General features: G+C 53.4%; 4 protein-coding genes across 15 annotated transcripts in view; 2 read left to right on the plus strand and 2 right to left on the minus strand.

Annotated features, from left to right (window-relative positions):
- The window catches only part of RTN4RL2 (reticulon 4 receptor like 2), a 14,971-nt gene extending 3,507 nt beyond the window's left edge, over window positions 1-11,464 (plus strand). Inside the window, exons 2-3 of the mRNA XM_055082088.1 lie at window positions 2,657-3,138; window positions 10,606-11,464. Of these exons, the coding sequence (XP_054938063.1) occupies window positions 2,657-3,138; window positions 10,606-11,355 (1,232 nt within the window). The 3' untranslated portion in view covers window positions 11,356-11,464. The remainder of the gene's footprint in view (window positions 1-2,656; window positions 3,139-10,605) is intronic.
- Window positions 11,465-18,261: 6,797 nt separating this feature from the next.
- SLC43A1 (solute carrier family 43 member 1) lies at window positions 18,262-43,230 on the minus strand. Of its 5 annotated transcripts, XM_055082081.1 has the most exons (15): window positions 43,159-43,230; window positions 41,712-41,878; window positions 33,177-33,354; window positions 32,996-33,051; window positions 32,790-32,866; window positions 30,588-30,680; window positions 28,832-28,965; window positions 27,509-27,687; window positions 26,077-26,223; window positions 25,946-25,981; window positions 25,591-25,708; window positions 22,773-22,914; window positions 22,460-22,533; window positions 20,539-20,662; window positions 19,967-20,421 (listed from the first exon to the last, which is right to left on the minus strand). In XM_055082081.1, the coding sequence occupies exons 2-15, from the start codon at window positions 41,863-41,865 to the stop codon at window positions 20,272-20,274; spliced, it is 1,662 nt and encodes a 553-aa protein (XP_054938056.1). In that variant the 5' UTR covers window positions 41,866-41,878; window positions 43,159-43,230; the 3' UTR covers window positions 19,967-20,271. The 5 variants fall into 5 exon arrangements, with proteins under 5 accessions (XP_023989057.1, XP_054938056.1, XP_023989056.1 ...); XM_024133289.3 differs by lacking the exons at window positions 19,967-20,421; window positions 43,159-43,230 and adding an exon at window positions 18,262-19,447 and having other exon boundaries at window positions 41,712-42,248; XM_024133288.3 differs by lacking the exon at window positions 43,159-43,230 and having other exon boundaries at window positions 41,712-42,249.
- Window positions 43,231-53,311: 10,081 nt separating this feature from the next.
- Window positions 53,312-55,986, minus strand: TIMM10 (translocase of inner mitochondrial membrane 10). Of its 4 annotated transcripts, none has more exons than XM_007115865.4 (3): window positions 55,906-55,986; window positions 55,303-55,418; window positions 53,312-53,761 (listed from the first exon to the last, which is right to left on the minus strand). In XM_007115865.4, the coding sequence occupies exons 2-3, from the start codon at window positions 55,371-55,373 to the stop codon at window positions 53,560-53,562; spliced, it is 273 nt and encodes a 90-aa protein (XP_007115927.1). In that variant the 5' UTR covers window positions 55,374-55,418; window positions 55,906-55,986; the 3' UTR covers window positions 53,312-53,559. The 4 variants fall into 4 exon arrangements, with proteins under 4 accessions (XP_007115927.1, XP_028338998.1, XP_028339000.1 ...); XM_028483197.1 differs by having other exon boundaries at window positions 55,841-55,957; XM_028483199.2 differs by lacking the exon at window positions 55,906-55,986 and adding an exon at window positions 55,819-55,876.
- A 4,240-nt stretch (window positions 55,987-60,226) lies between these two features.
- The window catches only part of SMTNL1 (smoothelin like 1), a 12,710-nt gene continuing 4,369 nt past the window's right edge, over window positions 60,227-68,567 (plus strand). For 4 of the 5 annotated variants that reach the window (XM_055082083.1, XM_055082087.1, XM_055082086.1 and 1 more), the window contains exons 1-7: window positions 60,227-60,347; window positions 64,520-65,769; window positions 66,017-66,149; window positions 66,261-66,312; window positions 67,325-67,483; window positions 67,665-67,779; window positions 67,900-68,051. In XM_055082083.1, the coding sequence (XP_054938058.1) occupies window positions 64,522-65,769; window positions 66,017-66,149; window positions 66,261-66,312; window positions 67,325-67,483; window positions 67,665-67,779; window positions 67,900-68,051 (1,859 nt within the window). In that variant the 5' untranslated portion in view covers window positions 60,227-60,347; window positions 64,520-64,521. Of the gene's footprint in view, window positions 60,348-63,419; window positions 63,526-64,519; window positions 65,770-66,016; window positions 66,150-66,260; window positions 66,313-67,324; window positions 67,484-67,664; window positions 67,780-67,899; window positions 68,052-68,567 lie in introns of all 5 variants that reach the window. The other variant, XM_055082084.1, reaches the window with a different exon arrangement.

The raw sequence follows: 68,567 nt of genomic DNA on the forward strand, positions 1-68,567 counted from the left end.
CAGCAGCTGTCACGGAGGGGGGCCCCCTGCTCAGGGTCCCCCCTCCAAGAGCCCGCAGGGAGCACCATCTTGGACTTGGGGAGGTGGGCCATGATGGGGGGAGATATGGGGGCAAGAGGGAGGGGATGTGGGGAAATAAGAGAGAAGCCCCCTAATGAGGGCAAGCAGGGGGCCAGGGAATTGCGGGCTAGAGGAATGAGTGGGGCCCCTGCCAGCCCCTGCTGAGCTTGGCCTCCAGGCTGGAAGAGACCCTGGTGCCAGGGGACTGGCTCCTGACTCCGGAGCACTCTGGGATCACGTGTCCTTCCCTCTGTCTCTCCTGGGTTAACAGTTGGCCCTAGAGGCTGAGAAAAGAGCTCCATAATCCTTGGAGGGCTGGCGGCCTTCTGAATGAACACCCTGTGAGCTTGTGGATAAGGGGTGGGATTAAGGGATCAGAGAGGGATTTGGCTTTCTCTGGTGTCAAGTCCTTGGGGAAGCGAGCTCAGAGGGTGACTCCACCAGGAAGGGAAGTGCTCTGGCCGGTCATCAGGAGACTCCTTTCTAGTCCTTGCCCTGCCAATCACGTTGCTGTGTGACCTTGGGCAAGTCACTTTCCCTCTCTGAGCCCCAGCCATCACCTCAGTAGAACCAGAGCTTGAACCAGATGAACCTGGAGGATTTTCCACCTCCAAGATCTCCTGTTCTAAGCCTCAAACCTCAGCCCTCCTGAAACCCACCCAGGGAGCTCCCTACCGGGCTCCCGCACCCCACCCCTGCCTGGTGGGGTTGAGGGGTGAGAGACATGCTCTTCCACCCAAGGTGGAAAAACTCGGGAGGAGAAAGTAATCGTGAAACGTCGCACGGGGGAGGGGTGAGAAGGGCCGAGAAACGCGGAGGTGGTGTGAACGAAGGGAACAGCAGCCGCTGTGTCACCGAGTATTACATCACACCCAGCCTACACACGCACGGGGCCCGGCACTCACACACACGCGGAGGACCACCGGCACACGCTTGCGCGCAGCGGCACGGGGAGGGGCCGGGACGCTCGCCGTGGGCCGGGTGGCGTGGCGCCGGGGTCCCCCACCCTGCGCCTTTGCGCTCCCCCACGGGAGGAGGCACAGCCCAGCTTCCGTGATGTCCGCGCCACACGCGGGGCCTGTCGGTGCCATGTGCCCACCCCGGGCTCAGCCGCACTTCATGTAGAGGGCACCCGGCTCCCACGCGCATTCACACACAGCAACCTCTGACACCAGGCGTCAGTGAAAGTCACGGACCCCTCAGGCTCTACCCTGAGGACCCAGGATCTCAGGTCCTTGGGTCCAAGGGCAAAGGTCTTCCTCTGCCTTCGCAGGCGGTAGCACACTTTGGTGCAGAAGGTGCTCATTCCATGTGTGCCCAGAGGATGACTGCCTGGCTTTTGGAGTGCAAAACCTGCCGGATGAAAATCCCGAGACTCATCCGGAAGTCATGATCAAGGGTAGAGGTCAAGCGAGTTCCAGCCCAGAACTTGCATCAGCTGCCGTGAGGGTCAGAAGGCCAGGGGACAGGGATGGATGAGGGGGTCCCAGAGCCCCTGCTATAGCTCAGGGATACGGAGGCCGAGACACGACTCTTGAGCCCCCCGGGCCCTTGGGCCTCCCTGGGCCTGCGTCTCCACCTATATCATAAGAAGGCTGGATCATAGACAACCTTCAAAAGTTACTTTGAAAAAAAAATTATTGTTATTTTTTGGCCGCACCAAGTGGGATCATAGTTCCCCAGGGATCGAACCAGTGCCCCCTGCAGCGGAAGCGCAGAGTCTTAACCACCGGACCGCCAAGGAAGTCCTGAAAGAGAATTTTTAAGTGACTCTGAATGAGAAGAGCCTGGGGTGTAAAATGCAGATTCCTGGGCTATTCCCCCAGGGATGCTGATTCTGCACAGGCAGGGCCCAGGAAGCAGCATTCTTTCCAGGACCCTCTGAGGATTCTGCTGCAGGTGGCTGGAGACCCCCTGTCCCTTGGTTCCTAAGATCCCTTCCAGTGCGGAGAGATGAGGGAGGAGGGCTGTGGTCACCAGTGGGCCAGCAAGACCAGACCCCAGAGGCAGCCAGAGGGCCATTTTACATGGGCCTTAGATTCACAGAGCGTCTCAGTTTAGTTCCACCTGTTCTCAAATGGCGTCAGTTTTGCTCCCCAGGTGATATCTGGCGACGTCTGGAGACATTTCGGTTATCGTAGGTTATCATAACGGCAGGGGGAGGGGTGTACACATCTAATGGGCAGAGGACGGGGTGCTGCTAAACACTCTATATAGGACATCGTTGTATAGGGCCTGCCTCCAGCAAAGCACCGTCCAGCCCAAGTCTCAAGACCAAAGTCGTGGTCAAACCTACCATAGTGAAAACAGGCATGAAAGTAGACGATCACTCACCAAACAACTTTCAACCTATCGCAGTGCTTTCCTACAATGTCCTCTTGGCATTTCCTTATTCTTTAATATACCAGGAGCCTCCAAAAGCGGAAGTGGCCAGGGCCTCTCGCGACTCTGAGGTTGCACCCAGAGCCCCCCACCCAAGCTAGAAACGCAAGGCTCTCAGCAAGGGTCGCGTTAGGGGTGGGTGGGCCGGGCCCCCGGCTGGCACTCCCACGCTCGCAGCCCGCCCAGAGAGATCTCCCCCGCGCCCTCCCCGCAGGTCCCGCCCCGGCCTGCCTCCTGCTGATGCTCCTGGCCCTGCCCCCAGCTGCCCCCAGCTGCCCCATGCTCTGTACCTGCTACTCGTCCCCGCCCACCGTGAGCTGCCAGGCCAACAACTTCTCGTCGGTGCCGCTGTCCCTGCCGCCCAGCACGCAGCGCCTCTTCCTGCAGAACAACCTCATCCGCACGCTGCGGCCCGGCACCTTCGGGCCTAACCTGCTCACTCTGTGGCTCTTCTCCAACAACCTCTCCGCCATCTATCCGGGCACCTTCCGCCACCTGCAGGCGCTCGAGGAGCTGGACCTCGGCGACAACCGGCACCTGCGCTCTCTGGAGCCCGACACCTTCCAGGGCCTGGAGCGGCTGCAGTCGCTGCATCTGTACCGCTGTCAGCTCAGCAGCCTGCCGGGCAACATCTTCCGCGGCCTGGTCAGCCTGCAGTACCTCTACCTCCAGGAAAACAGCCTGCTCCACCTACAGGTGAGCCGGCCCTAGCCCGGCGCGCACGCACGCGCACACACGCGCACAGACACACACAGTCCTCTGCTTCCGTCTCTCCCTGGGGCCTCTCGGCCCCTCTGTCCCCGCTCACCCTTCCCGCCTCTGTCTCAGCACCTCTCTCTATTTCTCTGTCCCTTTCCTAGGTTTCCGTCCCTCCCACTTTCTCCAGGGGCTTTTCTTTATTTTGTCTCCTCCGTCTATCTTTCTCTGTCACTAACACCCCACCCCCATCTGACTGCCTCTGCCTGTCTGTCTGTCTCTCCCTTTCTGTCCCTATCCGTCTCGCTCACTAACTTGCCTCCCCCGTCTGTCTCCCTTCACACGCCCACTCCACACACACACCCCCATGTCTGTCTGGGTGTATGTGTGTGTCTCTTTCTGTGATCTCTCCTTTCCCCCTTGTTTGCCTTCAGGGGACTCTGCCTTTCCCCAGGCACCCCAGCCCAAAGGGCTTCGTGGCGGCTTTTCTCACCCACCCCCATGCCCTCCCGCAACACGGGGAGGTGGGCAAGAAGGCAGAGCCACTGCAACTGGTATCCCATAGAAGGTTCCACCTCTCTCCACCTCACTGGGTCGTAGGACAAGGGGAAACCCTACCCTTTCTAGATTCCATCCCCCAAGCCTATCCCCCAAAGCTGTTGTCTCAGTGCAACGGGTGAAGGAAGAAAAGGGTAAAGAGCTGTTAAGCAGCTGGAAAATGGATGCTCTGAAAACGGAAGGAATAACAGTAATTGCTATTTATTGTTATTATTGATCTAAATATTGCTTATTATTGTCGTTATGCTGACTGTTTGACAGTCAAATCCTCCCATTCTATTTCCCCAGGAAGCAATAACACACCCTCCAAGCCACTCTGGGAGAAAATTCTCCCTCGGCTACACAACCTCCGGATATCCAAACTCTCCCCTCTCCCCACACCAACCCGGAAGGCACTTCCTCCTCCCCATCCCAGGTTGAGGCCTGACTGGTGGATCTGATGCTGATAATTATAACAACAACAATAGCAATAATAATTTAGCATTTATTGAGCACCCAGAATGTGCTTGGTGCTGAGAAAAGGGCAGTGAACCAAACAGACGAAACTCCTGCCTTCGCAGAGAGCACTCTAGTGGCGGGGAGAGACAAGAAGTAAAATGTACAGTATGTTGGGAAAATACGTTGTGTGTTATTATTATTGCGTAAGTAATGATAATAATAGCCCACTAGCACTTAGCAGGCACACTATGCATCAGGCGCTGTGCTAAGGACTTTACGGGTATCAACTCTGCCATTTACAAGTGTGTGGCATTTTTTAACCTCCCTGAGCCTCAGTTTTTCCATCTGTAAAATGGGGGTAGCCATAGCACCCATCTTCTAGGGATTTTATAAGTGTTAAGTGCATGAATAATTTGTAAAGCACTTGGAACAGCACTTGGCATACGGTGGGCACGCTATAAATGCTTGTTAAGATACTATTTTAAAAAGAGAAACAAGCCTCATTTAACACCGGTCTCAGTGAAATGGCCCATCTTGGACCCCATCCTGAAGATATGGGTCAACTTCAAGGATTATACTGAGACCATGGGTGGGTCCCAGAACACTCCCTCCTTTTTCTTCTTCCTAACCTCGCACCTCATGGTTGCCAAAGTGTGCTCAGTCACCTCATCTCATTTCTACAGCCCTGTCGGGAGACTGTTTATACTCCCTTGCAGATGAGGAAGCTGAGACCAAGGGTCCCAAAGTCTCTTAAGTCATTGCCCCTGTGCCTGGGGGCTTAACGTGTTCTCAGTATCACGTCAAAGCTCACAACGGGCTGGCAGTAGGGATGGTTAGGGGCAGTAGGGACAAAAAATGAAGCTTCTGAGGCCACACGACCAGGAAGAGCTGGTGGCACTTGAGCCTTCGTAGTCTGATGACACTTCAGGCCATTTTTATCCTTCAGAACTCTCCCCTGGGGGCTGACCAGGTGCAGGGGGACTGGTACTCAGAAGGACAGCAGAGCAGGCTCATTTTTGAAAGCACATGCTTTGTTTTGTTTTGGTTTGGGCTGCACTGCGCAGCATGTGGGATCTTAGTTCCCTGACCGGGGATCAAACCCACGCCCCCTGCAATGGAGCGTGGAGTCTTCACCTCGACACCGCCAGGGAAGTCCCTGAAAAGCACATGCTTTGGAGTCTGCCAGACCCAAGTTCAAATCCTGGCTCCTATACGACTTTGGACAAATTACTCATTACAGATTACTCTCTCCATTGCCATTTCCTCATCTGTAAAATGGCAATCATGATAGTAATTAACAATAATACTTACCTAAGAAGTTTTGTAAGGATTAAAATTTACCACAGGGCCACATCAATATATGGGCGCTGTCATTATTATTGTTAATTATTACCAGTAGTGCAACAACCGCTACTACTGAGATCCTGACCTCCTTATCAACATACATTAGTTGTTCAGATTAGGAATCTGGGGTCAGCAGGCCTGAGTCTGAATCCCTGCTCTGCTATTTTCTGACTTATTTAACTTTAGACAAGTTGCTGCCCCTTCTGAACCTCAGTTTTCTTACCTTTAAGATGGGAATAATAAAAATAATACCTTCCATAAAGAATGGCTGCAAAGAGTAAATGAGTTCATATATATAAATCACATAGTTAAGTGCTGAATAAATTTTGTCATCATGACCTGATCCTCCATCACAAATGGCAGCCAGGGCCTGGGGTCAGGAAAGACCTGGGCAAGGGAGACCTTGAGTGGACACTGGGGTCTTCTGAAATGGGAAGTGGTTGGTTCTGCACACCCCTGGCATGAACGGTAGGGGGCATCATGGGAAGGAAACATCTTCACACCTGGCCCTATACAGAAGAGAAAGAAAGAGACAGCCTCTGCCTGTGAACTGCCTGGGGAAACTAGGCTGGGAGATGCCACAGGCAGATGGCGGAGGCATGCGGGCTGGGCTGAGATCCGCAGAGTGGAGGTGTGACCCAAGATGGCACCGGGCCTGCCCCGAGAGGGGAGATCTGGAGGAGGCAAGGGGACCACAGCTTTTCAGGATAAGGAAGGTGCAAGTGGGAATGGGGTAGACTGGAGGTTCTCACAGACTGTCTGCTGTAGGCCAGGCACCGTGCCAGGTGCGTTCATCACAGATACTTACTGAGCATCTACTATATGCCAGGCAGTGTTCTGGGTGCCAGGGATTCAGAAGTGAACAAAAACAGTGTCCCTGCTCTCCTGGAGCATATTTCCTACTGGAGTGGAACCAGATGATAGAGGCACCTGTCTCTCTTCTAATTGTTAGAGCAGCCTGCATGGCGGAAAAGAGCAGTCTTTACATTCAGGCAGATCTGATTTGCTCTGTGGCTTTGGGCAAGTTACCTAACCACTCTGAGCCTCAGCGGACCCATCTGTGAAATGGAAAAAATGACCTGTAACTCAGGGGTTCGTTGTGAGGATTAAAGGAGATGCTACTTGAAAGGGGTTTAGTGTGTCCAGTCCAGAGTAAGCATCATTTCCCCCATTCAGTGGCTGAGGACACTGAGGCTCGGAGAAGTTAAGGCACCCATCCAAGGTCACCCAACTCGTAAAGGGCACAGCCTAGAATTAGCCCAGGTCTGTCTGACTCCAAAGTGCAACTGTTCAGAGCTCTGCCTCTAGCGTTCACGTCTGCCTTCCACTACATATTGGCTCTTGAACTCTAGGCCAGTCACTTGCCTTCTCTGAGCCTCCCTCTCCTAACCTCTGAAAGGGGGAGAATAATACTATCTGCTTCACGGGACTTCCCTCGCGGTCCAGTGGTTAAGACTCCGCGCTCCCAATGCAGGGGGCATGGGTTCGATCCCTGGTCAGGGACTAAGATCCCACAGGCCACATGGCGCAGCCAAAAAAAAAAAAGAATTATCTGCTTCATGGGGCTGTGATGATTCGGTTACTACCTGGGATCTGTGTAGCACAGAGCCTGGCACACGGTAGGCGCTCGGTTAGTCAGCTGCTGACGCAAACGATGGCGATGATACCCAGCGTAGATCCGTGAGCAGGGGTGCCTGGCACGGAGCAGACACTCAGTACAGCTTTCTTGAATGAATGAGGTACATTCCAGCACTCACTTGCTCATTAATATCAGATGAGGATGGATCTTAATGATCAACGATCTCAAGTCCCTTGTTTCACAGATGAAAAACAACTGAGGCTCAGAGAGGTGCCCGGAGCTGCCCAAGGTCACACAGCCCAGCAGCTGATTTGACCAGTGCCAGAGACTGGAGCTGGAAGGCTGGAGGGAGGCAAGGTTAAGAACAGGATGCTGTCCAGGGAAGCGGGCAGGGATGCTGCGTTGAGGTTCCAAATGGCTTCAGAGAGCTGTGAACCGGCCGGGGGAGGTGAGGGAAATGTGGTTTTCAAAATGGAAGAGGATGACTTTAACAGACACTCTCTGCCCAGAGGGAGGGCGGGATAGGGAGTGTGGTGGGGGAGGGGGAGGGCTGTGAAGGTCAAGAGCTTATTAATGCACAGAGAACCATTTCAGAGGAAGGACCGGATCTGAGAGCTGCAGCCTAGGAAGTGACAACAGGATTTGGCAACAGCTTGGATGGGGGTTGGGGGAACGGACCCCCAGGCTGAGGCTCAGAGCAGGAGGGGCAGGACTTTTGCCAGGGGAAGGAGAAGGAGATTGGAATCAAGGAATCCTGTAGCCCCCAAACTGGGGCTGTAGGTCAAAGGTGCCTGAATTCCCTAGCATCTCTGAACTTTCGGTCTTCCCTTCCTGACTTCTGGAAGTCCCCACAGTGTCAATTACCTCTGCTCCCTCTACACCCCAGCCCACCCCAGATTCATCCTTTGACCAGGTATCTCTGGGTGTGTCCTACTCTTGCTGACACTCCATTAAAAAGAGACACCCGGGCTTCCCTGGTGGCGCAGTGGTTGAGAGTCCGCCTGCCGATGCAGGGGACGGGGTTCGTGCCCCGGTCCGGGAAGATCCCACGTGCCGCGGAGCGGCTGGGCCCGTGAGCCATGGCCGCTGGGCCTGCGCGTCCAGGGCCTGTGCTCCGCAACGGGAGAGGCCGCAACGGTGAGAGGCCCGCGTACCGCAAAAAAAAAAAAAAAAAGAGAGAAACCCTAATTAGGTGTTTGAGTGGAAGTGATTCAGCCCACTTCCTGGGGGGGCCAAGAAGAAAAGGACAAGGACACCAGGCCACGCTGTGCCAGGCTGAGGCCACGGACGTGCAGAGAGCCCTCCGCTGGAGACCTGAGCTGGGCATGGGGCCGTGGCAGCAGGAGGTGGAGAAAGCTGGTGTCACAGGCAGCCGAGAAGGTTGAGGGGGACGGATCTCAATGTGGCCAAGAGGAGGGTTCTTGGCAGGCTCAGTTCCTGTAGCAGAGAGGGCGGAAGCCAGATGGGAGGGGGCGAGAAAATGCAGCACAGGAAGGCGGAGGCTGTGAGTGTGGGCTGGGAGTCAACGCCCTCCCCCCACCTGAGAGCCTGAGACCAGGCTCCTGGGTGAGGTGGGGGGATCATCTCCCCAAGCAGGGAAGGGTGGGAGAGGCACCGCCAGGAAACAGGAATCCAGGGTGAGCTGGCTTGAGCACAGAGGATGCCCCAGTCCCCCAGAACCAGACCCCCTGGGTCTGCTGACCACAATGATGTCCTCCACAAGAGGGGAGGACCTCAGTACTGGGGCTCTGGTCCCCTCTCTGGCAAGCCCTTCATCTCTCTGGGTCTCAGTGCTCTCCTCTGCAAAAACGTAGGCTAGGCTGGTGCACCCAGAAGCACTAACTCCCAAATCTGGTTGATCATCACCAATACCTTGGTGAACTGGTTAAAATGCAGCGCCAGCCCCCTGGTCTCTCCCCTCCGTGGACCATACCCACTCCTCCACTCCCCTGAACCACAGTTCAAGGTCCTCCCAGCACTAATATGGTCTGATTCAGAGACTCCCCAGCCTTGGGCAGGTGGGACGGCCCCTCTAAGGGAACAGTGATGCAGGGCATGGGGCAGCAGGCTTCCTTCCCCTCCCCTGCTGCCTCTGTGGGGTGGAGCTGATATGGTCCCCTAAATGTCCCAGCCCAGTAGCAGAACTTTGGGGTCCCAGGAAGCTCCTCTATTAGAGGAAAATGGATGGGACCTAATTCTAACTAAGACACTATTGTCATAATAACCACCATTTATTGATGGTGGTCTGTGTGCCCACCGGGTACGGCATCCTTACAGGATCTCATCTAACCCTCCCTCAGCCTGCTGAAAGAGTTGTTCTCTGAGTTACACACACTGAGGAAACTGAGGCTCGATGAGGCTAAATAACTTGTCCAAAGTAACGCAGCTGGGAAGAGGGCAAGCTGGATTCGAGTCGGGGCTCTGCTGACTCCTGAGCCTGAGGGCTTCATCCCTGGACCGAATCCCAATGTGCCAGGCCCTGTGCCCGACACTTCACCCATCTGATATATATGGGGATTGTCTTCTTTAATACTCAAAACAAACCCAGGGGGAGGTACACTCACCTCCATTTTAAAGACGAGGAAACAGATTGCTGGTTTGGCCAAGTTCACAATAATGGCTAACTCATAGAATGCCCACCACATGTATTAATACGTGTTGTTTCATTTAATCTCCACATGTTACAGATGAAGAAACTGAGTCGTAAGGATACTGAGTGACTTGCTCAAGTGTCAGTTAATAAGGCCAGGATTTGGAAGTCAGGGAGTCTGGGAAGTCTGCATACTTAGCCAGATCAGAGGTTCTCATTCTCCAAGTGTGGTCCTCCCACCAGCAGCGTCAGTACCACCTGGGAACTTGTAAAGACTTGCAGAATCTCATCCCCCCCCCCCCCCCCCCCCCCCCCCCCCCCCCCCCCCCCCCCCCCGGAAACAGATTGCTGGTTTGGCCAAGTTCACAATAATGGCTAACTCATAGAATGCCCACCACATGTATTAATACGTGTTGTTTCATTTAATCTCCACATGTTACAGATGAAGAAACTGAGTCGTAAGGATACTGAGTGACTTGCTCAAGTGTCAGTTAATAAGGCCAGGATTTGGAAGTCAGGGAGTCTGGAAGTCTGCATACTTAGCCAGATCAGAGGTTCTCATTCTCCAAGTGTGGTCCTCCCACCAGCAGCGTCAGTACCACCTGGGAACTTGTAAAGACTTGCAGAATCTCATCCCCCCACCCCCGCCCGCGCCCACCCCCACCCCCACCCCCGCTCCAAGACCTGCTGAATCAGAAACCCTGCGGGCAGGGCTCAGGGATCTGCAGGGGATTCTGATGCACCCCCAAAGTTTTAAGAACTATACTGCGTTTCTCACATTAACCTCTAAATAGGCTAGAGGAGGCAGGATTAGAACCCAGGACTCTATGAATCAGAAGGGCAAACCCCTTCTGGTCTACCACAATGCTCCCCTTCCTACCCAGATTTCTTCGGTGCCTGTGTCAGAACCACTCACCGCTCTTCTTCTCTCCCCTCCGCCCCGCCCCCACCCCACCAGGATGACCTGTTCGCGGACCTGGCCAACCTGAGCCACCTCTTCCTCCACGGGAACCGCCTGCGGCTGCTCACGGAGCACGTGTTCCGCGGCCTGGGCAGTCTGGACCGGCTGCTGCTGCACGGGAACCGACTGCAGGGCGTGCACCGCGCGGCCTTCCGCGGCCTCAGCCGCCTCACCATCCTCTACCTGTTCAACAACAGCCTGGCCTCGCTGCCGGGCGAGGCGCTCGCCGACCTGCCGGCGCTGGAGTTCCTGCGGCTCAACGCCAACCCCTGGGCGTGCGACTGCCGCGCGCGGCCGCTCTGGGCCTGGTTCCAGCGCGCGCGCGTGTCCAGCTCCGACGTGACCTGCGCCACGCCCCCGGAGCGCCAGGGCCGCGACCTGCGCGCCCTCCGCGAGGCCGACTTCCAGGCGTGCCCGCCCGCCGTGCCCACGCGGCCCGGCAGCCGCGCCCGCGGCAACAGCTCGTCCAACCACCTGTACGGGGTGGCCGAGGCCGGGGCGCCCCCCGCCGACCCCTCCACCCTCTACCGAGACCTGCCAGCCGAAGACCCGCGGGGGCGCCAGGGCGGGGACGCACCCACCGAGGACGACTACTGGGGGGGCTACGGGGGCGAGGACCAGCGGGGCGAGCAGACGTGCCCCGGCGCTGCCTGCCAGGCGACCCCGGACTCCCGCGGCCCCGCGCTCTCGGCCGGGCTCCCCGCCCCTCTGCTTTGCGCCTTGCTCCTGGTCCCCCACCACCTCTGACTGCGGTGCTGAGACTGAAGAGGCCGGTGTGTCTCGCTCCCCCTCATCCCTCATCCCCCGTCGCCAGCGGCGGCTCTGGCCCAGTCCCCGCCCTCTGGCCGGCGGCCTTGCTGCCTTCTTTCCCCTCCCAGCTCTCTTCCCCTGGGACCAGGCCACCTCTCCCTGCCTCCCAGGCTGCTGGCTTATGGCAGCCCCAGGAGGACACATCGGGTGGCTCAGCGCTGTTCTCCCCAGCTCTGGCCGTTAACCCGTCCCCATCCCAAGGCTGGGGTGGGCACCCCAGGCAGCCGCTGACCCCTTCTCTCAGTGCCCACAGTGGACTCGGGAGGGGCTTTGTCTGCAGAGCATCTTCCACCAGCAGAGCCTTTGGAAGCTCCCGGGAAGGGAGCCCTGCCCAGGAGCCCTTTGGAGGGATGCTTCAGTCGGGGCCGGGCCAACCCTAGGCCCCTGCTTATCCTAGCACCCCTCAACCTTCCGACGCTGGAGAAATACTTTTCTCCTGTGTCTACCCTGGACACTTTTTAAGGTGCCTAGAGAGAACTTTCCTCTCCACCATGGCCCCTGTGTGGTGAAGATCAACAGAAGTTGTTTGGGAAAAAAAAAAAAAATTTATTAAAAAATTCTATTATTTTATCTTCTGTAAGATTTGTTGGCTCAGGTCCTCAAAAGTGGGAGGAGGGCTTAGAACCATCAGGCTTTCAGGGCCAGGAGGGTTAGAAAAAGGGGAGCCATTTCATGCTATCCAAGTGCTTCTTGCTGTTTTCCCATGACAAGAAGCTGAAACCTCAGGAACAGGGTTGTGACCCTGGAGTCCCAGGCAGGACAGGTGAAATCTGATAGCCAGGAGTGGGTGCTAATGGCACCCCACCTCCTCATTTGTCCAGGAGAAGCAGCTACAGACGACCCTGAGTTGTCTATGCCTGAGGAGCTAAGCCTGGGGAAGGCCTCCAGCCTGGCTAACCGTTCTCTCTGAGGCTCTGTTCCTTCAGGAAGGAAGAGCAGTTCCCTTTCCCCTGCAGGGAGGAGTAACGTGGACAGCCATGGTCACAGCCAGCCCAAACATGACTTTGGGTAAATCTGAAAAAGGCACCTCTTCCTCAGGGGAACCCAGCCCCATACCACAGCAAACACCAGCAAACAGAGCATAAGGCTGGATTTCAGCTCACACTTGCCCCCTCAGCTGATTGCCCTTGTGCAGTGTACAGCCTGCACAGCTGTACACAGCAACCTTGTAGACAAATGGTCTCTTTCCCTTGGCTCCTGTGAGGTAGACGTCATCAGGGAGGAATCAGGTCCGAGAAGCAGTTCTCCAAGCAGGTTAGGGGAGAAATCAAGGGGTTAGGGTGATCAGAGGGACAAGAATCCCAAGCTGGGGTGTCTTGCTGGCTTGAGGTGTCATCAGAAGCTTCATCTTTCCAGTGTGTGGAGGAGAGGCTGGGGAAATGGAAGAGCCCTGGCTAAGAAGGACTTGGTTGAGTCTCATCCAACAGAAGCAATTGGGGAGACATTTGATGGTTTAAATTTAGGGTTAAAAAAATCTAACTTGGGATCTGGGGATGGAAAGAGAGGGTACCTGGGTGTCAGGGCTCAAGGATGCTGAGATTCTGTGGCCCTGGCCATACAAGTCAGAAGGATAGTGGGAAGAGGAGGCAGAAACGGGACAGAGTGAACATCTAAGGCCTGAAGCCGGTGGACTTTGGATAAAGATGTGGGGTTGGGGTGGGGGGATAGTGCACCCCAAGTCTGGGGTCTCCTGGGGGCCTGTGTCAGGCTGGCTTTGAGGAAGCTAGTGAGGGGGACTAGGGGGCCAGCCAGGCAAGAGCTCCGAAGGAGGGATTGCTGGGGCCTGGGCAGGAGGAGGAGGGAAGATGCTGGGAAATCAGAAGCAGGCAAGTCCAGGTCACAGAATTTTCGTTGTGAAATATTCATGGGCCCTTGGTCCAGATGCTATTTCAGAGCAGTGAAAGCAAGAGGAGTGTGTGAGCCTCAGGAAGAAGCCTACAGCAATGCCACTTTCCCCCACCCCCGCCCAGACAGACCCACGGACGCCCATCACGTGCACACCCACACTCACACGCTCTCTCACACACACTAACACAGAGCGGAGCTACAGAGCACGTGCAGGCATGCCAACACCCACGGGTCCCACAAACAGGAGGATGCACCCCCAAATACCCACAGGCGTGTGCAGCTGCTCGCATGGGTCCCCGCCCATGAGATGTCACACACACAGACCCCAGCCTCTCCAAACAACCCAGACTGATAACCCTGAGCCACACACCCTGAAATAGGAGGGACTTTCAAGGCCATCCAGTCCAACCCCCACCGATGCTCCGAGGGGGCAACGGAGGCCCAGAGAGGGGAAGTGATGTGTCCAAGACTTCCCAGCCCTGAAAGGAACAAAACTCATTCACCTCCTGCATCCTGAGTGTATACCCACATGCTGAGTTCTCTCTGTCTGCCTGACACCAGTGGTAGTTAACTCCTCCCTTTCTTTTTTTTTTTTTTGCGGTACGTGGGCCTCTCACCGCTGTGGCCTCTCCCGCTGCGGAGCACAGGCTCCGGACGCGCAGGCTCAGCGGCCATGGCTCACGGGCCCAGCCGCTCCGCGGCATGTGGGATCTTCCCGGACCGGGACACGAACCCGTGTCCCCTGCGTCGGCAGGCGGACTCTCAACCACTGCGCCACCAGGGAAGCCCCTCCCTTCCTTTAATGTCCCGTCTCTACTCGCTCACCCAGTCCCCCTCGCAGCCCCCATCCAGCCCTTCCTTTCCATTCCTCCTGCTACCTCCCCGCTTCATCTCCTCATTACCTCATGCCGAGAATATAGAAGAAAATAGCAATAACCTCCTCTCTGGTTTTCCTCCATTCACTCTCTCCCTCCCACTCAACTGGCCCCTGTTGGCCAGATTCATCTGACCAAAATTTGCATGATGTCATTCTGTTACTCAGGAACTTACAATGGCCCCCTATTGCCTACAGGTTAAAGATAAAACACCTTAGCAAAGCATCAAAGATCCTTTAGAGTCTGGTCCCAACTGCCTTTCTAGCTTTTTCTCTCGTGGCCTCCTCCCAAACCTTCACTCCAGCTAGAAAGATTGTATCATGCTGGCCATCAGTTGCCATGTACTTGAAACCCACAAACCTACTTTGAACCCTCCCCAGAATTCCTCAATCTCCCCCAAACTAGGAGCCCTCTCCCCCTGTCCTCGGATGACAGACTCCAGAGCCCTTCCCCAAGGCCAAAACTGCATCTCCGGGACCTTATCCGTGGGGTTCTTTTCCTGCCCTTCAAAGCTTCGGTAGAGGCTCAGACTAGGGCTCCCTCACAGGAGATAGCTGCCCTCCACTGGCCACCTCGGATATCACAGCCAGGCTGAGTTACCCTAAACTGAGAGTGAGTATCTGTCTGCCTGGGGAGAGGAATAGAAGGACGCCAGATGACAAGGTTTATGAGCCCTGAAACCTCTAAGGTTCTTACACTCGGAGTGGGGGGAGGGTTCTCAGCCCCGCTTTCTCAGCTGCTGGCTCCTGACTTTAGCTCCCTAATCCATGAGAGAACCCCCCTCCTGTGAAATACGGACTCGGGGGCTCCCAGGACGCTGCTGAAGGGAAATTTGCCCACCAGGCTCTGAGAGGTCACCGGGCCAGGGACAGTCCAGGTGGCAGACCCAAGGTCCAGCTGGGGTCAGGTTTCTGTATGAATTTTTAATGCTTCCAGCCAGACCTGTCAGATGTTCCGAAACCCGAGCATCTCCTTTCATCTCTGTACATGATGCCCTTCCCCACCCCCACTGCCCCGGGGGGTAGGGCAGGGAGGGGAGGCCTGGGTCAGCTACCCAGCAGCCTCTTGAGAAATGATTTGGGGGAAACAGAAGGGTGAAGGACCTAGCTATTTTCCCACTTACTGTGTGACCTTGAGCAAGTCACTTAACCTCTCTGAACATCCCTTGTTTTGTTTTGCATGTATAACCTGGGGGCAGTAGCGCCTGCCTAAATTGAGTTGTTGTGGGGAGTAAGTGCAATAGCCCGTGGAAAGGTGGCCTATATGTTTGCTGTCACCCTTATCTTTCCTCAAGCCCTGCCTCCCTCCTGTTTTCTTCCAACCCCAGAGGTAGGTGCTTTGCCTCTTTCTTTTGGAGGTGGGGACTTTGGCTCTGCCCTTACTCCCTAAGATCCAAACTGCCTACCCCAAGATTCTTTGGCCTTCTTAGAAACTTCAGATGAGGTGGGGGAAGGGAAGTGAGAGAGGAACATGGATGGAGCAGCTGAGGCAGACGGGAGGGAAGATGGCAGCAGAGAGAGGAAGGGTAAGACCCTGCTCAGAGAGAGAACAGAACAGCCAGGTGAGACTCACTCTTTCTTTCTCTCTCTTTCTCCTTCCTCCCCCCCTTCCTCCCCTCCTTCCTGGCACCTTCTCCATCCCCTGGTACTCTCACACCAGCAGCAGAGATGGCCATACAGAGCAGAGGTGAGGTCAGGAGCATGGAGGAGGGGTGGGGGGCTGTCGATGAAGACTTGTCCAGTCTTTCCAGCCCACCAATTCCCTGCACAATGTTTCTGAAAATGAAGGTCTTTTATATCTGATTTAGGTGGGAAACTGCTAAGATGCAGATTCCTGAGCCCCTGAACCAGATCTCTAAGGGAGCCCTGGAATCTGCATTTTAACATGTAGGGGTGGGTTATGAAGCTCTCTAAAGGCTGAGAAACACCTCCTCAAAGGTGGGGTGGTTCTTGGGGGGCAGAGGGGAGAAAGCAAAGGAAGAAAAGTTAGATTCCCTCCCCTCCCCCACTCACTTGGTGGAAGTTACAGACAATACTCTTGCAAGGAGACGGTGATGCCAGGGATGGGGGAAAAGGATGGAGACAGATGGGGGAGGGGGGATGCAGTGAATGTGACACCCAGTGTAAGCAGCCACAAGCGGAAACAGTCACTGGCACGTTGCCCCCACCTTCGTGGAGATCTGAGGCCCTGAACTTCTGGTCCCGGGATGTGGAGACTCTGGAAGAGTCCCCTGTTTCTGGGGCGTAGGGTCAAGGAGGAGCCCTCATCTTCAGAGACCAGCGGCCCTCCCCGGAGGTTCCACGCAGCGACAAACGGATACACGTGTACCCATCACTCCCCCGGCCGGAGCCCTCCTGTCCTCCCCTCGGGTCCAGCGTCCGTCAGACCTTCCTCTCCCTCCATCGGCCCTCCCCAGCCCCCGTCCCAGCTCATCTGCATAAAGTTCCAATTAACACGTTTTCCCTCAGCTATTTACGATCCCTGAACTCGCTCCCGGCTCGGGAGCCCGCTTCCCGGCGCGCCCTCGCCCCTCGGCGTGGGGCCCCATTAATCCTTGCGACCCGGGCTGCGCCCTGCGGCCTGGACCCCGCCGGCTTGGCCCGCGCCGGGACTCGAGGGGGTGAGGGCCGCGACCCGGGGGGACGGGCGGGGTCTGCCGCAGGCCAGGGGCCGGGGCTCTCCGGGAAAAAGGCAGGCGCTTGCCCGCCCCTCTTTCTGGGAAGAGATGGGGAGGGGGGCTTCTCCTGGGAGACTCGGGGCGTCGAAATCCCTCGTTCCTCATCCTGCGGCCCCCGCACCCCTCCTCCTCCCCGCCACGTACCCTCTCCCCTCCCCAGCCATCTGTTCCACTCGGCAGCGCCGCGGCAAACACGGCTCCAGCTCGCTTCCGCCCCTGCCCAGCCCCCTCCCCAAGCTCCCCACCCCGGGAACGGGGAGACACCCCTCCCCCAGGAGGCCGAGATCTCTGCCTGCACCTCCCACCCGGTCCCACGCCCCAGCTGGGCAGGGGCAGAGTCGAGACCCCCTCCTTCAGCCTCGAGGGTCAGTGGAGCAGGGGATAACGCTTGAAAGGATGTTCGGCGAAGGAGGGCAGAGCAAGCCAGGGTAGGGGTCTGGAGATCGAGACCCAGGAAAGGGCAGGCTAGTGGCTAAGGGGTGTATGTGGAGGGGTGCCGGGGTTCCCTTCCTGGCTCGCCGCCGGCTCCCCCCTCCTCCCACCCGTTCCCAGACGCAGCCACGCAGCGCCGCCTGCTGGGCACGCCGAGCAGCCGGCGCACACGCCTTGCTTCCTCCGCCCGCCCCCCTTCTGTTGATCGCTTGGGATCAACTTCCACCAGATACGGAAAGTCAAGGTCCGGGACAGAGAGTGTAGTGAGACCAGGGCAAGGCCTCTGGGAACCCGTCCAACCCCTCGGTGGGTGCTGTCCAGGTCTGGTTTTGTATCTTGCGAAAAGGGCACAGTGTTGCAAGCCAGGAGCCTGGGCTCAGAGCAGCCAGGTGTATCAGCTTTGTGACTTTGTCAAGTCTCCAGACCCCTCTGGACATCTATAAAATGGGTGGGTCAGTCTGTTTTATCGACTCCTAAAGACAGTTTAAGACAAAGGGAGGGCTTATCTGTAATACCGTCTTCCAGGGCTAAAATATGGGGGTTCTCCAAGGTTTTTTTGGGTGTGTGTGTGGCCGGGGGGAGGATAAGGCTTTTGTGGTTACTCTCAGCCCTGAGAGGGCAGCAGAAAGTTGAGCTCAGAATCTTGGGACCGCCTTTCTGCCGCTGATTGCCTTGGCAGACCTGCGGTTAGGACTCAGCAGTTAGAATGCCCAGGTTCCAAGCTCAGCTCCACCACCTACCAGCTGTGTGCCCTTGGGTCTTGTGCCTTCATCTGCCTGAGCTTGCCTCAATCTACGAAACGACCCGAAGACACCGACTTCTACAGTTAGGATGAAATGAGATAACCTGTGTAGCTAGGACAGGCAGATCCTCAACAGAAGTTAGTGGTCCCTCCCTGCCCCGTCCCTCCATTCTGTGACTTTAAGGTTTATGTCCCAGGACAGAAAGAGATGTAGGAGTGGGATAAATAAGGTATAGCTTCCTGGAAGGTCCCTTGTCCTCAAAGATGCAGGTCTTCCCTTGATGCAGGTAATTTTAAAGCCTCACTTTATTGCTAAAAGTAAATATGAAAATAGCATAAAATGAAGCTCAAAATTTGCATGAAGTTTTACGATAAAACACTATAAAAAACGTTACTCGCAACAGACCTCGCTCCAGGGATCCCTGGATAGGAAAGTTTGAGAGGCATTCCTTAGCATTCTCTCCAAAGCATCCTGCCCTTATCCCCTGTAGGGAGAAAGGCCAACCTCCCGGATGTACCCCAGACCCTGAGAAGCGGCAGGCTGGAGAAGAGGGCAGGATCTGGACTCCCTGCAGACACTAAGGGCAGGGCATGGTTGAGAACAGGGAGGTGAGCCAGACAGCCACAGGTGGACAGGCTGGCACTTCAGGTGTCCTACTTAATGCCCAGCTGAGCCTGGCTGAGGACGAGGGATGGAGTGTGGGAAGACACCTCCCTCCCCCAAGACACAGGCAGGTACACACCAGCCAGTCTCTCACTTCCCTTTTTATTTCCTCTAAGATCTGCAAGCAGCAGCAGCGGGGAGGGAACCCACCCTCCAGCCTCAGGAAGGGGCTTACCGCCCATGCGGCAGCATTCAGGACACAGCCAGCACCTCAGGCCCCTTTCCTCTGAGCGGCAGGGAGTTTCATACCCACATGCACACCCACATGCCTGCACACTCTGGACACTGCACGGCTGAGATCTTAGCGGTCGCCTGCTCACTGATCCCACAAGCCCCCAGGAGGCAGCAGCAGGCAGACCCCTGGGCCCGGAGAAAGGGCAGGGCTGCACCCTGGTCTCCTCCAATCCCAGGAGCAAGAAGGTCCGATCCTAGCGTGGGGGACATCTTCAGTCCATGGAGCACTGCTTTGGGGATTTTTTTGTTTTTTTCCTTTTTAACAAGTCCCTACAAAAATAGAACTTCTCTTGGTATTTATAGATCCCCGGCGCCTGGCTCTGTGCGGAGGTCACAGGTAGAAAAGCCACGAGGCTTTCCCTTTGGCTGCTTCAGGCCTTGACTGCCTGTCACCCAGGCCCCCCAGAGGCCTAGGCAGTCACCTCAGGGCTGACAAGCACCTTCAGGGGGCCCTCCCAGTGGGTGATATACTCCCTCTGGAGCCGGCTGCGATAGTAGAAGAGGTAGCAAGGTAGCAGGAATCCCAGGAGTGAGAACAGCAGGAGGCCCAGATTCACCTTTAGGGCAAAGAGAGAGAGAGAGAGAGAGAGAGAAAAGAGAGTCACGTGGGTACCTGTTCACCCTCATCACCCTCAGGGATCCTCCTCAGCCCCCCACAGGGAGGAGAAGGCAGCCATTTTTAGTCCAGGTCCTGGGCCAGAACGACAGACAGAGCTAGTACTTGCTGTGTGCGATCACTCTCCACCAGCATCTCACTGAATGTCCGGCAGCCTTACAAAGTGTCAGAGCCTGGTCTGAACCCCAGCTAATGCTGCTGCCCAAATGATCTGGTGCCGTCTGGGTAGCCTGGGCTGGGAACCTCGACCTTTGAGGGCGTTGGCAAAGGGATTCCATGGGGAGTGGCGCTCCCAGGCAGTTAATAGCACTGGGGTGCAGCCTGGGATAGAAGGCCTGGGTCCAAGCCCACCTCCCGTGGGCTCGGACCCAGCGCACATCCCACCCTGCATTACTCACGGTGTGGCTCTGGGCAAGTCATCCTAATTCGATGCACCTCCTTCTCTGGGCCATTGTGGCAACGTTCAGTACAAAACACACGGTGCGCTTGGCACCTGGTGAGCACTTGGGAAATGGCAGCTGTCATTTCGTCATCATTCTGGCAGGATGGTCTTGGGGAGTGGGTGGGCCCTCGAGGCAGATATCAGCTTTAGGGAGGTGAGGTCAGTTCGATGTAAAGAAAAGCCTTTCCAACAAGACCAACAGCTGCCTCCTTGTACAGGACCAGCACCCCATCGCTGCGGGTGTTTGACTAAGAGGGTCTGGAGGAGCCCCTTTCTAGGGGCACTGGAGAGAAGATCCCTGCATCGGGTGGAACTGGACTGGATCAGGACTGGGCCACTGTACAAACCACCTGGGAGCTTCCTGGGCCCAGGCCAAGAGATGCTGATTCAGTAGGCTGGGGAATCTGTGGGCGGGTCTGATGGACAGCCAGCTTGGGAACCCCCTGATTAGAGACCTCCAAGGTGCCTCCTGGCTGAGATAAGAGCGAGGGATTCCATCACATACAAGAGTCCCCATCCTCAACTCCTTGGGTGCACCCAGGAAGGGGGATCCTGTTGCCCCCATGCCACCCCCACCCCCGACTTCTCACCCAGAAGGGTTCTCCTTTCAAGGGTCCCACCATGGCCATGAAAAGCGGCTGCTGGAGCAGGGCAAACACAGCACTGATGAGGGACTGCAGGCCCGTCAGTGTCCCAAAGTGGTTGGACGGGTACCTGTCAATGAGAGGAGGGAGGGCTCGTCGTGAGGGGCGTGGTCCTCTCCAGCCCCACCCTTTGTTCCTTCCCTCCCTAGACATCACTCTTTGTTAGCCAGGCAGGGCAGAGCTTAATAGTTCAGGCTCTCTGCACGTGCCCTGGCCTCGAGGGTGTATGCTGTGACTTCACAGCTACTGAGCTGGGTTCTGACACCTACTGTCTGTGTGATAACAGCAAGTTACTCAACCTCTCTGAGCCTCACTTCCTTCCCTAAAAACAGGGATAGCACTAACCTCGCTGGGCTGTTTGTTTATTCTTTTAACACATATTTATTGAGCTCCTATGACGTGCCAGGTACTGTTCTAGGTAGATGGAGATACAGCAATGAACCAAACAGATATGGAGGTGGCATTCTGGCGACGGGTGGGGGGGTTGGGGGGCGGCGTGCAGGTGGTCGTCACACAACAAGCAAGAGAAATGCACCGTTGGGACTTCCCTGGCGTTCCAGTGGTTAGGGCTCTGTGCGTCAACTGCAGGGGGCACGGGGTTCGATCCCTGATCTGGGAACTAAGATCCCGCATGTCGGGCGTGGCCAAAACAAAACAAAACAAAACAACACACAGTGTGTTAGAAAGTGGTAAGTGCTATGGAGTGAAGTTCAGCAGAGAGAGGGGGGTGAGGGTATCTAGGGGGTTGCGGCTGTAGACAGGATGGCCGGCAGAGGCCACTGAGACGAGGACAGCTGGGGAAAGGCCTGGAGAAGGTGAGACGGCTGGGAGCCTTGTGGATATCTGGAGGAAGCACGTGCCAGGAAGAGGGGACAGTAAGTCCAAGGGCCCTGAGGAGGGAATACACATAGGGCTTCTGTGGCACGAGGCAGCCATGTGGGAAAAGGGGGTGAGCGAGGTGGAGAGGCGAAGGAAGAGGTCCCTGGTTGGGGGGGGGGGGCCCAGACCCTGTAGGGCCTTTTAAGCCATAATGAAGCCTTTGGCTTCTCCTCTGCGTGAGTTAAGACGGGCAGTCGTGGAGTGATGTGAAGAGACTTATGTCCTAACAGGTGTCTCCAGCTCCTGTGTTAAAAATACGGAGGGAAAGCAAGGGCGGACGCAGGGACGGTCAGGAGGCCGTGGCCATAATGCAGGCCAGGGGGCGGCACCGCTGGAGAGGCTCGGAAGGGTTGGGTTTGCAGTCTGTGGAATGTGGTGTGGGCAGGCTCGCTGGTGGACTGGATGTGGACTGTCAGGAATGAGGGAGTGGAAGCAAGGACCACTCCAAGGTCCGGCTGGAGCTGCCCTCTGAGGTTTGAATCAGGGTGTGGGGTCAGCATCTCACGCCACGCCCACGATGGAGTCATAAGCGCTCCAGGACAGTTACAATCGCGTCACCGCTCTTACTCCATCATACACTGGAGAGACACTCAGCCGCGGAAAGCAGAAGGAAAAGCGAAAAGGGAAAAGGGAACAGGGCCAGGGAGGTGGGGCAGGGCAGGGGGTTGCTCGACATGAAGCAGGAAAAGTCAGGAGGCGGGCACGGGGAGAGAGGCCACTCCAGGGGCCGTTCCCGAGAGCAGACATCGGACCCAAGTGTCGTGCAACCAAGGATCTCAGCTGCCCCCAAGGGAAGACGTTCTGACGGTGGGGTCATCCCGCAGAGGGGCGGGCTGCCTTTGAGGAAGTGAGCTCCCTGTCCTTAGGGAGCGGGGGGAGGGCAGCGAGCCAGACAGCCTGCAGAGCCTCACCAGCCCTGACACAGCAGCAGTCCAGGGAGGCTGCGGAAGGGTGCGCTCGGGGGAGCCCAGGAGCCCAGCCGACTCACACTGCTGCGTAGAGGCCTCCACAGGCCGAGTGGTAGAAGCCTCGGACCACGGTGTGCAGGACAAAGGTCAAAAACTGAAACCAAAAAGAGAGCGGGGAGAGCTTAAGAGCAGCGTGGAGACAGGAGGATGGGCGGTAACGGTGAGGAGGGGAACGGAGCCTGCACACGCCTGCCCCCTCGCCAACCCAACCTCCTACAAACACTCCCTGGAGAACCCAGAAAACGGACCCAGAGGACGGGAGCCCTGCTTCCTGGAAGGCACCTGCCGGGTGAACCGCAAGGCAGGGAGAGCGGGGAGGATGGAAGTCGGTACCTGGAGGTGTAAGCTGTCGATGAGGCAGGTGATGCCGAAACCCACGAGCAGAAGGTTGGTCAGGGTGAAGGCGCTGATGGCATTGGTGAGCTTTTGGATCTTGCGGTAGCGTGGTCTGACGGACTTGGTGGCCACCCCGTCCCTGAGGAGAACAGGCCGTCACCGGCCGCTGCCCCGACCTCCTTGGCAGCCCGCCCCACCCCCTGGGTTCTCAGCCTGGTCCCTCCCCTTTCAGGGTAGCAGAAAAGGGAGAAAGTCATTCCTCCAGCCCTGTGTTTCTCAAAGCGTGGCTCCCCCAGCATCATCTGGAGCTTTTCTTTAAAATGCAGATTCCAGGGCCTTGCCCCAAACATCAGAATCTTGGGCGGTGGGCCCTGGAATCTGCATTTGGAAAATCATCTCCTATGTCATAAGCACACTGAAGTCTGAGAATCGAGGATGGGAAGGAAGGTGGAGAATGGGGAGCTCTCACACCATCTCTCATCAGAAGCCCCCATAAAAGTGTCCCTGCCCACCAGCCTAGACAAAAGTAGATGACACTCTAGGGACAGCCGCTTGGCCCCTGACTGCCCAGCAAGCCCCTCCCTCTAACATAATCAAGGGCTCTGAGGCTGGCCCAAAGAAGAGGTCAGCAGGCTGAGACAGATGAAGACAGGCCGCCCACTGGTCCGAGAGAAGGGCCCTGCTGATGGACCATGGCCGTCAGAACAGAGCATAGAGGAGGAAGACTGGGTACCAGGGCCAGGGTACCACTGGTGGGGAGGGACGCCGCATCCTTAGATGACTTCTCTCCTAGTCTCCCTCTCCCATCCTCTCAGGACAAACAGGACCGTTTGGATCAACACAAAAAGAACACAAGCAGTCAGAAGACCTTCGTGCAAGACCCAGTGGTGTGGGACTTCCCTGGTGGCACAGTGGTTGAGAATCCGCCTGCCAATTCAGGGGACACGGGTTCGAGCCCTGGTCCGGGAGGATCCCACATGCTGTGGAGCAACTAAGCCCGTGCACCACAACTACTGAGCCTGCGCGCTAGAGCCCAGGAGCCACAACTATTGAGCCCACGTGCTGCAACTACTGAAGCCCGCGCACCTAGAGCCCGTGCTCCGCAACAAAGAGTAGCCACCGCAATGAGAAGCCCGCGCACCATGACAAAGAGTAGCCCCCCGCTCCCCGCAACTAGAGAAAGCCCGCGCGCAGCAACAAAGACCCAACGCAGCCAAAAATAAATAAATAAATAAAATGTAGGCGGGGGAGAAAAAGACCCATTGGTGGTCTCCAGCCCACAGGACGGCCCCGATGATCCCCGCATCCTGCATTCACACCCTGGTACAGTCCCCTTCCACAAGGTTCCAGAGTTACTCTGTGTGCCTATAGAAGGCAACCTCACTCGTGTATGTCACTTCTGAGATGACGTCACGAAAGACCTTGTAGCTTCTGTCCTGGTGTCCCCCCCTTAGCTGTCTTGCTCCGGGGCCAGCCAGCTGCCGTGTCATGAGCAGACTATAGAGAGGCCCAGGTGGGGAGGAACCGGACCTCCTCCAATGGGCACACGAGTGAGCTTAGGAGTGACTGTCCAACCCCAGTCAATACTTCAGATGACTGCGGCCCTGGCCAACTGCTATGGTCTGAATGTTTGTGTCCTCCACAAATTCTTATGTTGGAATCCTAATGCCCATGCGACGGTATTAAGAGGTAGGGCCAGGAATTCCCTGGCGGTCCAGTGGTTAAGACTCCAACCTTCCACTGCAGGGGGCCCAGGCTCTATCCCTGGTCAGGGAACTAAGATCCCACAAGCCGCGTGGCACGGCCAAAAGAAAACAACAACAACAACAAAAACTAGAGGTAGAGGTAGGGCCTTCGGGATTTGACTTGTGCCCTTATAAAGAGGCCCCACAGAGCTCCCTCGGTCCTTCTATGTGAAGACACACGAGAAGTCTTCCACCCAGAAGAGGACCCTCTCCTGACCATGCTGGCACCCCGATCTCAGACTTCCAGCCTCCAGAACTGTGAGAAATACATTTCCATTGATTATAAGCTACCCTGTCTGTGGTATTTTGTTATACCAGTCTGAACAGACTCAGACAGACTCTGAGACAAAACCACCCAGCGAAGTCATTCCCAGATTCCTGACTCTCAGAAACTATGAGATAATAAATGTTTGTTGTTTAAAGTTGCCAAGTTTGGGCTCCCCTGGTGGCGCAGTGGTTGAGAGTCCACCTGCCGATGCAGGGGACGCGGGTTCGTGCCCCGGTCCGGGAGGGTCCCACATGCCGCGGAGCGGCTGGGCCTGTGAGCCATGGCCGCTGAGCCTGTGCTGAGCAACGGGAGAGGCCACAACAGTGAGAGGCCCGCGTACCGAAAAAAAAAAAAAAAAAAAAAGTTGCCAAGTTTGGGGGTGATTTGTCATACAGCAATTGATGTCTAATACACCAACTCTATCTCTTTCTAACCGTAAGAAGGCTTTAGAGTGTACTCTTTATAACAAAGGTTCTGGAACCTACTACTAAATGCTGTGTGATCTTGGGTCAGTTAGTTAACCTTTCTGTATCTCAGCTCCTCATCTGTGAAACGAGGATAATAAGGTAGGTACCTACCTCAGGGAGCTGGTGCAGGACTAAATAGGACAATGCAAGTGCCTAGTGCACAATCAGCATTTGATGTCAGCTATACTTATTATCAAGCCAGCCCAGTTCCCTTAGTGTCAGTTTCCTCATCTGTAAAATGGGGATGTACCCCTTCTCTCCCAGGGCTCTTGGGAGAATGAAATAAGATGCTGGATGTGAAAGCACAAAGCTGTCACCACCCCTGGGCGGGTCACCTAGCAGTGGGGGTGTCCACGCAGTCCTTGATCCGCCAGTCCATGATGTAGCCAATGAGAGGGCAGGTGAGAAGGCACGACAGCTGCATGGCCCCAAAGACGGACGAGTAGAGCTCAACTGGGCAGGGCAGGAAGAGAAGTGGGGTCAGGAGCTGACATGACAGGTGCCAGCAGCCTAGCGGGCACTGTCACCCACGTCCAGCAGAGGAGAGAAAATGCCAAAATCACCTTCCTTTGACCCCCAAATTCTTAGATCCCCCAAACGCCCAGGGCGACAAGGGTGGGTCCAGGCTCCCCCGACAGCAGGCGGTGGCGGGGTGGGTGTGGGCAAGGACCCGAGCTTTTGTCCCCCTACCTGTCTCTGTCACCCTTTGTTTCAGGTCGTCTGTCTCTGTTGAGGGTGGAGGAGGAAAGCCAGGGTGAGAGGGGCTCAGCCAGGGTGACCCCCTGCGCCTTCAGCCCCCAGTGGGCTCAGCTGCACCTCACCATGCTCCTGGCCACCGGTCACGATGTCCTCCAGCATCTTGTTCATAGCGGCCATGTAGAAGATGATCCGCAGCTGGGTCACGCCCATGGTAAGGAGGCTCCACAGGAAAATGGGGGAGCAGAGGCTCTTGCGCAAGGGCACAGACTCTGGGGAGACAGCAGGAGGTGCCCCTGAGCCCCAGATCTTCCATCTGCCTCTGCGTGTCCCAGCTGATGCAGTTCCAGCAGAGGCTCTGACGCTGTGACTTCGGCGAGGGATCAGTTTCTTCAGAAACGAGGGTTCAGCCTTACTGGCCTCCAAGTTCTTGCCCAGCTCTATAACTACCTCACTAGAGCGTTTTCTTTTCTTTTTTGGCCACGCCGCATGGCTTGTGGGACCTTAGTTCCCCAGCCAGGAATCGAACCCGGGCCCTCAGCAGTGAAAGTGTGGAGTCCTAACCACTGGACCACCAGGGAATTCCCTCACTAGAACGTTTTCAGGTGACCTCCAGGTGTGTACCGTAGGCTTGGCGTGGTAATAATTCGAGCTACTATTTATTAAGCACTTGCTATGTGTTGCACACTTGACAGGTATTATCCCATGTAATCGAATTGTTCAACAACCCTATCTTCAGCACATTCTACAGTCGGGGAGACTGCAGCTCAGAACGCTCAACTACTTGCCCGACCTCATGGGGCTGGAAGGTGGGATGCAGGTGGGATGGACCCAGCCCATGCCTGTCACAACTCTGCCAAGGGAGGGTCGGCAGTGGGGATCAGACTCACAACTTCACAGCATTTTCAGTTTGCAAAGAGCTTCCACGTCCCTGTCTTCATTCAATCCTCACAACTAACTCCCCTGTGAGGTGGGTGTGCTTAGCGCTAGTTTAAGAGACAGGGAAAGTGAGAGCAGGGTTAAGTGATCCACCCAAGTCACATGGCCTGTAATTGGGAAGCAGGACTCAAACCCCCATCTCCTGACGCCCAGGCCCATCGTCCTTCCGCTAATCACAGAGCTGTCACCTTGCAAAGTGGCCCAGGCAGAAGGCAGGTGCAGCTCCTCCTGTAGCCAGCAGGAGGCGCCAACCAACCAGGTGTCAGAGGACCCAGACTGGAGGCTGGCTCACCTGCAGTATCTGATGCAAGAGGCTTGGAGGTTGCACGGAGCCCTGAGGAAACCAGCCCTCCCACAGGCCTGGACACCCTGCCCCATTCTGGAAGCTGCCCCTGCCTCATCCCAGAAATCCCGCAGAGTACCCCTGAATCTGAGCTTCCCAGAGTTCCCTGAACTTTGATTTGCCCCCATTCTACAAACAGGGAGCAGGCCCACCTCTGTGAGGGGGTGTTGTGAGAACTGAAGAGGGGCGAACGAGCGCTTGGGCATGAGCGCTCGCTACGCGCCAGAACCCATCCTCTCCGTCCCCCAAGGCTGGCACCTGGACCAGACACTCACTCTCAGCAGACTTTTCTGAGGTGTCACGAACGTCCTGGGACGAGATGAAGATGTCTGCCCCCTCCTCCAGGCTGGGGGCCTTCTGGCTCAGCCGCTGGCCCACGGTGGTCACATAAGTGTAGAAGCGGTCACCTGTCACCTTGTGATCCAGGGCCAGCCCTCTGAGCTTGATCTTCTCCCTGCCAGTAGCCAGGCCACAGCACGTGGGAACCAGCCACACAGAGCCCCCTCTCAACAGCCTGCCTCTAGGGGGTGCTGTCCCAGGGGGTGCCAAGCTCCCAAGGGCAGGGCTTGTGTCCGTGTGTCTCAGAGCCCGGCCCAGGGGCCGGCTCAGCACACACTAAGTGAAGGATGGATGTGCCGTTTTCCACCTGGGCTGTAGCCATGGAGGCAGCATTCAGAACCCAAACTCTGGAGTGGGGGCACGGAGGGAGGGATAAATTAGGAGGTCGGGATTAACATATACACACTACTATATATGAAACAGATCACCAACAAGGACCTCCTGTATAATACGGGGAACTCTACTCAATATTTATAATAACCTATAAGGGAAAAGAATCTGAAAAAGAATATATATGTATATATATATGAATCACTTTGCTGTACACTTGAAACTAACACAACATTATAAATCAACTATACTTCAATAAATTAAAAAAAAAAAAAGAACTCAGACTCTGGAGTTCTGATTCCAGCCTTAGATTCACCCCTCCCCCTTCAGTGGTATGACCTTAGGAAAGTCACTTTGTTCCCCGTGCCTCTGTTATATGAATGGAGTTAATAACAGAACCCACGTCACAGAGCTGATTGAGAATGAGGGCTGAGCACACTGCCTGGCACACAGGAGATGCCCCGTCAGCATCAGCTATGTGACTGGCACCCTAGCTGCCTGGTTGTGAAGCATCACTCCAATCCCCTGGGGAACTGATGGGGGGTAGGTAAAGCTGGCATTCAGGTTGCCCCACAAAGGGTGGGATCTCATTCCTTTGTTTCCCCCCTTTCTGGGTCCCCGTAGCACAAGGCACTATTGCAACGGTCCCTCCTACTTTGATCCCATCCTCCAAACCTGGACAGAAGAAGACAGTCCCCACGTTTTGGCTGCCTGCTTTATGCCTGATCTACTCAGAACACCTGCAGGTGGGTGCGATCAGGCCCACGGTTCAGATGAGAAAGCGCAACTTGGAAAGCTCAGATGATCGGCAAATCTTGGTTTCTCTGAGTCCACAGTTGCTTCTGTCCATCACACCACCACACCCCGGCCTCCAGATCTGCAGCGGGGGAGTCACCTTCCCACCCCCACCCCACCCCCCGGTCACTCACTTGTAGTTGACTTCCTCCGGCGAGGGAAAGGCTTCACTCGGCCAGTTGAAGGCACAGTTCAGAAAGATGAGGCAGGCCAGGCTTGACCAGGTGAACATGATGATCATGAAGGACACGCCGGCATCATAGATCAGCTGTCGGGGGAGGGGGCAGGCCATGGAGGAGGCTGCCCAGCCCCAGGCCCGCGTCCTCCAGCTGGAGGTAGAACCCAGGCCCCAGAGGCCTTAGAGCAGGTCTCTTCTACCCTATTCCTTGTACCCAATTTGCAGATGAAGAAACCAAGACCAGAAGTTAAGAGTTGGATCCAGAAGCCCCACCATCCTCTTCCTTTCTCACCCCTGCCCCCGTCAAGAGGTGTGAAATAGTTCGCACACGGTGTGGTGCCGGTGCCGAAGGGGCTGGCCACAAGCTCAAAATGTCTTTGAAATCTCAATTATTATCTTAAAAAGACACACCAACGTTGCCTTTGACTCCATACACGTTTGTTTTCACATGAAAGTCATTTCATTTTATGTACGAGAGAGGACAATGAAAGGGCCTCACCCTGTTTACCCTGCCCCTTCTGGGCACCCTCCCTGGGGGAAAGACAAACCCAGTCTGAGAAGCCTTATCTCACCTTGCACAGGTGTGACAACTGAAAGGGGAGGGGCGTGTGCGAGCACTCTGCCCACAGCCTCCCAACCCCAGGACAAGCACGTTCTGTATTGACTGGGATTCTGTGCCAACGTAGCAACTGCTCTAGTGAGGAAGCCAGGTATGCAGAAATGTCCTGCCTGCCACCCTCTGCCTGGGATGGCTGCCGTCTGCCCTCCACTCAGGCTCCAAGCTCCAGTGCTGCCTGGGAACACTGGTCCCCCTGGGTCTCAGGCTTTGGGGCTCTTTCTTACCCGGGAGCAGGACAGAACTTCAAAGGGCCACGCCCGCAAAGATCTGGTTCCTCAAATCCCACTGCCTTAGTCAAGGGAAGGGAGACCCCCCAGCCTCCAGGCCTGCTCCTACCTGAACAATTGTTGGTCACCCCCATCAGTGTGCTCTCCACCTCCTCTGGCGACGGATGCTGAGCAAGTGCCTTCTAAACCAATAAATTAACTGCCCAAGGCAGAATCTGAGCAGCATGGTACGGCCCAGCTGTAAGGGCGCTTTGACATCAGAGGGAGAAAAGAGGCCCCAAACTTGCCCAGAGCTAGAACTCAGGACTTCCGGCTCTAGGTCCACCAGGCTGACCTGTCTACGAGCTGGCCGGGCCTGGATGAGCTTGGTGACCTTGGACCCAAGTCATCCAGCCTCTTCAGGGCTGGGGGAGGAGATGTGGCCTGAAAGGTGGGGTGAGGCCAAAGAGGCGAGGGCCTTGAAGGCATGTGAAGGGGTTGGACTTGATTCTGTAGGCGAAGCAGAGTGGGTGGATGAGCTAGTCCTCCATCTTAGGTCATTCTGGAAGTCATGTGAATGACAGCTTAGAGAGGGAAAAGCTTGGAGGCAGGGAGATTAGCTGAGAAAGCACTGGCCCAGGAGCGAGGATGAAGGCCTGGACAGAGCAGCAGCGAAGTCAGACCCACTGGTCCACAGCAGAGCACCTGAGCTCTTCCCACGATGCTGCAGTGCTTTTCCCCGCCGTGGTGGGAACTGACCTCCACCTGGCAGGAAGTAGGTCACCAGATATACTATGCACCCAGCCCCACCCAGTTGTGCCAAGGCAGAAAGAAGGCCAAGCGATCTCACTGACCACCAGCTGCCCACTCCCCAGGCAGCTCCGTACCTTGATTCCCGGGTACGTGATGGCAGAAGAGGCATAGGAGCCGATCATGAGGGCCATGAAAGTGGAGCGCAGGTTCCCAAACATGTTGGGCAGCTGAGAGAGGAGAGAAGTGCCAGTGAGCAGGGAGATCCTGACACCTGCCCAGGGCTCCCCTTTCTCCGCCCGAGCAAGCTTGGAAGCTTCTAGCCCAGTAGTCCTCAACGTGAGCTCCAGGAACACCAGCCCTAGAGTCGCAACAAAAGAGTTCTAAGGCAAAATCAGGGTGGGAAAACGGGCTGTACTCCCCTCCCACACAAAGAAGTGCCCACAAAGAGAAATTTTGTTTAACCCCACGGTTTCCCAAGTTACTTATTTATGGAACCCCTTAATCATGACTCGCCCCTTAATAACCCATGGGTTAGGTGTTTAAGAAACACTAATCTAGAGCAACCCCTTTGACAGATGAGAACACTGAGGCCTGGAGCGGGAAAGGAACGTACTCAAGCTCACGGAGCACGTTACTGACTTTCTCCCCTGTCCTGGCCATCCGAGTTCAATCCCAGAAGCCAAGGCTGTGACCATGGCTGGCTCTGTAACAGGATGGTGCCCCTTAACCTTCTCGGTGGCCCCAGAGGCCCCCAGTCCATGGTTTCTACTGAGCCAGGACAAGTAACAGGACGACTAGGGAGGTGAGGCTGGGAGTAGGGGGGAAACAGGGCCTGGCCAGGTGTCCAGAAGAGGAGGCTCTGACCCACAGGGCAGGCCCAGAATTCCTACCAGTAGAGAACTGACTGTGTGTTCTACTCACTGGCCTGAGCCAGGCCCTCAGGGGAGGGGAAAGCAAAGTCACACAGCCCTCTGTGTGCTCCCCCCTCTCCCTCCTCCCCCCAGTCAACAGATCCCACAGCTGGAAGCGTCTTAGATGCCATACAAAGCTAAAACCCTCTCCACAGAGGGAAGAACGGGGGTCCAGAAGGGCATCTCAAATAGCTCTGGAGAGGAAGGCGAATAAACACAGAGAACTGACCCATCAACCTCGAAGCGGCTATGAAAAACAGCTGGGGCCGGCCTGACCCCCCGGCACCCTGTCTGTGCGAGGCAGGCTGCAAGGACGCCACGGAGAAGCGCTAGGGCCGGGGGAGCGGCTGGGGCCTTGGCGCCCCTCACTACCCCCCGCCAGGGTCCGAGAGCGCTGTCTCCACCCAGCACGGCCTAGGCCGTTCTGGCTGGGCCAGCAGGGGGCTGGCCGTGCCGGCTCAGATCGGTCCTGGCCGGCGAGCACCTAGGCCCGGGGGCGGCACCGGAGCCGGGGGCGGGACCGGAGCCGGGTCCTGTCATTGGTTGGAGATTACGGTGGCGGAGCAGGGGGCGGGCTGCGGGCGGAGAGCCCCCTAGGCCCCTGGGCAGGGTTCAAGGTTAGGCCCCGGAGGGCAGGGGAGAGAAAGGCTTTAGGGCCTAGAGCCAAGGTGCACGGCACGGAGAAGGGGCTGCGGAGGGAGGCGGGGATGAAGGGATTCGTTTCCTTAAAAAGTTGTGAAATGTCCTGGGCTGGAATTAAAGGCTGTTGCTGGGCGAGGTGAAATTCAGCCAAAAAACACCCAGTTTGGCTGTCAGGCGGCCCTCCTCTGAGATAAACAGCCCGAGGCTGGCCCGGTCAGGAACCCCTCCTCCCACCACACACGCTGACGCCTTTAAAACCCTTCTGCACACTCACTCGCATATACACGTAGAGTAACACACGCCAAACACGCACGTAAGAGATCAAGCCAAGTGAAAAAGCCCTTTCTGTAGGTCAAGCACAGTCAAGTGCCGGCAGTATTATATGTTTCAATCTAGCACACTCACAAATACATCTACCTACCCATGGACAGCACCACATATACACAACGTGGCGAACAAACACACGCCCACTGTCTCAAGCTGCCCACAGCCCTTACTTTCGCGTTACCCAGTTTTATTCTTCCCAGCACTTATGACTAGGGATATCATTTATTAGTTTACTTGTTTCTAGGGTTGTCTGTTCCCCCAACTCCTGAATATAAGTTCCAGAAAGGTGAAGAAGTTGTCAGTTCTTTCTGTGCTGTGGCCCCAGGACAGAGTTCAACAGATGTATGGGCTTGGGACACACACACACACACACACGTGCATTCAGGCCCTTCTCCCACCCTCACCCTCACTCACTCCTGGGTGCCCTACTGCCAAGCTGGGACCTGTCATACTCACTGTGAGTGAAGAGAATGTTAAGCAGATGCCACCAAAACCATTCAGGGACAGCGCCAGGAATATCAACGGAGACAGAACTGGGAAGCGGAGAGGGAGGAGTGAGGCACTGGGGAGCTGTGGGAGGCCAAAGGCAGGAGCTGGGGTAACACCCACCTTCGTCCCACACATTCTTTTCCTGTGGGGACACGAGAGGCCAGACAGCTCACCTTTGGTATCCCAAGAGGCCAGGGCCATGAGGGTGCAGGATGCAGCGAAGCAGGCGCTGTGGAGATGCAGGGGAGGGGGGAGGGGCTGAACACTCCGTGCCTCCCCTCCCCCCTGCCGCGCCAGCCCTGCCCTGCAGCTCCCCAAAGCCCCTTCCAGTCCCCCACAGCCCGGCCACCTCACCTGCCAATCAGCCGCATGGGCCGGGGCCCGAAGCGGTCCATGAGGATCCCCAGCGGCAGAGTCGTGGCACTGAGCACGAAGGAGCCGATGGTGAAGCCCAGGTTGAGCATCTCTTCCTGCTGGTTACAGCTCAGCCACTGGTGCTGCTCATCCTGGCTGGTGTTGGTGGTGTTCTCGGCTGCGGAGGGGGAGGGAAAGGCAGCACGTGACCGCGGGAGCAGCTGGGCACAGGAGAGAGGCCTGGGATCAGGGGTCCTGCGCTCAAGTCGCATGCCTCTGCTTGCCTGCTGACCAGGTGACTTTGGAATTATACCTCCTCTGGTGGGGAAGGGGCTCCATAAACGGCAGCAATCAGTATCCGACCCAGGGAGAGTCAGATACCCAATCTGAGTCCTCAACTAGCTCAAATGGAATAACGGACATCGGAGTGTTTACCAAATTGAAATGTTCCCTCAGTGTCCAAACTTAAGGGGTTGAGGATCCCCGATAGGATGACCCAGTAGGATCCAATAGGAAGCACCCTCGAATCTGGGACAGCATCAGTGGGTGGTGCTCAAATGACGTAACAAGAATTCCCTTAAAACTTAGAGGACGCTTCCCCATAAATGACGTTCCGATAAAATAATAGCTAATATTTGTTGAGCATTTAACTGTGTTCCAGGCATGTTCTCAGCGGTCACTGTATTAACTCACGACAGCCCCAGGAGTCAGCTAATAAAGTATCCCCCCTCTCCAGATAATGAAACTGAGGCCCAGAATTAGGACCACGGCACTGCCCTCCAGTGCTCCTCTACAAGTCCACCTCCGAGAAGACACGTCCTCCAGGTAGAAGGCCAACTTGGAGTTGTGTCAAGTTAATGAAAAAGGCTGGTGGCGTGGGAGGGAGGCGGGTTTCACTTCACCCAATGCTCAGTGAGTCACGAGGTGGCGGCTCCCCTGCCTCCTACTCGTTACTTAGGCATCACTGCCAAGGGCAAAGTCAGGGCGCACCTGGAAGGTGGACAGTCCAGGGTCTGAATTCCCACCACCATCCCTACTAGCTGTGCAACCTTGGACAAGTAACGTCCTCTCTTTGAGGCTCAGGCCCCTTGCCTGTAAAAAGGAGCAGAGAATGCCTAACCCAGGCTCCTTAGGAGATTCAGTTGGAGAAGGGGAACGAAGAGCTTTGCACAGGGTCCTGGCCCAGAGAGGGTGTCCTGAGACAGCGGATGAAGGGGTAGATGATGGCCCCCTGGGAGAACCACGATGTGGTGAGCCTCTTCTCTAGGTGCCGGAGATCTCACGGTGAATGAGACAGGAAGCTCTCAGCTCTCATGGGGCTTGTATTAGATAATAAACAAGGAAACAAACGGACACTGATATAAAGAGTCACGGGTGCTATGAAGAGAACAAAACAGGAAGATGTGATAGTGCTGAATGCTGGGAAGGGGAAGTATCTGCCCTCCGTGGCGACAGTGACCCCTGACTTCAGGTATCCAAAAGACATGCAGGCGGCAAAAGGCTGACATAAGGAAGAAGAGAATGAATTCTTTTCAAAGCATGAGTGCTGGCCAACCAGAGGAGAAAGCCCCTTGGGCAATGGGGTGCTCAGGTACCTGAAAGAAGGGGTTAGCGGTTTAAAGCACACAGCCTCTGGGGTTCAGGCTAGCCCCCCCGCCCCAATTTAGTGATCTTCATCGTAACTGTTCATTTCTCCACCAGGTTTGTCTGCACCCGTTCATTCAATCTACATACACTTAAGCGACATCTGTACGACAGGCACTGTGTTGGGATGGTGGGTAAAGCAGGAGGAAATGCAATGCTAATTTAGACCAGAGGCTACAAACAGGTGACCAGCAATGAACCCCACCCATAGTTTGCTTGGCTTGCAAATTTTAATTGGGTGCCAGTTTAAAATCAGGAGTCATCACCTAAAAATCCAGAAGTCTGGCTTCTCTTTAGTAAGTCAGAAGATCTGGCCATTGCTGGAGCTGAGTAGAGACCACTCCTTTTCACCAGGGCTTGCCCTCTCTAAGTCACCCACGTCCTCACCTCTTCATGAGCTCTCAGACATCTGCCATCTTATATCTGCCCTGATTGGCCCAATTATTATTAGGTTTTCTATTGAAGTATATTTGACACGCAATATATTAGTTTCATGTGTACAACACAGTAATTTGATGTTTGTATACATTACAAAATGATCACGACAGTAAGTCTAGTGACCATCTGTCACCACATGTACTATTACTGACTGTATTCTCATGTTGGACATTACCACCCAATTGTTATTAACTGCATGGCCCCTGTTGGCATCTGAGTTTGCAGCCCCTGAATTAGACACAGTCCCTGCTCCTAAGTCTTTCACAATCAAATGACACGTTCCCTCACTAGCTCTCAACTAATTAATACCTACTTTGTGCCACGCTTTTCCATATAGTATATCATTTAATCTTCACAACCCTACGAAGTGAGTGTAATGATCCCCATTTTATAGATGATGAAGCTCCGAGAAGCAAAGTAAGTCACAGTTACACAACTTCTTACAGGCAGGCCTAGATTCAAACTCAAGACCCTCTCCAAAGCCAACACTTCCCCGTTACCCCAATGCGCCTCTCTATCCTGAACAGGGCAGCTTAGGAAGTTTTCAAAGCCTGCGCTAGTGCTGGCGAGGAAATGTGTTCTTCTATTGGTGGGGAGCTCCAGCCTAGTGTATGGCGAATAACTCAAGGTCAATTAATGCATTCACTTCTCTGGTTTAAATTGATCAGCCTCTTGCGAGTTTGACTAATAAGAGCTAGTTCCTAAGGCCTGACGACTGAGTGGTTGGATAAAGCCAGACTTTTTTTTTTTGCAATGTACTTTTCATTTTTATTTTTTATTAATTTTTATTGGAGTATAGTTGATTTACAATGTTGTGTTAGTTTTTGCTGTACAGCAAAGTGAATCAGTTATACATATACATATATCCACTCTTTTTTAGATTCTTTTCCCATATAGGTCATTACAGAGTACTGAGTAGAGTTCCCTGTGCTATACAGTAGGTTCTTATTAGTCACTTATTTTATTTTTCAATATTAATCATGTCTTTAATATTATGTTGAAATAATAATGTTTTGATATGTTGGATTAAATATGTTATGAAAAATTATTACAACTATTTTTAATTACTTTTATTTATTTTTTCATATTTCTTCCCTTGTTTATTTTTTTAGAGTCTATTTCCTTTTCTGCCCCTAAATTGAAAGAAACAGTTAATATCAATAGCTCTTGCTACTTCTGATGTTTTTTGCATTAAAAAAAATTTTTTTATTGGAGTATAGTTGATTTACAATGTCACATTAGTCCTTATTAGTTATCTATTTTATATATGGTAGTGTGTATGTCAATCCAAACTTCCCGATTTATCCCTCCCCCTCCCTTTCCCCCTTGGTAACCATAAGTTTGTTTTCTACATCTGTGACTCTATTTCTGTTTTGTAAATAAGTTCATTTGTACCTTTTTGTAGATTCAGCCAGACTTCTGAACCAAGAGGGAAGCCAAGCCAGCATGCAAAAACCTCTGTCCATGTCCATTACAACAGGAGAGGTCTTTGACATCTAACCTCTCCCACTTTATAGACAAGTGAAGCATGGGGTGCAACAGGGAAAGCATATGCAGTAAGTTAGTGATAGAGGTGGGCTTAGAAGCCAGAGAAAATAGTGTTTCCCAAAGTGTGGTATGCACAGCATGTGCGCACTCAAGATGGGTTTAGAGGTAGAGTTGACCCTTGAACCTCAGGGGGTTAGGGGCCTCAACCCTTCCCCCGTGCTTTGGAAAATCCACCTCTAATTTAGTCAGCCCTCCCTTTGTGGGGTCCCTCCGTATCTGCGTTTCTGCAGCTGCAGATTCAACCAGCCACGGAGCGTGTAGTCCTGTGCTATTTACTGTTGGAAAAAATCCTAAGCAGTTCAAACCTGTGTTCAAGGGTCAACTGTACAGGTAATGGTTTTTGATGTTTCATAGTTATTAATTATTTGAATGTGTATCAAACACACATGTACATATATGTATGTATTAGAAATATATACGTATGATGTATGTGTGTCTGAGTAACATCAAACTCAAGGTTCCAAGAGTATTACACTTTTTTTTTTAAACAGGATCTTTAGTTTAATTTAATTTAATTAATTAGTTAGTTATTTTTTTGGCCACGCCGCACAGCTTTCAGGATCTTAGTTCCCCGACCAGGGAATGAACCCTCACCCCCTGCAGTGGAAGCGCAGAGTCCTAACCACTGGACCGCCAGGGAAGTCCCAAGAATATTACACTTTAAAATGAGGCTTTTTATTTTTTAAAAAGTGGATTGATTTTAAAGGAAGTATTAAGTAAATAATAGTACCCATGGCACACAGAAATGGTAAGATCATGAAGGTGAACTGCAAGTGACTAGGTCTAGGAAACACGGGAGAGAGGATCATGGTTAAGCATTCTTCGTGTCCAAATTCTGGCTCCACTAGCTGTGCTGCTGAAACTCAGAGGTTCTGCTATCCCACCTGTGAAACGGGGATAGTGACTGCAGCCATGTAAAAGGTGGGCTCTAAGGACTGCTGCACACACACAATACTCACAAAATGATCCCAGGTCTCTGAGCCCTTCCTCACCATCCCCCATCTTGCCCCGTCATTCATTTTCCTGCAGCTGACACAGCCACAATCACCAAAACACCCGCAGAACTGGGTTCTGGCTACTTGTCTTCTGTGTGACGGGGCTCCCCCAGGGGAACTCTTAATCCTAAGGCCTCGGAGAAAGGTTCTGGGGCTGAATACTCACTCTACTCCTTATTTATTAGCTGTGTGACCTTGGGGAAATTACTTAGCGTCTCTGAGCTTCAGCTTTCCCTTCTATAAAAAGAGTTGTTGTGAGGACTAAAGATCTAACTAGCAAATAGTCAATGCTTGATGAATGTTAGCTACTGTTTTATTATTTTGGCACTTATGCTGGATATGCAGTTGTGTGTGATAAGCTGAATTGCCCCTGCCTACTTCTGAGTAAGAGTCCTCTTTAGCTGTGATGCCCCAACAGGTGGGTCAACCATCTACCCCAGGGTGTACCTCAAAAGAGGGAGAGCAGAGGGCTTCCCTGGTGGCGCAGTGGTTGGGAGTTCGCCTGCCGATGCAGGGGACGTGGGTTCGTGCCCCTGTCCGGGAGGATCCCGCGTGCCGCGGAGCGGCTGGGCCCGTGAGCCGTGGCCGCTGGGCCTGCGCATCCGGAGCCTGTGCTCTGCAGCGGGAGAGGCCGCAGCGGTGAGAGGCCCGCGTACCAACAACAACAAAAAAAAGAGTGAGAGCAGAAACCTGAGAAGACACAGGGTGTGGCCAGGGAACCCCAAAGCCGACATTAATGAGCACCTCAGTAATGAACTTGGGACTTCCCTGGTGGTCCAGCGGTTAAGATGCCACGCTTCCATTGTAGGGGGCACAGGTTCAATCCCTGGTCATACAAAAATTAACTCCAAATGGATCAAAGGTTGAAATATAAGAGCTTAAACCATAAAACTCTTAGAAGAAAACACAGACGTAAATCTTTGTGACCTTAGATTAGGCAACGGTTTTTTAAACATGACACCAAAACACAAGCGGCAAAAGAAAAGATAGCTTGGACTTCATCAATATTAAAAACTTTTATGCTCCAGACCTAGAAAACAAACTTACGGTTACCAAAGGGTAAAGGAGGGGAGGGATAAATTAGGAGCTTAAGATTAGCAGATACAAACTACTATAGATAAAACAGATAAACAACAAGGACCTACTGTATAGCACAGGGAACTATATTCAATATCCTGCAATAAACCATAATGGAAAAGAATATGAAAAAGAATATGTACATATATGTATAACTGAATCACTCCAAAAAAAGAAAGAAACTTTTGTGCTCCAAAGGACACCATGAAGAATATGAAAAGCCAACCCACGGTGGGAGAAAAATTTTGCAAATCCTCTATCTGATAAGGGACTTGTATCTACAATACAAAGAACTCTTACAACTCAATAATAAAAATAACCCAATTTAAAAATGGGCAAAGGATCTGAATAGATACTTCTCCAAGGAAGAAATACCAATGGCCAATAAATACACGAAAAAGATGCTCACCATCCTTAGCCACTAGGGAAATGCAAATCAAAGCCACAAAAATATAACACTTTATGTCCACGAGAAGGGCCGTAATAAAAGAGATAATCAATAACAAGCGTTGTCTAGACTGTGGAGAAACTGGAACCCTCCTACACTGCTGGTGAGAATGTAAAATGGCCCAGCCACTTTGGAACACAGTCTAGCAGTTCCTCAAAATGTTAAACGTAGACTTACCCTATGGCCCAGCAATTCCATACGGAAGGAAAGCATATGTCCGCACAGAACTTGAACATAAGTGTTCATAGGAGCATTACTCATAATAGCCAAAAAGTGGAAACAACCCACAAGTCTATCAACTGTTGAGTGGATAAATAAAATGTGGTAGCAAAGGACTTGGAAAGGAAACAAGTCTTGATACATTTGCCAACATGAATGAACCTTGAAAACATCATGCTACGTGACAAAAAGCCAGTTACAAAAGATCACCTATTATAAGATGCCATTTATATGAAATGTTCAGAATAGGCAAATCTATTTTTGTCATAGGCAAACCTGTAACAGAAAGCAGATGATTGGTTGCCTAGTGCTTGAGGGTAAAAGAACAGGTGGGGGGAGAGGTACTGCTGGTGGGTCCAGGGTGACTTTTTGGGGTAGAGAAGATGTCCTAAAATTGGTTGTGGTGATGGTGGTACAACTCTGAATAAACTAAAAACCATTAACTTGTATACTTTAAATGGGTGAATTGTAACGTATGTGACGTATATCTTAATCTAGCTCTTATCCATATTTTTAAAAAGGTGGAAGGATGGGCAGCAAAAGGGAAGGAGTTTGGGGGGACGACGGAAATATTCTAGATATTGATTGTGGTGACGCTTCCTGAGGTGTGTAAATTTGTCAAACCTCATCAAAATGTGTGATGTAAATTAATCTTCGATAAAGTTGATTAAAAAAACAGGTGGAGAAGGCAGGAGGAAGCCACCGGATGGGCAGCAGCAGCCATCAAGGCCAGTAGGCAGCAAAGGGCAGGTCTCTCCAGCCTCCAGGGTAAACAACTCAGACGGGACCTGGACTCCTGGCCTCTATTGGCAAAGGGATCCCCCACCCCTCTCTCTGGTTCTCTCAGCCACCCTGGAACACCCAGCATTTCATCCCAAGCCAGCTGCTCCTGACCCAACCTGCCTCCCCTGGCCAGCTGCCAACTCTAATCTCCACCTCCTCAGGCCCCCCAGCACCCTGTAATTGGGGCCAGGAGATGCATGTGCATCCTCGGTGCCACCTGCTGCTTCCTTACAGATAAGGCTGGCGGGGGGGTTGGAGCCGAGTGGGTGCTGCCCGGAGATCACGAGCACCCCAGCTCCACCCCCCCAAGGCAACGGTTTTCTCCCACAGCCAAGGCAGACGCCTGCAGGGAGTGGAGTTAAGGAGTTGGGAGAAGCTGGGAGAAGCCAGCAGAAGCCAGGAATGACCCTCACATTGATCAAGCACTGTTAACTCTCAGCATAGATACTACTCTTCTTCCCATTTTGCAGGCCGGGCGACTGAAGCTCAATGTTTTAGGGAACTCGCCAATGTCACCCAACGGCTAAAAGTGGTGGAAGCTGGGATTCTAGCCCAAGCTGGCCTTCTTCCAAAGCCTGTTCCACAGCAAGGAGGTTGGAGGAAGAGGATAAGGGGTGGCGGGGGGAGGGCCAAACTCCACATCCCTCGAGCTCCTTAGGCTGAGCTTGTCCGCACAGCTCTCTCCTTCCCAGAAAAGAAAGATACCTATCAGATCACAGAGCCTCAAGTCCCAGACACTAGGAAGGGCGACTCCTTGCCTCCGGGCACCTGAAGACAGCAGGGGTGTGGTTACTGCTCCCAAGGATTGTTAGAATTCTCACTCCGGCATCCAGGGCCCCTGATTCAAAGCCAAGGTGACCAAAGTGGAAAACAGGGACCATCCACAAGTTGGGCCCTAGAGGAGATGAGGCTATTAACTTTGTACAAATGGTTACTTGAAGACCTGGGGGCTCAAATGGCCTGGAAAAGGAGAAACACACTGCCTCCCCCTCCCTTGACAATCAAATCCAGCTTGCAGGCTCTCCTTTGCCTCGTTCAGCCTGACGATAGCCCTAGTAAGAAATCCCTCACCCAGCTAGCAGCTGCTGCGCTTCTGGGAGTCCCACCTTGCTCTAGACCCGAGGCTGCAAAGGGATCGGTCCCAGGATGTCCGCAGGACACCTGGCGTCCAGTGACAACTGGATTCGATGAATGAGGTAGAGTGGGTCATTCTCTAGAGGAAGTTCGAAGAGGTCAGGAAGTGGGGCTGCCCGGTCCCCCGCGGAGGGCTCTGTCTTGAGCAGCCCGGCTTTCTGTCTCCTTGGCCACGTGTCCCGTGCCGGCGTCCACCTTCCGTCTCTGCCGCCCCTCCCGAGCCCCACTGGCCCCTTCTCGGGCATATACCTGAGCACATGCTGGAATAGAAGCCCTCGTTCTTCAGCATCATCAGCAGCGAGCTCCAGCCCAGGAGCACCGCGGAAAAGAAGAGGTTCTCCAGCACGGCCGTGCACGCCATCCACCAGCGCCTCCGGTACGCCTCCTCCAGCGTGGGGGCCATACTGGTCGCAAGCCTGCCCAGGAGCAGAGCACTGAGCGAAGGGCCCAGAGGACCCAGAGAAGCATCCTGTATCATGGTGGCTCCAGAGACCCCTCGAGCCAGCCCGCAAGGGGGCCTTCATGGAGGCCCCATAGAGCCCTGGGCTTCCCAGCGGGTGCCGCCGAGCTGGCTCTGGGCGCACTGGCAGCGCCAGGGGCGCACGAGGCGCTGGGCTCCCGCCGTGTCACTATCAGAGACAAGGAAGGTCCTGTCTGTGCGCAACAGCTTCTTGGCGCGCTGCCGAGCTCTTCCACCCAGGCCAAGGCACGCAGAGCCCGGCTCCCGGGGACCAATCCCGCACTTCCCCAAGTCCCCAAAGGTCAGCAAGGGGCAGGACGCGCTCTGAAGCAACCGCTGGCCAGTATCCGGCCTCCCGCTCCAGGAAGGACCCCCAGAAGCAAGCAGGGGGAGGAAGGGGAAGTCTGATGTTAGCTCAAGGACACCCTCCCCTCTTCCTGTTGCCCCTGCAAGACCACTCCTCTTCTCTGGGGCCGGGCTTCAGCAAGCCCTCCCCCTTTCCGCACTAGGCGACCCAAGTCCCTGCAGTCTCTCGGTCCAAGCCGACAGCTGCCACGTGGAAGGAGACCCAGGCAGGCCCTCCAGCGCCCCCGGCGCCACCCACTCACTCGGGCACCCAGCTGCGCGCCGGGGAACCAGCCCGCCCTCTCTCGCCCGGGGACGGGGCTCGGGCACCCGCAGGAATTCCGGCGGCCGCTGACTTTATAAGAGCAGGGGCGGCGGAGGGGTGGCGGGAGGGTGGGTTTACCGGAGAGAGAAGGAGCCCGAGCACCCACCCCCACCCCCTCCGCCTAGGCCACGGCCGCCGCCGCGGGAGGAGACGGGACGCGGGCGGCGCGGGGGCGGAGAGCGGCCGGTGAGACCGAGAAAAGCAGAGAGGAGACGGACAGGAAGGGCAAGAGAGAAAGGGCGCGAGGGAGCGGAGCAAAGCACGAATGCCTTCGCCGGAGGGCCTCGGTACTCTCATCTGTGAAATGGGACTTCGCATTTAGGAGTTCCCGCAGGTCCGTTCGAACTCCGACAAGAGTGTTTCTCTAAACGGAGGCAGTGCAGCAAGAGATGGCGCAGAGGGGCCAGACCAAAGGGGAAGGAGGGACGCGCTTGGAGAGGCGGGACCCACGGGCTCAGGTAACGGGTTTTTCTTGGGGAGCCTGCAAGTGTCGGTGGGAGCCAGCCGGGTGACTCTCAGAGAGCGTGCAGCCCGGAACCCGGACCCCAGCCGCACCCGCTGCTCACCTCTGATCCGGGGCAAACGCGCCTCCTGTAGCCGCCGACCGGTCGGGGTGCGGCGCGTGCACAATTTCGGCGTCCGGTGTCCGGCGGGCCCAGCTCGGAACCGCAGCGGCGCTCGGGACTTCTCTGCGCGCCGGGTCTGGGCGGCCTCGGAGATTCTGCCGGACAGCCTGGTGTTCTCACCGCCTCGGTCCCATCGGAAGAAGTCGGGGAACGGGAACCCGGCGGGCGCCACCAATCCGCGAAATGAGGCTAGGACGAAGTGGATCGACGGAGTGAACAGTTGTACTTACAACCGGCCGGGGCTGCACCCCGAGGTAGGGGCGGGGGCTCCCTTCCCTAACCCTCCCCCTAGGTCGAGTTTCACGGGCACGTGACTCGCCCTCTGGTCCCCAGATACTCTCCCCGGCACACGCCCCTGCGTCCACCCTTACTCCCTCCCCCTCCCCTCCCCCTCGGCCCCCCAGACGAATCGGGGCAGCGCCCTCTGTATCCTTGGTCAAAACAAAGAACAACTCGGCTGGAGCAGACTGACCGCGATGCAGGGCAGCCTTGGGTGGGGTTTTGAACTGTGCACTTGGGAGTAGAGTTTTCCGAGAGGCAGAATGACACGGGTTTCTTTGTGGAGTTAGATCGAGGTCTGAGAGTGGACTTGAAAACTGGCCTGGGTTATCTTGAGCAAGTTGCTTAACCTCTCTGAGCCTTGGTTTCCTCCTATAAGTTCTCATAACAATAGTACCTACCTTACAGCAGTACCTACAATAGTACTGCCGGGAGGTGGGGGCTGGAATTGGGGGTTATGAGGCAGGTAAAGTGCTCATCACAGCGCTTGGCACAAAGTAAGCATAATCAATGTTCACTGTGGTTGTTACTACTGTCATTATTAGTATTTTAGAAGATGTGGTGATGGGATGCTTCCAGCCACTTACTGATTCCTGGTAAATCTCTCAACCTCCCAGAGCCTCAGTTTCCTCATCTGTAAAATAGAGGGTGAACTGTGGTGTGGATTAATGGGATGAGGTCAAGGGCAAATAAACACAGATGTGAGTTTATTAGTGTGTTGAGAGTGATATTCGTGAGACTCACAAAGCTCTGGGCATGTGAGCAACTGCCCAGGAAGTTCCAGACCCCAGACAGGAGGGGCTCTCTGAACGGCTGAGCCACCTAGCCACGAGAGGAACTTACATTTGCCGAGTGGCTACTATATGCTGGGCACTTTCCAAACAAAAATTATCATTAAATCCTCCAAACATCACAGGCTCATCTAAACCTCAGAGCTTTTCACAGAGGGAGAAGACTGGAGGCTGGCAGCTGGAAAATGGTGGGTAGAAGCAGGATGCAAAGTCAGGTCTGTCTGGCTTTGAAAGTGTGGCCCTTTCCATTCCTCCAGGTCGGGAAGAAACAGCAAGAGCAAAGGCTTAGCAGCATAAAAGTCACAAGGAGTTCTCTCTGGCAGGAGCACAGTGCCAGGCTCTGATGCTTTCACTTCTCAAAATTAATTACTGGCTCCCAGAACTTCCACATCAAGGTCAAACTCCTTAGTTTCGCACAAGGGGCCCTAGAATAAGGACCCCCATGGCCCAAGGAGGTCATGGATGGATCCCTTTGAGAATGCAATGAAATTTTATGAGTCCATTCCCTATGAAAATGCCTGTGTGAACATGAACACACACATGTATTTACATTCAATTTCCAAGGGTTTTGTGGACCCCCTCCACAGACTCTAGGGGTCCATGGGCCCCCGTGGCTGTAATGCTTGCCGTTCCTTATCTCCAACCCACATTTTGATATTTTCCCCTTGTGAACTGTCAGCTCCATGGGGGCAAGGGTCTGGTCTGCTGTGGTCACTGCTGTATCTCCAGCACCAAAAACAGCACCTGGCACCTAAGACGCACTCAGTAAATACCTGTGGAATGGAAGTGTGAAGCCAGCTGGTTTCACACCTCCTGGCCTTTGCACCTGCTGTTCTTCATTTCTTTTTTTTCTTTTTTTTTTTTTTTTTTACAAATTTATTTAATTCTTTATGGCTGCGTTGGGTCTTCGTTGATGCGCGTGGGCTTTCTCTAGTTGTGCTGAGCGGGGGCTACTCTTCATCGCGATGCGCGGGCTTCTCATTGCGGTGGCTTCTCTTGTTGCGGAGCACGGGCTCTAGGCACGCGGGCTTCAGTAGTTGTGGCACACAGGCTTAGTTGCTCCACAGCACATGGGAATCTTCCCGGACTAGGGCTCGAACCCGTGTCCCCTGAATTGGCAGACGGATTCTTAACCACTGCGCCACCAGGGAAGTCCCTCCTTCTTCGTTTCTAATGCACTCATCCTTCACAACTCACCTCAATTTCACCTTTTTTTGAAGCTCTGATCTCTTAGGCTGGGACAGGGGTCCTGCCCATGTACTCCCCCCAAACGCTATTCTATCCTGAAATGAAGCCCTCACACTGATCTAGAATCATCAGTTTAGTTGCCTGCTCCCTCCCCATGAGCTATAAATCTCTGGAGGGCAGGCACCACGGGAACCACATTGTAGGTGATTTGTAGGCCTGCTACCAATCCCAGGAACTGGCCTGTAACAGCCCGTGGTAAACATTTATGGAATAAGTGGAAGAGGGTAGTGGGAAAGAGAGCTGGAAAGGTAGGCTGTGGTCAGTTTGGAATGACCTCTGCCAGGCCAAGGATTTCCCATGTTGTGAGATAGGTGATGGGAACGCCTGGATTTTGTTTTCTTGTTTTATTTTGGTTTACTTTGTTTGTTTTTAAGGGAGGGGATAGATATGGTCGGGTTTGTGTGTTCAATGAATGGAAAGGAGAGGGACTTTAAAGCAGTTAAGAGGTCACTGTAATAGTTCAGATAATTAAAACCAAAAAAAAATAGAGGAAAGAAGAGACCTTTTTTTTGGCCACACCACATGGCATGCGGGATCTTAGTTCCCCCACCAGGGATTGAACCTGCGCCCCCTGCATTGGAAGGGCAGAATCTTAACCACTGGACCACCAGGGAAGTCCCAGAGAAGAGACTTAAGACACACTTCCATATCAGAATCAATAGGATTTACCAACCCCTCCTCCTGTCCCCCAAAGTAATCCCTTTCCAGACTCTGTTCTCTTGACACTACCCATAGCTTGAGTAGAACAGTGCTATCACATTGCATCTCCTGCAGGCCGGTGGCCAGAGTCGGCCTCACAGCTGAGGGAACAGGAGTACTGGCTCATGAATCACAGGCTGGGTCCCAATCCGGGCTCTGCAGCTGATCAGTTGTGCAGTTTTGCCCAAGGCACTCACACTGCCGAGCCTTACTCTTCTAGTCTATCATGTGCTGGAAATAATAGTATCCAGTTCACAGTGAAGAAATTATTTATTCAGCCTAACAAATAGTCATGGTAAACCTTTGCGTGAGGAATGTAAATAAAATAGTGCAGCCACTTTGGAAACACGGTTTGGCTGATCCTCAAATAGTTAAACATAGAGTCACCACTATGACCCAGCAATTCCCCTCCTAGGTACATACCCAAGAGAACTGAGAACATATGTGGACACAAAAACTTGGACACAGATGTTCACAGCATTGTTATTCATAATAGCCAAAAAGTGCAGACAACCCAATTGTCCGTTAACAAATGGACGAACAAAATGTGTATAGTGGGGATTCCCTGGTGGTCCAGTGGTTAGGACTCTGCGCTTTCCCTACTGAAGGCCCGGGTTCAATCCCTGGTTGGGGAACTAAGATCCCACAAGCCGCGAGGTGTGACCAAAAAAAAAATGTGTATAGTGACAATGAATGTATTATGATTTGGTCATACAAAGGAAGGAGGTACTGGTACGTGCTACAACATGGATGAACCTTAAAAACATTATGCTAAGTGAAAGCCAGATGCAAAAGATCACATATTGTAGGGGTGCACTCATATGAAATGCCCAGAATAGGCAGATACACTGAGACAGTAGATTAGTCGTTGCCAAAAACTGGAGGAGGGGGAGATGGGAAGTGACTGCTAATGAGTATGGGGTTTCTTCTTGGGGGTGCTGAAAATGTTGCACAGTTAGATAGTGGTGATGACGGTACAACCCTAAAATCCACTTAATTGTACACTTTAAAAGCATGAATTTTATGATATGTGAATTATATCAGTTAAAAAAAATGTTTTAAACGCTTTCACTTGCATCAGGCACTAGGGATTGAAGGATGAATAAGACACAGACTCCATCCTCAGAGAACATAAAGTCCAGTGGGGGAGAGGAGTAGATGAATCAAATTATCACATAGTAAGGGTAATTACATCTAAAGGAAGCGCCATTCAGTGGCTAAGAATCTGCCTGCCAATGCAGGGGTTACAGGTTCGAGCCCTGGTCCAGGAAGATCCCACATGCCACGGAGCAACTAAGCCCGTGTGCCACGACTACTGAGCCTGTGCTCTAGAGCCTGCGCGCCACAACTGCTGAGCCCACATGCCACAACTACTGAAGCCCAGGCGCCTAGAGCCCATGCTCCGCAACAAGAGAAGCCACTGCCATGAGAAGCCCACACACCACGACGAAGAGTAGCCCCCGCTCGCCGCAACCAGAGAAAGCCCGCACACAGCAACAAAGACCCAACGCAGCCAAAAATAAATAAATAAAATAAATAAATTTCTTTTAAAAAATAAAGGAAGCGCCATGGAAGAGAAGTAACATATCATTGGGGAGGGGCGTTGATCTAGACTGGAGGGCAGGGAGGAGTCCTTAAAGGTGTTGTTTGTGCCAAAATCTGAAGATATAAGACTTCCCGTGTCTGAATCAGTAGGATCTATCAACCCCCAAGAGGAGGACACAGCATGCAGAGGCCCTACAACAGGAGGATGCCTGAGACATTCAGGGAACTGAAGGAGGGCCTGAATGGAAGAACACGTAGAACGAGGCGGGCTGTGGCATGAAGCTGCAGCTGGAAAAGTAGATACAGGCCAATTGTACCGGACCTTCTAAGATAATAAGAAGTGCTCAGGGGGACTTCCCTGGCGGTCCAGTGGTTGAGACTTCACCTTCCAATGCAGGGGGTGTGGGTTCCATCCCTGGTTGGGGAACTGAGATTCCACATGCCACGCAGTGCAGCCAAAAAACTTTTTTTTAATTTAAAAATTAAAAAAAAAAAAAAGAAGCGCTCAATGATGACAGAAAATGACCTTCCTCCTCCCTAACTCGCTCGACCTCCGTTGCTGCCTGCGTCGGTAAAAGCACCACCTTGCACACAGTTGCTTAAGCTCAAAGCGAAGTTACCCAGACTCGGCTCCCAGCCTTACTTTCCACGTCCAACCTACCAGCGAACTTGTGGCTCCTGCCTTTAAAGACTTCTCCTCTCCATCTTCTGCTGGCCCCCAAGCCTAGGTCTCATCAACTCCCGCCTGGACTCCTGCAACCCTTTCAGCCTGGCCTTCCCGATTCAACTTGAGCCAGTGAGTCCACCTTCCAGTAAGAATGATCCTGGCTTCAACCAGGCCTCTCCCCTTGGAAGTTTCCACGACTGTTGGGCAAACGGACAAACTCCCAACAATGCCCCCTAGTCCATCTCGGCCCTCCTGCTGCCCCCACCTCCCTTCTGGCCTCTCTCTTCTCTATGCTTTCACTGTTGTGACCTGTTCTCATCCATGAAAACCCCGTGTTCTCCCACCTGGGCCTGGAACATTCCCCCACCCTGGCCTATCTCACTAATCCTTCAGATTTTGACTTAACGGGCACTTCCTACAGGAAGGCTCCTTGCTTGACTCCAGCAATAAATCCCTTTGCTATATGACTCGTATAACATTCGAGTCACCCTTTGATAAAACTCATCACGACGTGTCTGTTTCCTCTGATAGACTGTATGGGCCAGAGGATAGGGACCTGAGCCCACCTTCCCCACCACTTATCAAAGAAGCCACCACCCACCACTGCCCCCAACCTGGCAAATTCCTACCCATCCTTCAAATCTCACTCACCTACATCGCTTCCAGGGGGACAGCCTTCCCTGAGCACCCAGACTTGGGGGGTCATCCCTTTACATAGCCCCACACTTCCCTGGGCATCTCTTACAGCACTTATCACAGCTGTAAAAGTGACTGATTTTAATAGGTCTCCCCCCTTTGATTTTCTGTCTTGTTTCTCTTTGCCCCAGCATTTAAAAAAATGCTTGTCACAAGACTCCCCCCAGGTCAGCCCACAAGAATTCTTATGAAAATCCCTAAAATTGCATGCAAAATTCTGTGCGTGAACAATTTTCTGAAGAACCAGTCTGTGGCTTTTGTTGGCGTTTCAAAGGGGCCCAAGATGTGAAAGGTTAAGAACCTTCTCCCAGGAGCCGAAGGGGCTGTCTTTCCTTCAAAACAGCCCTGCCAACCCAGACTTCTATGCAAAACCATTGCCCTAGAATATTGTTGCCCAAGTGGGCAACAATCTTTATTTTGTTCACTGGTGTACCCCAAATGCTTGCAGCGGTGCCTGGTCCCTTCCAGGTGTGGGTGTAGAATGACCTAACATAGTCTTTGACGACTGTAACAGTTGTGAGAACTGTCTGTGTAGCGGTTAACTATTGCTGCATAACAAATTACCGCAAAATGTAATGGCCGAAAACAACATTTATCACCTCAGCTTCTCTAGGCTGGGAGTCAGGGTGCAGCTTAGCTGGGTCCTCTGCTTCAGGGTCTCTCACAGGGCTGCAAAGTGCCAGCCAGGGCTGTAGTCATCTGAAAGTCTGACCGGGGAAAGATCGGCTTCTGAGCTCACTCACGTGGTTGCCAGCAGGATTCCGTTCCTCACTGGCTGCGGGCTGGCGGCTGCCCTGAGTTCCCCACCACATGGGCCTCTTCATAGGGCAGCTCGCAACCTGCAAGCTTGCTTCAACAGATTTTGCAAGGAAGAGGAGAGGAGGAGAAAGGGAGGAAGAGAGAGAGAGAGAGAGAGAGAGAGAGACAATAACAAGATGGCCATTACAGTCTTTTGTGTCTTAACCTTGGAAGCAGCTTTTATCACCTTTGCTCTGCTCTGTTAGAAGCAAGTCTCTGTTTAGGTCTAGTGTGCGCTCAAGGGAAGGAGATCATACTAGGAATGAATGGAGATGAACAGCAGTGGACAGGATCACTAGGAGCCGTCTTAGAGGCTGCCCACCCCAGGACCATTACATGTTTTCTCATATAGCGTCTGGCTCGTCGGAAAACCCAAAGAGCAGAAGGTGCAGACCAGATGCCTACAGGTCAAGCAGATGGAGACGAGGGAGGAAATGCGAGGTGGGAGGTTTGGCAGACAGCTGAGCCGCCACCCATCCTCCAGCGGCAGACCACTGCCAAGCAGGAATGTAGGCTGACTTGTCAGATCTTCTAGCTTTTCAAAAGAAGCCAAAGTCCTGATTTTTATGAGACACTTCCCGGTTTTTAAAACTGATAATCGCCGCGGAGCAACTAAGCCCGTGCGCCACAACTACCGAGCCTGTGCTCTAGAGCCCGCGAGCCACAACTACTGAGGCCCGCGCGCCTAGAGCCCCTGCTCCGCAACAAGAGAAGCCAGCGCAGTTAGAAGCCCATGCGCCGCAACGAAGAGCAGCCCCCGCTCACCACTAGAGAAAGCCCAAGCCCAGTAACAAAGACCCAACGCAGCCAGAAATAAATAAATAAATACATATTTATGAAAATAAATAAATGAAACTGACAATCTAGCAAACACACGTGAGCATTCAGTTTTTGACTCTTCTCGATGGCAGAAAAGGCCTAACCTATTCTACTACTCTTTATATGTGTGTTCCATCTCTCCTATGCCCACCCTCCCAACCGCCACACTTGTTCACTGAAGGCAGGGACCTAGTTAATTCACTTGCACACTTTCTACAGCTCTGTGCGTGCAGCAAGCCAACAGTAACTACTGCTGAATAAAATGTGACACTGCTGACGTAAGTTACGGAGCATGCGCTACCCACACCCGCACTCCAATCCTAGAGGGGTGGGTCAAAGTGGGCTCTCGTGTCTGAATTAGCTGCAATCCCGGCTCTAGCACTTGCTTGTTGTATGACCTTCAGCAAGTTACTAACTTTTCAGAGCCTCAACTTCTTCACCTATAAGAATAATGGTAGCTGCCTCAGAGTTGTTATGAGTTTTAACTGAAATGATATACTTATTAGCACAATGTAGCAACTCGATAGCTATTCGTACTGGCATCATCCCCCCGTTTCCTCACCAGCTCCCTGGCATGTCTCCCCTGAATCCATTAAGCCATCACCTACCATTATCCACCTGGCTGACAGCTAGAGGGAGCTTTAAAATGCAGATCTGTCATTTTCACTGCCAGGGTTTACATCCTTCAACAGTTTGCTGACGGCCTTCGGAGAAAATCCAAACTCTTTTAACTCAGCTCATCAGGCTCTTTGGAGCCGCGCCTGCCCAGCCCTCGGGCAGGTCTCATCTCTCACCACCACCTCCCTTCCCACGTGGCACTCCAGGCAGGCCAGAGCTTTGTTTCTTGACTGCTCCACGCTTTCCGCCACTTCAAAGCTTTTGCAAGTGCTCTCTGTCCAGCTGCAACCGCTTCTCTCCATTCTCTACTACCCCTTCTAGATGTTCCAGCTATGTGCTCTGAAAATTTCTGACGTTCCTTGCTAAACCTGAGGGCAGGTACAATATCTGTTTTCCTCACCACTCTCCTCTTCCTAGTACAACGGCCGCAAGGAACACACGAATAATACACATTTGTAGAACTGGCCACAGCAGTGCAGATTCCCGTGAGCAGACAGCGCCACCTGTAGACCCAAGTTGGCACTTCAGCACCTAGAAAGGAGCCTTAGCTCTCTGCCCACTCTTAAGGTAGATGGACGACAGTTTTGAAGTTTTCAGGGGGTCTATCCCGAGACTCCTTACATCAAAGTTAGCAATTAAAAAAAAAAAGAGCTAACATTATTGAGCATTTAACGTGGGAGAATTAGGCACTTTCCTAAGTGCTTTAGTTATTAACACATTTAATCTTCACAACCACTCAATGAAGTAAGTACTTTTATCGCTTTATAGATAGGGTAACTGAGGCACAGAGTAGTCAAATGCCTCACCCATGATCACACAGCCAGAGAATTTCATCCCAGGCGCTCTGACTTGAACCTGGATTTTTTTTTTTTTTTTTTTGCCACACTGCGCAGCTTGTAGGATCCTAGCTCCTGACCGGGAAATGAACCCAGGCCCTCGGCAGTGAAAGCGCAAAGTCCCAACCACTGGACCGCCAGGGAATTCCCTGAACCTGTACTTTTAAGCTTGAAACTCACTGCCTCTACCGTCTCCTTTCCTGTGAGCCCCATGACCTGGTGAGGTTACATCCCAGACACCTCCCTCCGCCGTGAAGGCACCGCTATCAGTGGCACTGGCGTCAACCAAGATTCCTTCTGCAGTGACCCTTACATTTTGAGAACTGCACAGTTCTCCAAGGGCACCCTCAGGACAGGAAGCAGATGCGGCCTCTCCTCCGCGAGCAGTCAACCCTGACCCCCGTTACCGCTCCTGTCCTGTGACCTCCAGCAAACCACCACCAATCTGAGCCCCCATTTCCTAGCGGGGCCTTTAGCCTGCTGAGTGGATGAGACCGGATACCCCGTGAAGAATGGGGAGCGCAGTCGCGGATCCAGAGTCAGGTGGACACTGAGTGGCAGCGGTCATCACTCGGTCCCCTCCCTGGGCCACACACATCACACACGAAGCTGGGTCCCTTCACAAGTTTCGATACTGCTGTTTAGAACCAAGAGGTTGTGGCTACTTCATTCTTAGGTTCCATCTACTTTCCACTCTCTCCTCTAAGTCACTGCTTTATATCATTGAGGAAAATGCCTGCCTGCACTTGATTTTAAGTTGTCAGACATAAATAATATATACTGGGCACTTTCCATGGCCCAGTCATTATTCTAAATAGTTTATTCATATTAACTCATTTAATCTTCGCAACGGCCCCGATTCTCCCCACTTTATACAGATGAGGAAGCTAAGCACGGTGAAATGACACGTTCAGGGTCACACAGCACGTGGCTGACGTGGAATGTAAACTTAAGCCACGGTACCAGTGTATGCTTTTTTTTTTTTTTTTTTTTTTTTTTGTGCCAGTCTATGCTTTTAAACACTACGTTAGACTCCCTCTACTGGTACAGGCTGTGTCTGCTGCCTTTCCTCCCAAGTGCCAGGCACACTGCTTTGCACACTGTAGGTGTCAACAAATTTGTTTTAATATATAATATATATAAACACACACACACACAGTCACATGCCAGTGTGACAAATACCCCTTCTTCGACCAGGAAAGAGCTCCATCATACCCTGGGCTCCTGGAGACTTTCCAGAAAGAGCCTAGGCCTGGCAGTCTTCACAGATGACACCCAATGGGGGCACTTTTGTTAGGCAAGTGGGAAAGGACAGGGTGCACCTTAAGGTGTACTGCCTGGAACCTCATGCAGGCCCAGAACTCTGCTGCACCCTCTTCATCAGCTCTTCATCCTGCATAGACAATTCTGTCAACTTTTTGCCCATCCGCTCATGGATGTCCAGGTACTTGGAGACACACCGGTCCAGGCACACAGACTCGCCCTTGGACAGTTCTGCTTCCTTGTAGTGGGGAGGCACGCACTTCCGGTGGCAGGCACTGGTCATTCTAGAAAGAAGGAGGGGCAAGGTCAGGTCCGCAGCAACCTGTGGCATACCAGGAACCCTCAGCCATTCCTGCCCTGCTATACTGACTTCACCTCCCAAGAAGGCAGTGTAAATCCTCAGTTTGCACCTCAACTATCTTGGAAGATCCTTGAGAGCAGGAACCTTGTCGGGGCCCATGTTTATGACTAATCAAACAGGAACCATTAGCTGACTACCAGCTATGTTCCAGACATCATGCTAAGTGCTTGACATGGATTCTGTCATGAAGTTCTTTTTTTTTTTTTTTTTTTTAATTTATTTATTACTTTTGGCCGTGTTGGGTCTTCGTTTCTGTGCGAGGGCTTTCTCTAGTTGCGGCGAGCGGGGGCCACTCTTCATCGCGGTGCGCGGGCCTCTCACTATCGCGGCCTCTCTTGTTGCGGAGCACAGGCTCCAGACGCGCAGGGTCAGTAGTTGTGGCTCACGGGCCCAGTTGCTCCGCAGCATGTGGGATCTTCCCAGACCAGGGCTTGAACCCGTGTCCCCTGCATTGGCAGGCAGATTCTCAACCACTGCGCCACCAGGGAAGCCCTGTCATGAAGTTCTTATGATAATCCTAAGAGGTAGGCGCAATCATTATCCCCCTTTTTACAGATAAGGAAATGAAGGCACAGAGAGCCTCAGGATCACATAAAGCTGGGCTATGAACCCAGGTAGCCTGACTTTACAGCCTACATTTAAAAATTATCCTGATAAATAGCCTCCAAGATAAAACAACTAATCTAGGGAGGATACCAGAGAGCTTAAGCCAATAAAAATAGCAAATATTTGTTGACTGCTTACTTGACTTGTGTTGGGCTTAATGCTAAGAGCTTGTCATGAGCTTTTACGTTTAATATCGATAATGTCTCTGTGAGGAAGGTACTATTATTAACTCCACTTTACAGATGGGGAAACCACTGGTCTAACAGTCCATGTAACTTGCCCAAGGCCATAGTAGCGGTGGTTGGTGCAGCTACGATTTATTCCCAAATTTGCCAGATGGTTACGGGCACTAGTTAGGAGTCAGACTGAGTTACTGGTCCTGACATTGCTACTGACCAGCTGTGGACCCTGAGAGAGTTATTTAACCTCTAGAAACCTCAATGTCCTCACCTTTAAAAAAAAGATAATGCATATAAAACGCTCAGCATGTGTCTGAGATGGATTAAGAGTTTAAGAAGTGTTGACTTCGAAGTGGACTACACGCTATTTGTCAAAAGGCAGATGCTCTACTCTTCCTGGAACACAACTAGAGACTGGACGGGACCTTCTCTTCCTGCTCAGCTCCCACATCGCCAATTCCATCCCAACCTAAATGCCCAATTCCTTCTGGTGACCCCGTACTGCGTCTGCATTAGCCCTTAAGCATGGGGTGGGAGTTGGGGGTGCTGGGAGGGTAAGCCCGGGCCTCAGGTTTCCCCAGAATGAGGAAAATAATTTTCAGAAGTTATCCACCTCTGCCTTGGCAAGAGTGACCTGGGATCATTCTCTAAGACAAGGCAGCGCAGAATCAGCCCTTACCTGTTGTACATATCAGCCATCATCTCAACCTCCAGCTCTGCCGCCAGTTGCTGGGCCCTAAGCGGGTCCATCTCGGCCCTGCACCGTGGAAGAGATCTCCCTCTGGCCTCCTAATCCTGGGGGCAGACATCATGGTCAGCACCCACCCCTCCCATTCACCTTCCCATCGCAGGGGCTGGAGGATGTGGAGGAATCAGAGGGCATCAGACCAGCAGGGGCCACTGACCTCAGTGAATTCAAACGTCCCATTTCACAGATGTGGGAACTGAGGCCCCGAAGGGGAACACCGACTAGCCCCAAGGTCACAGAACATGTCAATGGCGGGGCTGGAAATCGAGCCCCGGAGCCCTGACTCCCAATCCCTCTAGGTCACCTCTATCCAGGAGAAGAAGGGGAGACCGGAACGGAGCATGAACCTGCGGGGCCCTAAGAATTCGAACATACGCGGGACCAAGGCGCCCGGGCCCCAGCCCAGGGTCTACACCTCTGAAATGGCGGCGCCATCATCAGGATCACCTTGAGGTCAGACGTCACTCACCACGGCCCGCGGCCTGCCACAACGCCCCCTATGTCCCCAGCTTCGGGTAAACACTAAAAACTCACCGGGCGCTCAGGTAGGATAAGGCGGAAGCACCTAGGTCACTTCCGGGAAGGAAGTCCCGCCTCTTCTGTGATCCGTACGCGCTTCCGGAATGAAGTACCAACGAGGCGGCGCTGGAAAATCCGCTACCATAGAGAGGGAGCTGCTGGCCCTGGCTAAGGCGTCTCCCAAATGCTAGAGAGGACTCCAAAATACCATAGAGGCTTGAGCGGGGCGCAGAGCGCCTGCAGACTCGTTAGAATGCTTGTCTTTAGGGGTGTCGCGGAGAGATTTGAGTTTATTGGTTCTGTAAGAGGGGCAGGACCACAGAACTCAGTGAACCTCGCCCTCACCTCCGGAGAGCTGAGGCCAGAGCGCAAATCAGGCGCGGAGTAGGAAGAATGACGCCAAACTGCAGCTCTCAGTTTGTGATGTACTTAAGGTCACCTGGGACGCTTAAAATAATCCCGAAGCCCAGGGCTCACTTCGTACCAATTAAATCAGAATCCCTGGGAGTAGGACCCAGGCATCAGTACATTTTAAAACTCCCCAGGTGATTCCCATGTGCAGCCAAGTTTGAGGACCAATGCTCAGAGGCCCTTTGTGTGAATACAGCTGTGTGTAGGTCACTAAGCTTTCTCTGGGGTTGCAGAGACAAGTGAGGCACGGTTCCTGCTTGCAGAAAGATGAGTCAAGTATACAGTATGTTTTAGTCAGCTTCTGTTAGACGCCCTGGGCCCTAAAGAGATGAGTAGGACGATTGTGGCTGCCACCAGAACTGACCTAGTGTGTTTGGGTGAGGAAGACAGAGGGTACTTGTGAACTCTTCATCTTTCAAGACTTAATGTGTTCCTCGGTCTGCACGCCCCCCTCCCGCAACCCCCCCCCCAAGAAAAACCCACCTCAATCCCTGGATTTTTCAAGGGATTTCCCAGTAAACGAAATTTAGAAGATGCAAATTAATAATGCAGTGGTACACTGCCCATAGAAGGTAGGCTAGACACTTTATATGGCTGGTCACCATATGCTTCCCTAAGGAAGTCCCCGTTTTAAATATTGGCGTCATTACTGCTCTAAGGACTCAAACTTCTTTGTCAAACCCTGTGCCTTGATACTTTAAAATTTAGGTATAACATTCAGATAGTAAAGTAGTAAAATACACAAGCTTAATTTTTAAATATATATTCATTTTTATAACTATCACCCAGATCAAGATACAAAATATTTCCTGCATCTTAAAAAGTTATCTCATGTTCCTTCCCAGTCAATACTCCCTCTTCTGCAGTGAACCACTATTCTGACTTCTATCACCATCAGTTAGTTCTGCCTACTCTTGAACTTCATGTAAATGAAATTATACATTGTTTTCTGTTTTGTGCCTCACTTCTTTAGCTCAATGTAGCATCCATAAGATTTCATCCATATTGTCGTATCTCTTATTCATTCTTTTTTATGGCTGTCTAGTGTTTGATTGTATAAATAAGCCACAGTTCATTTATCTATTCTCCTACTGATGGACTTTTGGGTTGTTTCCAGTTTGGGGCTATTATGATAATGCTGCCACGTATATTATTGTATATATGTTATCCTGGTTTTTACTTTTGAGAATATAGTCAACATATTATGGAGTATTAAGAAATTGCATGGAGGGCTTCCCTGGTGGCGCAGTGGTTGAGAGTCCGCCTGCCGATGCGGGGGACACGGGTTCGTGCCCCGGTCCGGGAAGATCCCACATGCCGCGGAGCGGCTGGGCCCGTGAGCCATGGCCGCTGAGCCTGCGCGTCCGGAGCCGGTGCTCCGCAACGGGAGAGACCACAACAGCGAGGGGCCCGCGTACCGCAAAAAAAAAAAAAAAAAAAAGAAATTGCATGGAGAAAGGAGACGGGTTCTTAAGAGAGGAATCTGCTTCCTAGATGGGATTTTTGTTAGGTTTTATGAAAGGTTACATACTGTATGATTCCATTTAAATCACATTCTCAAAATGACAATACTATAGAGATGGGAGAAGAGATTAATGGTTGCCTAGGGTTAGAGCTGGTGGGGGGAGGGAAGGAGGTGTGCCTAAGGGGATAGCACAAGGGAGATCTTCGTGTTGATGAAATTGGTTCTGTGCCCTGATTGTGGGAGAAGGCGTTTATTCAAATCTAAGCTGTCATAGAAGTATACATGCCATTGTACCAATGCCAGTTTCCTGGCTTTGATATTGCATATAGTTATGTAAGATTTAGCCTTCAGTGGATAAATCTTAAGTAAAATTTAACCTTCTGTACCCTCTCCGTACTATTTATGCAACTTCCTATAAACCTATAATTATTTCAAAGTAAAGTTTTAAAAATCATTACAAAACAAACGAACAAACAAAAAGATAAAAAAAGATAATGTATTTAAAGCACCTAGTCCATGATAGATGTTCAATAAAAATGAATCTTTTTTTTAGATTTTTATTTATTAGGGAAAATTTTTAAAGTACAGAAAAGTGGAGAGCACAATATATTGAACTTCCACATATTAATCACCCATCGCCAAGATCTGACAGTTGTCAACATTTAGCCATATTTTCTTCATCTAATTGTATCTCTAACAGATGAAGTCTTTTTTCCACAATGACATTTTTTTTCTTTTTCTATTTTTTCTTTTTTTTGGCTGCATTGGATCCTTGCTGCGCGCAGGCTTCCTCTAGTTGTGGTGAGCGGGGGCTGCTCTTCGTTGCAGTGCGCCGGCTTCCCGTTGTGGTGGAGCACGGGCTCTAGGAGCACAGGCTTCAGTAGCTGCAGCACGTGGGTTTCAGCAGTCGTGGCTCACGGGCCTAGTTGCTCCGCGGCATGTGGGATCTTCCCGGACCAGGGCTCGAACCCGTGTCCCCTGCATTGGCAGGTGGATTCTCAACCACTGCGCCGCCAGGGAAGCCCCCCCACAATGCCCTTCGCGTGCCCTTAAAATTACAGACATCTCATCACTAAATGCAGCTGGCAATCAACAATATTGCACTGATCAACCATTGGTACCCAAACCTGGCTTTCAGATCATCCCAGGAACAGGCCCCCAAATTCCCGTTCCATATTTCTACTAACTAATTAAATTATTTATTTATTCGCTATCCATTTATTGAGCACTTCATACGACCCAGGCAATTTGCTAGGCCCTGGGCATACAGCCATGAACATGACAAAGTCCCTGCCCTCATGGAGCTTAGAGTCTAGAGAGAAAGTCAGGTAACAAGGAAATGAATAAGGTAACTTTGGATTCCAATCCATATTCCATAGGAAAATAAAATATGCAGAAGTGATGGAGAGGAACTCAAGGTCATGGGAGACCTCTCCGAGGAAATGAAATCTGAGCTGAGAGCAGGAGAATGAGAAAGAACCAGCCTTGCAAAAAGCAGAAGCAGAATGGTCTACAGTCCTGAGTATGGAAAGGAATCGACTCATCGGAGGAATAGGAAGGAGGCCAGGGTTGCTGAAGCGGTGGGGAGGGGGAGGGGCTGGGGGAGTCACAAGCCCCTCACACATTCTCCAAAAGTAGGACCTTTCTTAGATCACAGGACACCTACAGAAGGTAAAGGTGTTTCGTCTTTCCGAGCAAAATCTCGATTCAGCACAAAAATCTGTGCAGAGCCTCCTGTGTAACCGTCACCTCAGCTCCAAATAGAACTCGGCTTTGTATTTCCTAGACCCTCAGCGCCGTGACCCATCGGCTTGGGCCATCACCCCCCTCTCTCTCTCTCCAGCCGCTCCCCGTCCCGTGGGGGCCCTGAGAGACATCGCCACCTCCGCGGCTGTCCCCTTCACCCCTCCTTAGCCCACCCTTCCGCAGCTGCTTTAGTCTGAGGAAGGGTAAAAGGGACTATTTAAAGTAACGTGGTGCGGGGGATGCAGAGGAGGCCTAGCCTGGGCTCTGGATGGGCAGGGGAGGCCAGACAGCTGGTGACCGTGCTCCAAAAGGGCCTGCAGATGGTCTGGGGAGTTGCCAGGGCCAGGCGAGTACATCGGGAAGGGAGATGAGCGCAGGACGGTGCTGCCCGGTGTCAGGCCGGAGGCACTGTCTGTGATTGAAAGGTGCCACCTGTCAGATCTCCATGGGAAATCCGAGCCTCCCAGTCCAGGGGAGAGTGTTGTACCAACAGGGCAGTAAACAATGCTCGTTTGCAGCCCCAGGATCTTGCGGGGGGGGGGGGGGGGGGGGAGGGGGGGGGGGGGGGGAGGGGGTGCCACCTGTCAGATCTCCATGGGAAATCCGAGCCTCCCAGTCCAGGGGAGAGTGTTGTACCAACAGGGCAGTAAACAATGCTCGTTTGCAGCCCCAGGATCTTGCGGGGGGGGGGGGGGAGGGGGGGGGAGCGGGGAAGGGGTTCAGGGACTGAAGAGCTGGAGGCTAGAAGCCGCAGGGGCTTAAAGACAGCCCGGGAGTGCAGCTGCTCAGCTGGAGGAAGGAGACAGCTCCAAGCCCTCAGGGAGAGGCCCTACAGGTAGGAGAAGCCCTGGGCCCCTTCCTAGGCACCCCCTCCATCTGCCAACTCCTCTCCCATCTTCCAAGGACCCGAGGAGCCTCCGAGCAGGGCCCCACAGTTGGAGAAATCCAGGCTCCTTCCTAAGTCTCTCCATCACTATGTCCACTCTTTTTCAATGCCAGAGTTCGGGGACTCAGCCCTGCGGTGCTGGGCAACTTGAGGTCACCCACCGAGCAGCCTGCAGGTGGCCATCCATGTGGACCTGACGGACAGAGAGGGCCTTGGGAGACTTACCGCTCCAGCTGGGGTGGGAGGCAGAGTCTCTAAGCAGTTGAGAGTGGCATCTCCAAGGGATGTCCCCGCTGAGGTGAGGGATGGTGAAAGCTTTAGGGCCACTGCAAGACAGACTGGGGGGCAGTGGGTCGTGGAGGTGTTAGCTGAGCCATCAAACATTGTCTGTACCATGTGGGGCTTGGAACTCGGGCTCCTGGGTACTTTTCCTTCCAGTCTGCTGAGAAAAACAGGAAGAGCGAGAGGGGAGCTGTCTGCAGTGGACACAAAACAGGGGTTGAATGAATCCTTCCTTCCTCCTTCCTGGGGAAGGAACGAGGGAGGAAAGTGGAGAGGAAGGTCTGCCATGCACTTGGAAGAGAGAGCTGACCTCTTCAGCCATATCTGACTGCCCTCCCACCAGTGGGGCGCCCCTCATCCTGGGCTGGAGCCTTTGAAGGGACACTGGCTGAGGAGCTGGGGCGGGGGGCGGGCAGTGTCTCTGGCACATGCTCTGGTTGTCAGGAGACCTGGGTTCTAGGTACAGTTGGGCCATTTAACTGTCCTAGGACTTTATCAAGGGACTTCAACTCCCCAAGCCTCAAATTCCTACTCTGTAAAATGGGGCCAGTAACACTCATTCTGAAGGGTTAGAGTGAGGAGCTAGGAAGGTAAAGCAGGGCACCGCGGCGCAAGCTGTAAACTGCTATGGAATTAATGCTGGGGTGAGTGGTGTTATCCGGGTGTCTCAGTGTTCTGAGTTTCTGTACTCCTTGGCTATTTATCACAAGCCTGGAGGGTGGAAAGCTGAGGTGATGAGCACACAGGATGGCTGAGGGGTGTGTGTGTGCGTGTGTGTGTGTGTGTGTGTGTGTACACACCTGCCCTTCCCCTCCACCATGCTAAGCGTGTAGCATGTAGATGAAGGGTAAGATGGCTGCAGCACTCAGCTATGTCTTAGCCAATTACTCCCACATTTTGAGGTATAAAAACGGCTTATCGGAATTTCCCTGGTGGTCCAGTGGTTAAGACTCCGCACTCCCAATGCAGGGGGCACGGGTTCGATCCCGGGTCGGGGAACTAAGATCCCACGTGCTGCACGGCGCAGGCAAAAAAATTTTTTTAATAAATACATAAAAAGGGCTTATCATCTCATTGGTGTTCAGTTCTTTTTGCCTTGTCTTTTACCAACGAAATGCCCTCATGGCTGAGTCAGGACCTTAATCTGGCACAGGGCTGGACAGAGGCCAGCCTACACCGTACAAGCTGATGTATACTGAGTGCTCCTTCCATGCCAGGCACACCCCAAAATACTTTCTATGCATTGGCTTCCTTAACCCTCCACTGCCCCTATGAGGTGAGACCTATTTTTATCTCCAGAAATCAAAATACAGGGAGGGTAAGTAGCTTGCTCAAGGTCACAGTGGGAGAAGAAGTGAGACCTGGGATCCTGTCACAGGAAGCTCCAGAATCAATGATTTTCACCGCTGCCCCACGCCACCTTCCAAACAAGAGTGCAAGGCAGGGATGGGTGGTGTGGATCATTTAGACCGGCACTTGCCGTAGTTTCTTCTGCTAAAGGTGAAAGGCATCGCTCAAGAGGGCAATAGATGCACCTCAGGGAAAATAAAGCAAAAAGAAAACGAAGCAAGAAAAAAAAAAAATCCATGGCCACACAGGTTTGGAGAAAAGCACGTTAAATAGAGCTAAGCAAAATTAAGGTTCCTTTACCATGGGGTATCTGGAATCTATTTAAGTGTTAATGACGTTGTAAGACTCGAAAAGGGTCAAGAGTAGGCTGTTTCTGGAACAACCTTAGCCCAAGAACACCTCCCCCGCCACCGCAGCCCTTAATAAGGGCTTAGGAGACCCTCGTTTTCCACAGAACACAGTTTGCAAGCCTGATCTAGACGAATCCTGTCATTGTATTGGAAACCGAGGCTCTCTGCAGAGAGGCAAAGAGACTTGCTCAGGTCTCAGACCCGGAGACAGGGGTCAAGGCACGCTCCTAGCTCCCTGCAGACGTGCATTCCTTCTCCCAGGCTCATTTGTTTCCCTCTAACTTGAATAGATTCCCGGAGCTGCTGAACCATGAAGGGGCTCTGGTGGGAGGGGTGGAATTGGAAGGCAGCATGAGCATCTTTGAAAATCCCAGCCTACTTCCTAAGAAACGGTGGGAGACCAAATCCAGGGACACCAGGACTTCGATCTGGGGGCAGTAAGACCTGAACGGGTGGCAGAAACAGAGCCCTGTCCCTCATATGCCTGTCTTCTTGCCTCTGTCCCAATTACTCAGGTACCCTGGGTACTGTATCCAGAACGATGGCCCTGCAGAGGGCAGGAGGTATTTTTAGCCAGTGACAAGGAGTGTGTACTTCTTTTACTGCCTGAGTCATGCCCTGAACGTTATTTGGGGATTATTTTCTCTGTAAACAGACCCCCCCCGACCCCCGCCAAGGAGGGCAGAAGGCTGAAGTAGCTGGCCCTGTCCGCCCCCCCCCCAGCTGTTTTTGTGGATCGGACAGTACAATCATCCCTTAATGTCTGTGGGGGATTAGTCCTGGCTTCCCTCGTGGATATGAAAATCTGCGGATGCTCCAGTCCCTCTTATGAAATGTTGTATTTGCATATAACCTTACAATCCTCTCTAATACTTTAAATCATCTCTAGATTACTTGTAATACCCAGTACGATGAAAATGTTATGTAAACAGTTGTTAATAACAATGTAAATGCCATGTAAATAGTTGAAGTGGCAGCAAATTCAAGTTTGCCTTTTGGAATTTTCTGGAATATTTTCTTCAAATTTTTTCCACCCAAGGTTGGTTGAATCCACAGAACCCACGGAAAAGGAAGGATGACTGTATATACAGTACTTGAATGGGAAACCTCATGATAAAGTTGGAGCATCAGATTTCCCTGCAGAGGTTAGTTAGGGAGAGTATTTCCTGTTCTTCACCAAAAGAAACTCTTCCATGCCCAGGCCCAGCTCTTCAGAGAACCACACACACAGGCTGGCAGTGCTGGCACAGACCCAGAGACCAAGCTGGCCCAGGGTTTCCCAAATTTCAGGCATCTTAACACCACCTCCATGAGTTAGGTATTTTGTATCCTGTATTCTGCCTTCCTGAACGTCTTCCTTTGAATTAACTTACTTTACTTCAATAAATGTATTTGTAAAAGAAACTTTATATCACTATTGGAAATGGAAACTCGATATTACTGGCCAGAAACAGAAAGTAACTGTAAAAATAAATACAATGGAATCAAAACAGTATTATTAGGGACTTGCCTGGTGGTCCATTGGGTAAGACTCCGAGCTTCCAAGGCAGGGGGCCTGGGCTCGATCCCTGGTCAGAGAACTAGAACGCATTGCATGCGTGCCGCAAGTAAAAGATCCCACGTGCCTCAACGAAGACCCGGCGCAGCCAAAATAAATAAATAAAATAAATACTCAAAACAAAACAAAAAACAGTATTATTAAGTTCTATCTAGAGACTTCTGTCTGCTTTGGGCTCTGAGCGTGAGGGCAGCTATCTCCATCAAAAGGGGAGAAGAGCAACTGCTCCACGGGGGTCTAGGAGGCTAGTGTCAGACTATAACCACCTCACTGGCTTATTCAAAAAGAGGCCAGATCATTGAAAAGGCATTACGGAACCCGGTGTTCCTTGAAGCCCAAGTCACAACCTGCAGAGGGCCTTCAGGTGAACATCATCCAACATTAAGTAAACGTGGCTGGCCCAACACCCCAGTTTTGGGGATGTGGTGCTCTACCCCTTCATTTAACCAAAGGGAAAGCGGATACTTGTGTCACATGTCCGAGCAGCGGGGGACCCAGGACTGAATCGCAGGTCTCCAGACTCCAGGGCCTTCACCGGCAGAAAGGGGACATGACCAGGCCTGCTTGTCTTCTCTTTTCAGAGATGGACCAGAAGGAAGGGAAGCCCTCTGAGGATGGGACCCCTGTGTCCCCAGCCACGGAGGTCCCGGAGACAGCGGGAGGGGGAGCCTCTGCTGAGGAGGAGGCCACAGGCCCAGCTGAGAGGACCATCACAGAGGGGCCTCCAGAGGGAGCAGGAAAGCAGGAGAGGGCACCAGCTGAGGACAGCATTTCAGCTGAATTCCAGGGGGAATCCAAAGGGGAGGCTGGACTTCAAAAGGACGACAGTGGGAAGAAAGAGACCGCCGTGGTTCCTCAGGAGATGGCTGATAGGAAAGAAGAGACCAACTCTGAACCCAAGGAGGCTGAGGGAAAAGAGGAGACCACGTTGGCCTCTGAGAAGCAAAAGGCTGGTGAGAAAGAGGCCAAGCCTGGATCTGGGGAGAAAGCCAACGTGAATGATGAGGCACAGGCTGCTGGGGAGCAGGAAGACAAGGCTGGAGGCGGGGAGGCTACTGGGAAGGAGGAGGTCATGGCTGGAGGCAGGGAGGCCAAAGGGAAGGAGGAGGCCAAGGCTGGAGGCAGGGAGGCCAAAGGGAAGGAGGAGGCCAAGGCTGGAGGCAGGGAGGCCAAAGGGAAGGAGGAGGCCAAGGCTGGAGGCAGGGAGGCCAAAGGGAAGGAGGAGGCCAAGGCTGGAGGCAGGGAGGCCAAAGGGAAGGAGGAGGCCAAGGCTGGAGGCAGGGAGGCCAAAGGGAAGGAGGAGGCCAAGGCTGGAGGCAGGGAGGCCAAAGGGAAGGAGGAGGCCAAGGCTGGAGGCAGGGAGGCCAAAGGGAAGGAGGAGGCCAAGGCTGGAGGCAGGGAGGCCAAAGGGAAGGAGGAGGCCAAGGCTGGAGGCAGGGAGGCCAAAGGGAAGGAGGAGGCCAAGGCTGGAGGCAGGGAGGCCAAGGGGAAGGAGGAGGCCAAGGCTGGAGGCAGGGAGGCCAAAGGGAAGGAGGAGGCCAAGGCTGGAGACAGGGAGGCCAAAGGGAAGGAGGAGGCCATGGCTGGAGGCAGGGAGTCTGCTGGGAAGCAGGAGGCCAAGGCTGGAGCCAGTGAGGCTGATGGGAAGGAGGAGGCCACAGTGGCCTCTCAGGAGGAGAGCGACAGGACGGAGGAGCCCAAGGCTGAAGCCCAGGAGAAAGCCAGTGCTCCAGAGGCCAAGTCGGACTCTCAGAAGAAGACTGCCGTGGAAGATGAGGCCAAGCCCGAACCACAGGAGGAGGAGGTGAAGGAGGAGGTGAAGGAGGAGGTGGTGAGTGAGAAAGAGGAGAGGAGGGAGGAGGCCCCACAATGCTCCAGGAGTCCCCTGCCCAGCCCTCCCCCAAGCAAGCCCCTCCCCTGCTTTATTCCTTTGGGACAATCCAGTCTTCTACCCACTGATATCAAGAGCCTGGGGTGGGGGATGCAGCACTGTGGGCCCAGGCTGCCTTCCAGATCTTTCTGAAGTCCTCACAGAGCCTCAGGCAGGTGCAAGCCCATACAGCCCACGTTCATTCCAGGAGCCAGGCTGTCCTCATGAAGAACAGGAGCAGGGTGTGGAGGAAGAGTCAGAGGAAGGGGCAGAAGTGCTTCCCAGCTCCACCGAGGAATGGCCCGAGAGCCCCATGGAGGAGGGCAGCAGCCTCAGCCCAGGTGGGTGAGAGCCCAGGAGCCACGGAGGCTGCAGGGGCCTCCCTGAGGGAGCGTGCGGGCAGCGCACCGTGGGTCACCCCAGCTTGCCTCCCTCCCGTTCCTTTCCCCTAGATGGGCTGAGTCCAGACACCGCAGCTTCCGGAGAGACCAGTCCTTCAGCCAGGTAATGTCAGACTCTGGAGCCCCAGCTCCAACCCCTGCCACCGCCTGCTTCCTTTAAAGGCTGCCATCCCCTGGGCCTGGGCCTCCCCGGGGCTGGTCTCAAGATATGCCAGGAATTATGGTTTTCAGCCCCCTAGCCCAGGGCAGAGCCCAGGAGACAAAAGGAGCCGGAGTGTGGGAGCGAAGGGGCCGTGGAGCATACTTGGTCCGTCTCTCACTCGCTGCTGAAGCCTCCCGGTCTCGCTTGCCTCCGTGGTGGTGTCAGCCTCACCCATAAGCAAGTGAGCAGAAGGCCTGAGTTTGGACAATGAGTCTGCCACTTACCAGCTGGGTGACCTTGGCCACATCACTGCCCCTTTCCTCCCCTGTGAAGTGGGCACAGTCACGGTACCTACCTCGTAGGATTTTTGTGAGGCTCAGATGACATCTGTGTATAGAGCGCTCAGCCCAGTGCCTGGTGCCCGGCTGGTGCTGGATAACATGAGAGCCTTACTCTTGCCAGGGCACAACTTTCGTCATTAGAAGAGTCTTCCTTTATTTCGAGCTGAAATTCACCTCCGTGTCACCTTCTTAGGGAAAGGTACCCGGCTGAACGTTCGTGGAGCATGGTCTACATTCCCCCTCCCACGCAGGCCTTAGAACCACCTTGTCAGGTAGCTATTCTTGCCCCATTTTACAGATGTGGAAGCTGAGGCTCAGAGGAGTGACAGAACAGTCCCAAGATCACACAGTAAATAAGACGCAAAGGCAGGATTCAGACTCAGGTCAGGCCTCAGATGTGCTCTAGCTGTGTCCACACGTGCCACCAGACCACTCGTTCCCCGAAGTTAAACTGAGCCCCGCTGTTCCTTCTCAGCCCCTCCCAGGGCTGGGCCCAGAGGAAACGTGTGCGAGAGTGGGGACCACAACTGCGCACGCCTCTTGAGACGGCGGGGACCACGCTCAGCCAGCCTCCTCCCTCCTCCGTGGCCGGCCCCAGCCCCTCTCACCCTTCTCCGAACTTTTCCATGCAGTGAATCCTCACCCAGCGACGTGTCCCCGAGTCCCACGGAGCCCCCTCCCTCACGGGAGAAGAAGAAAGAGGAGGCACCAGCGCGTAGGGTGTCAGCCCCTGCCCGGCCCCGGGGGCCCCGTGCCCAGAACCGCAAAGCCATCCTGGACAAGTTTGGGGGGTAAGATGCGGGTGAGGAGCGGTGGGGCTGGGTCGGTTGGACGGTCGGGGGCGGGGCAGTCCAGAGGGGCAATAGGAAACAGCCCGAGCCCAGGCAGGAGGACTGACATCTGGGGCTGGGGCTCCTCCCTGATGGGACCCTCCAGCTCTCCGGCCTGACCTTCTCTGTCCCTCGCGCACAGGGCAGCCTCGGGCCCCACGGCCCTGTTCCGGAACACCAAGGCCGCGGGGGCAGCCATCGGCGGCGTTAAGAACATGCTCTTGGAGTGGTGCCGGGCCATGACGAGGAGCTACGAGGTGCACGGTGGGGCGAGGGACCCTTCCCCAGGGCAGCAGTGCTGGGAGGCTCTGTGCGGGGCAGAGGCCAGGTCCTGTGGCTGAGGCTCACCGAGGCCTCTGGGCCCCGCCTGCCCGCAGCATGTGGACATCCAGAACTTCTCCTCAAGCTGGAGCAGCGGCATGGCCTTCTGCGCCCTCATCCACAAGTTCTTCCCCGATGCCTTCGACTACGCTGCGCTGGACCCCGCCAAGCGCCGGCACAACTTCTCCCTGGCCTTCTCCACAGCCGAGTAAGCCACGCCAGGGGGTGCAGAGGTGGGTGGGAGCTCGGGTCACCTACACAGAATCGAGTGCCGGATTCACGGGGGTCGGGTAGTGCGGTGGTCAGGTAGAGGCCGTCACCACACATTCATGAATTCAACAGATTTTTTTTTAAGATTTATTTTTTTATTTATTTTTGGCTGCATCGGGTCTTAGTTGCGGCGTGCGAGATCTTCACTGAGGTATGCGGGATCTTTTGTTGCGGCGCGCAGGCTTCTCTCTAGTTGTGCATGCAGGTTTTCTCTTCTCTAGTTGTGGCGCGTGGGCTCTGTAGTTGTGGCGCGCGGGTTCCAGAGCACGTGGGCTCGGTAGTTTGTGGCACGTGGGCTCTCTAGTTGAGGCGCGCGAGCTCAGTAGTTGTGGCGCGTGGGCTTAGTTGCCCCATGGCCTGTGGGATCTTAGTTCCCTGACCAGGGATCGAACCCACGTCCCCTGCATTGGAAGGCGGACTCTTTACCACTGGACCACCAGGGAAGTCCCCAAAA

The sequence above is a fragment of the Physeter macrocephalus genome, unplaced genomic scaffold (assembly GCF_002837175.3).
Source record: "Physeter macrocephalus isolate SW-GA unplaced genomic scaffold, ASM283717v5 random_12, whole genome shotgun sequence".
Classification (NCBI taxonomy): Eukaryota; Metazoa; Chordata; class Mammalia; order Artiodactyla; family Physeteridae; genus Physeter; species Physeter macrocephalus.

What these genes read in the sequence shown, in the direction of transcription:
- SLC43A1 (XM_024133288.3), bottom strand. Translation starts at nt 41,940, where the DNA reads ATGATACAGGATGCTTCTCTGGGTCCTCTGGGCCCTTCGCTCAGTGCT. An exon ending in TCGACAGCTTACACCTCCAG is followed by an intron (nt 22,534 to 22,772) that starts GTACCGACTTCC and finishes TTTTGGTTTCAG; the next exon opens with TTTTTGACCTTTGTCCTGCA. An exon ending in GGAGGCCTCTACGCAGCAGT is followed by an intron (nt 20,663 to 22,459) that starts GTGAGTCGGCTG and finishes TCTCATTGACAG; the next exon opens with GTACCCGTCCAACCACTTTG.
- TIMM10 (XM_007115865.4), bottom strand. Translation starts at nt 55,373, where the DNA reads ATGGACCCGCTTAGGGCCCAGCAACTGGCGGCAGAGCTGGAGGTTGAG. An exon ending in ATGGCTGATATGTACAACAG is followed by an intron (nt 53,762 to 55,302) that starts GTAAGGGCTGAT and finishes CCTTCTTTCTAG; the next exon opens with AATGACCAGTGCCTGCCACC.